The sequence below is a fragment of the Pecten maximus genome, chromosome 16, assembly GCF_902652985.1.
Source record: "Pecten maximus chromosome 16, xPecMax1.1, whole genome shotgun sequence".
In the NCBI taxonomy this organism is placed as follows: Eukaryota; Metazoa; Mollusca; class Bivalvia; order Pectinida; family Pectinidae; genus Pecten; species Pecten maximus.
In genome coordinates, this window is record NC_047030.1 from 9,388,288 (window position 1) to 9,460,376 (window position 72,089).

At 37.1% G+C, this 72,089-nt stretch overlaps 4 protein-coding genes across 4 annotated transcripts; 2 read left to right on the forward strand and 2 right to left on the reverse strand.

Annotated features, from left to right (window-relative positions):
* Positions 1–2,097: 2,097 nt before the first annotated feature.
* Positions 2,098–8,890, forward strand: LOC117314604. Its single transcript, XM_033868671.1, has 13 exons — positions 2,098–2,131; positions 2,363–2,556; positions 3,289–3,446; positions 4,098–4,282; positions 4,591–4,650; positions 4,979–5,169; positions 5,511–5,671; positions 6,016–6,188; positions 6,645–6,680; positions 7,074–7,190; positions 7,584–7,772; positions 8,083–8,344; positions 8,773–8,890. Exons 1-13 carry the CDS (start codon positions 2,098–2,100, stop codon positions 8,888–8,890), a joined length of 1,878 nt encoding a protein of 625 aa, XP_033724562.1.
* On the forward strand, positions 7,080–42,925 carry LOC117314605. The gene is made up of 45 exons (XM_033868672.1): positions 7,080–7,190; positions 7,584–7,772; positions 8,083–8,344; positions 8,546–8,575; positions 8,773–8,968; positions 9,595–9,746; positions 10,241–10,425; positions 10,756–10,797; positions 11,125–11,315; positions 11,579–11,736; positions 12,371–12,558; positions 12,944–13,003; positions 15,768–15,958; positions 16,264–16,424; positions 16,800–16,975; positions 17,141–17,176; positions 17,285–17,401; positions 17,598–17,777; positions 18,125–18,385; positions 18,873–18,902; positions 19,338–19,534; positions 19,749–19,900; positions 20,312–20,502; positions 20,772–20,816; positions 21,397–21,587; positions 21,823–21,980; positions 22,270–22,454; positions 22,618–22,677; positions 22,915–23,099; positions 23,499–23,659; positions 24,442–24,608; positions 25,614–25,649; positions 26,040–26,156; positions 26,873–27,052; positions 27,264–27,539; positions 27,813–27,983; positions 28,552–28,620; positions 28,868–29,035; positions 29,699–29,780; positions 30,621–30,799; positions 37,788–37,964; positions 38,357–38,484; positions 39,152–39,326; positions 39,679–39,840; positions 40,973–42,925. Exons 5-45 carry the CDS (start codon positions 8,930–8,932, stop codon positions 41,092–41,094), a joined length of 5,901 nt encoding a protein of 1,966 aa, XP_033724563.1. The 5' UTR covers positions 7,080–7,190; positions 7,584–7,772; positions 8,083–8,344; positions 8,546–8,575; positions 8,773–8,929; the 3' UTR covers positions 41,095–42,925.
* A 9,860-nt stretch (positions 42,926–52,785) lies between these two features.
* Positions 52,786–54,417, reverse strand: LOC117314606. Its single transcript, XM_033868673.1, has one exon. The coding sequence runs from the start codon at positions 54,415–54,417 to the stop codon at positions 52,786–52,788; it is 1,632 nt and encodes a 543-aa protein (XP_033724564.1).
* Positions 54,418–64,537: 10,120 nt separating this feature from the next.
* LOC117314607 (paraneoplastic antigen Ma6F-like) lies at positions 64,538–72,029 on the reverse strand. Its single transcript, XM_033868674.1, has 3 exons — positions 71,866–72,029; positions 68,659–68,737; positions 64,538–64,693 (listed from the first exon to the last, which is right to left on the reverse strand). The coding sequence occupies exons 1-3, from the start codon at positions 72,027–72,029 to the stop codon at positions 64,538–64,540; spliced, it is 399 nt and encodes a 132-aa protein (XP_033724565.1).
* Between the last annotated feature and the right edge of the window lie 60 nt (positions 72,030–72,089).

Sequence of the window (72,089 nt, forward strand, 5' to 3'; positions counted from 1 at the left end):
GAGGATATATGATGTATACTCTAGAATATATATATGTATGTATATCTTCAAATCATCATTCACATTGTTGTATTTCTGCTATGTTATTCGTGCTTTAAGTAAATGACATCCGCGCGATGTATTTCCTCTCGGTTGTTCTTGATATACGTATATATATATATATATATATATATATACCCCCAAACATCTCAAGACATGAAACTATTTATCGTGATGGAGATTAATAACATTCATAATATATGTTTACATGTTAATGTGATAGCAATAATGTATGATGATGATGACGACGACGACGACGATGATGATGATGATGATGATAGCCTTTTCATTTCAGCATGGCGTCTAGTGTTCAAGGTACCCCGGTACACTGCTCCACCTGCTGGGTATTCCGATATAATGAGTTTATATACAGCCAGTGGGCCCTATAATGAAGGCAGTACAGCAGCCATGACCGACTTTAGCGCATCTGGAAGTATATACAAATCTGCTCTTTTGGACCAATGGGGAGATAACATCACTGTCAATGCCGTATGTTTGTTAGACTAATCACCCAATTATAACAGATACGTCTAATCCTTGTACTGCCTCCACGCAAACCTATATGTTTTCTTGCTCTTATCGATTTTGAGTTAAAATTACATTCTCGTTGCACGAAGTGAATGTTAAGGAAGTCCTTTAATTGATATTTAATCATTACAAATGAAATGCTTGTTTTGGTACCGCCTCCAATATATGTCAGTCCATTCGTTTTTTAATTTGGTTATAATTTGCGTTTTCAGTTTATTTCTAGGTCAATATTTGCGAAAGACATTGATTTGGAATGATGAATAATTTTCTAATCACACATAAATATAATCTATGTGTTTTGAACTCATCCAATATGTACGTTTTTGTCATCGCAGATAAGGGTTTATTATTCGCAAGCATCTGGTTCATATAGATTTTATCAAAATATCACATGTATGTTATGTCTGTAATGTTTTATTTTCCATTCGAGTGCAGTGTTCAACTCACGTTCTCTTTATGATACACAGGTGAAATTATCAGTGTTTGTTAATGGGACAGAGGTTGCATATGTTATATTTGATGCATCGTCATCGACAAAATCCACATGGTTTGATTACAACAACATTATCTCGTCGAGCTGGCATGACATCGTTGATGGCAACACGACGACCACAATGAAGTATGTTACTGTATCTATTTGTTGTTGTTTTTTTTTTTATATATATCTATATTTCTATATTATTGTCTATTTATTATTTAATTATCTATTTTCAAATTTGATTTATTTAAAAGCATTTTAAACTGTCAGAGCTAACTAAGGATATTCAAAGTTTACGAACTAATAGTTTAATATTTGAAACGGCAATGTTGATATTGGAGGTAAGAGGTTTTGACTAGTTAATGAAATATGGTGATCTAAGTGTTTAGAGACTTCCTTGCACTTTAATTCCTCGATTACACTTCGCTAAGTATGTATGGTTAAATTTCTTCTTCTTTTTTGCTATAAATATTGTAATGACCCTGGTGACGAGTGACCACTTATGGTCTCTTGAAGAGCTGCAGTAGCATATATGATTATGTATTTTTACAGTTCTGGAGGTACAGAGAAAAGGAGTTTCTTCATCAGTAGTGACTATGCTGGCTGCTCAAACGAGACAGGTTGGATCATGATGAAGGACTACGGAGCAACGTCCGGGTGTTCCGAGTGGGACACAACCAGTATGACCATGCCCTATATATATTACTCAGGGCTTGGTACACGTGTCCAGTGGTCAACAGGTAAGCACTGGATCAGTGGTATGTTTGCCTTACTGATTATGTGAAAAAAGTTCTATATTTTTGCTTATAAACATTATCAAGCTAATTTTCATAATTTCCTGTAAGTTTGTTTTCATTTACTTTCCGTCAGATCTGCTCAGACCCTGTACGAGGCAAGCTACATTCCCAGATGATAAAAAGAAAAACATAGATTTCGTTAATCAAATTCGTAGAAGTCTCACTGCCTAACAATTATTTCATTAATCAACATTTAACTGTGTTTTTATTGTTCATGTTGTACTATAATAAGCTTATTCTGTTGTAGCTGACAGAATGGAGGCTGATGCATTGGCAATATCAATTGTTGGTAAGCAACTTGTATTTGGAAAACAGTAATAAGTAAACTGATTACTGCCAGTTAATGCTTGTAGTATCAAATCATTTTCATATCAATATTTTTATTATGGCCGATCGATACCCTATCAAGCTGTACGTTGAAATGAAATCCCGATTAGAGGTTCAATTATATAGCAGTTGATATGTATTCACACTTTATCAGATCAAGGGATTGAACAGGTAGCATATTATTTTTTTTCAGATTGGCACATGGTGTTTAAAGCGGTGGAAAGTGTAACTCCAACAGGAGGAGTAAGTCTGGAATCTCTATGGACCGGAAGTGACACAGAAAATGACCTTGTCGAGTCAGCTATATCGGTCACTAACACGCCTGCCAATATATACAAGTCCAGTGCTGTTGAGGCCTGGTCTAATGACTTTACATTTATCGATATGGTAAGTGGGCATATTATATTTATTAAGGATTGTCATTCATTTTGGTTTAGGGTAACAAAGATTACAGATAAGTTTCTGGTAAATTGAAGAACAGTCGGTTATTCTATTTGTCCTTGTACAAGAGTAGTTCCCCAATAAGCGAAACAAAATGGAGATTTAATCATAATATAAAAGCTGCTTTCTTCGTTATTACGACTGAAGTACTCTTCCGTTTCAAACTTTTTAGACAAAACACAACAGAAAACATTTCGTTAGTCGATGTCAAAAACAAACTACAACTCATTGTTTCAACCAAAACCACATTTCATTCTCATTTGCTTAACACATAATCTAGATTTGTTGATGTTTCAAAAATTAATTTTACGAGTCATTTAGACTGAATGTGTGATGGGATTGGCGTTACAAAATTCATAAACAATATCTATACTCGCATGAAAGTTATCATCATCGGCGATTAGCGTTACAATAGTTATGTAGTAGGTGGCGAAATTAGCTGTTCATACTGGCCTTAATTTGAAAATAAAGGCAAAGGTAAGTTGATATTAAGTTAACATATTGGTGGTATTGTCATAGTAAACGTATATGCATTTGTAGCATATACTGCTAATCGTTTTGGGCGGAGGAATTTGCTTTAAACGATATGTAATAGTATATTGAATCGTGTTTGTTTTAATTGCCCATGATATACGTATATTGACAAAACAAATTTTATGTATTGTATGACCTTGACAGGTCAAATATTCCTATTTCACTGGAGGAGTTGAGAAAGCGTGGGTTGTTTTTGATGGAGTCGGCACAACAAAAACAACATGGTTCGCGGACAGTAAAATCCTTTTTTCACGGTACACAGACATCACAACGTCCGGCAAAACTACTGTCAGTATATCAGGGTATGTATATACAATGTACGGTATGATACATTATAATTAAATTGTATGAGATTAAAGGAATATATATATTAACCGTTACAGGTTTGGTTAGTTTAATGAACACTAAGTATATTAAAATGAAGTGTCAATTAGCAATAAATTAAATAACAGTGGTCATATAATTTATATTATCCTGCAACTGCCACCGCATTGTCGGAATACACCCATCGTATATATTTTTGCTGTATACGGCAGTGACGGAAAACAGCTGCATTTTGGAATCTTAGCACGTGCGTCAATTCGACTGACCTACTTCAAAGTGAAACAACGTTTAAAAGGCGAATATATTTCTGTCATTTTGGACACCGTTTCACTTCAAAATGATTATTTTTGATGATTATTTTTTCATTGTTGCAGGATAGATAGAATACATGGTCAGTGTCTTAAAATATAAGCTGTGTTTTTGGCTCGGGACATAAAATAAAAGTGGCTCGCCAAGGCTCGCCACTTTTGTCTTTCTTTACCCTCGCCAACATACAGCTTATATTTTAAGACACTGACAATGTATTCTCTATTAATGTGTAATTTACGAATTATGTGTTAGACTTGAAATTTTAAAATGTCCAACTGAGTGAACTAAAGTCATGCTTCATTTAACATTTATTGTTAAAGGGACTCGACTAGAGCATTTGCTGTCATTTACCAAAGCAGCAGTTGCACGTCGACAACTGCCTGGATGATGATGTTTGATTACGGAAGCTCAAGTACATGTAATTCATTTGAGAGGGAATCCAATGTTGCCACAAAGCCCTACTTTCTCTACAGTAATACAGACGTTTACGGCTATCCTCAGTCGTGTACGTATTGCCCTGCAATAAATCTGCCTCCATAAAAAATAACAATGGTTCCATGATCAGCGATTGATATGATGGTATTTTTTGTTTATTGATGTGGTTTATCAAAATCATCAAACTGATTCTAGTAATCATGGTCAACTGTTGGCAAACTTAATGAAATCATGGTAATACTATAATAATGCTAATATGATCGTAAGATTAAGCTAATGAACGAGTTAACTGAAGGAAGATGGTATATTATTTGTAACAATGTTATATAATTCTTTTCACCACGTATAATCGTTTTATTATAACTTGTTTCCTTTTAGCGTCTTCATGGGACAGCACGAACTTTCCAAAGGCAGATGTCATGGGCGTATTTATAAAAGGTTGGTATCGTATGCATAAAAATGCATTAATGCTTAAAACAAATATGTTACACAACTCAAGATGACATGAAACATCAAACTACAACTACAATGTAATGATTTCATATACCTAACGGTTCCCTTGTCAACAACCAAGAACCCATTTTCAACGTGTAACTTATCCATGATCAGGATGGTGCAGAAGACGCCTACCCTTCAGGAACCACTGACCTTATTCTCCCTATACTTTGTCAGATATGTCCTTGCAAACCAATACATTGTGTTTATTTGTATTTGTCCTCGGTCTTGTATAGTAAATAACGGTTTGCATTATCTGTTAACGTTTTAGGTTGGTTCCCCGTACTGAAGGTTGCTAGAGGCGTGGACATTTCCCCAGCGACGGGTATATACGATCTATGGAGCAACACGTATACGATGAATGAATATAATGATACCGATCAAGCATTCTCATTTGCAAGCAACACTATGCCATTTAAATCAAGCCTGGTTGACACCTGGTCGAGCTACTACATCAGAGCGGTAGAAAGCTTTCCTATCCGTTAAATTTGGCATCACCATATTTCAGAAGTTAACGTAAATTTACAGGCGTGACTCAAATAGTTGTATTTAAGTATGTGTTACTGTATGCTATGTTATGACTATGTGATTTGAGCTTAAAATATTGAATCGAATGCTGTAACCAATTTTTGATTGAAATCGTGAGTTAGATATTATACCAAAATACTTTTTTTAATATTGTGAATTGCTCCTCTGCTATGTATGCTGTCATACTCAAATATTTTCAATCATAATATTTATAAATGCTTCAATATTTAACTTCGAAAGTTTATACTGTAATAAACATTGATCCACGTTGACAGGTACGGGTGTCTTTTATCGTCAGTGGAACAGAGCGGGCGTACGTTGTTTTTGATGCCCATGGTTCGAACAAAACAACATGGTTCTCTTGTGACCGAATTTTGTACACATCCTGGACGGATCTTGGTAGATACGGGAGAAAGGACTATTGTAGTATCGCCGGGTATGTATTACTGATGATTATTGTGTAATGAATATTTAAAATGTTTTTGGCAAAATCCTATTTTATGTCTTCATGTTTTACCCAAATCATTGATACACGAGATGAACACTATTTCAAAATAGTTATACATCATTTGTTGCCATTACTGAATGATTAGGAGAAAATAGATTAATGTTGAATATTTGAAGAAATCGTACATACGTTTTGCTGATAACAAAATAATGACGACGAAACATAACACTAGAAAATAATATATAGCTGCCCCATTGCCATTTGCCATAAAGAATATGAATATAGATACTTATCAAAAACATGTGTTATTTTTCTTTTCTGTCATAAAACAGAGACTCAGCAAATAGTAGATACTTCTTCATGCAGTCCTCATACGGCAGTGCCTGTGCCACACATAGTGGGTGGTTTGCGGTTACAGAGGCTGGTACTGGATGTTCATGGGAGACACAAACATCCGCTCCTTTTGCCCTTTACAGCGACACAACGACACTTGAACTGAATGACGGTACTCATAAACATGTCATGATATATTTTATACTAATGATAAGACATATGTTGATTGATTTTTTCAATAAGTACATAAAAATGTCCAGGGTACAGTACAAACTTTAATGCTGACGTTTTCTCTAGTCTAGTGCAAGAGATAACTAAGCAAGTATAGCATATTGTCTAATATGATAGTGCAATGTTTATGATATGTATATTAGCAGACCATTATCTTTACTTTACTTTTCAACATTTATTTTATTATGGAAACATATCACATCCTAGTCGCCAACATGCAGTGATTAAACATCTGTCCGCATCCCTTCAAACATAAGGGTAAAATGATGTTGTTAGGAGTCACATATAGTGTTTAGTTTCGAAACATTCTCTAATATAACACTAACACGTATAGCAGCGTTAGTAGGCCTGAATATATTACTCAATCGAATATTGTTTTTATTGTCTAATGTTTCAGGAATGGCGATAGCTGATGTGTTTGCTGTTTCTGTTTGTAAGTTGTCAGATTTTGGTTTTCATTTTATACAAAATTTTCCTTGGATCTAAATGCACAGTAAAGTTATATAGTATTGATGGATTATGTGATTAGCATGATAATCATGTTATGTTTTACAATATGACGCATCATGCGAAATACGAATGGTTTCCGGCGAATTCACTGTATAACTGTTAAAATGGTGCTTTTGTGTCGTGGTATTTAATTTAAGAAAACACGCATTGTTAACAAATGAAGTATGTACATATTTGCGTGGTACTTGTTTTCGCTCCGTACTTAATATCTTGATTTGTAGCGAAATTAAATCCTCCGCGAATATTACTCACTATACATTCTATCTTTCTCTTTATTCTTTTCAAATATAAACGCATACATGTCTTATTCATTCAGCCATGGATAATATTTGTGATATTGTCACATGTGAAAATGGCGCCACCTGCCGTGACTGGGGAGTCACATATAGCTGTCTATGTGAGGGCGAACATTACGGTTGGCTGTGTCAGAATAGTAAGTTTGATTGGATACCATCTAATATCATCACTTATCAACGATTAATTGATCAATGTAATAATTTCGTGATGTGATAAAAGTCAAAAAGTATTCAAGGATATCTAGAGAACAGATTACCTCTATTTATGTTCTGTATCAGAATGTATCCATTGATGTGCACACTTTACCAACGTCACGTCAAAGTAAGATTCTTTTACTTAGTCATTAACTTTGATCAATGCAATTTTCTTATTCATCTGTGATCATCAATCAACAGATTTTTGGACAGACATTTGTGAACTATTGTAGATATGTAAACACTTGTAGATATCATCAACATATCAACTAGAGAATAGCATACCTGTATTGACCATGTTGATCTTATTTTACCCTTGATCTATTTCTGTACAGTTGACGGTAATTACACATCATGGACGGACTGGAGTGACTGTTCTACGACATGCTATGCCGAGGGTACTCACTACAGGACAAGGACATGTACTAATCCAACTCCGCTAGGGATTGGACACGACTGTACTACATACGGAGAACCATTACAGACCCTAAGATGTATTCCAACGAACCTCGATATTTGTTCAGGTAAACTGAATAGTGTGTAACGTAAACATGCTTTGAGGTTATGTAATTATATATATATCTGAAATGAGAGATCCAAGGAGATTCTGTTTAGTGAAAGTATGAAAACTGAAAATATCGGTACTGTCTGGACTTCAATGAGCGTTAAACACTTCTATACCGCATTAGGTATATGTCTGTCCTTTCTCAAGCAGGAAAGAATAAGTGAGGATTGTTAAGTAGTAATTAACGTATTGAATATATGTGTTTCGAAAGTTGTTTTTGCTGAACGAGAATGCGAACTAATGTTTCGCAATACATTCTATTTCCTTAGAATACAACACCGGCGAAATAGCAGAAGACACTTCATACTACATGGTTTGTCCCCCTAGTTTTTATATACATGTATACGCGGCAAGCTATGGCAACGACAGCACGTGCTATGATACCAATGCGCTAGAAGACATGAGAGCCGCTTGTCACTATGCTGACAGACACATGCAATGTGACATTCTCCGACACGTTCTTCTCAGGGAATCCATGTACGTCATATCCGGGGGCTGTTGTGACGGGAAGTGCAAAATTTTACTGCGCAAGTAAGTAATAGGCGGATGCAAATATTTACTGACATTAGAGGAAATTGTAATCAATATGTGTTGGTAAAAGAGGTACTAAAGGCACGTGCATAGAGTTATATAATCCGAATAGCATATTATGTAGTGTTGACAGTGATGTCAAATGCAAATATAAATATACTTCTGCTCTGACCTAACGTAACATACATTTCATTTTTCCAGAACGGCGTGAATTGGACAGTTTCCGAGGACGTAAGTTCATTAAGCAATTAAAAATTGCCATTTACTTATGAAAATAAGTAAAAGTGATATAACGTGCAATCGTGTGTGTTGTATATTCAGACGCTTGTTATTTTAATGACATTATGAGACTTTGTTCTATTTATAACTGTAATATCAACTAAAAAAGTTTGTTATTAATATTAATGCCATCATTTTTCCATTTTCAGCCTGGCGACTAGCGTTCAAAGTGCCGAGTGGAACAGCTCCTCCCTGCCGGTTATGCTGATATCATGGCACTGTACGACGCTTCTGGGTCATACAACGAGTTTGACACGGCAGCCATGACCGACTTTAGCGCCGGGGGAACTATTTACAAAGTCAACAATGCTCGATAACTGGGGTGTCAACATATCTTCCAGCGCTGTAAGTTGATACTTTTCAGACATGTTAAGTACTTTTCGTAAAGGTATATAAAGTTAGTATTCTATTTTTTTTCATAATATGTTTCTACATATGTTCTTATGAAAATCGTAATTCCTCGTCGGACCATATAACTAGACATATATTGAATTTAGGGAATATTTTGATAGATCTAGCTAGTTCAAATTGTAAACGTTTATTTCGTCCTGATTGCGTCGTAACAACTTTCTGTTTGTATTAGCCGAACTATACGCATACGTTTCAAAACAATTAAGCCTTACAAAGCAATAAGATGGCGATCCTAGCAGAAATTATAAATGATCAATACTTGCATAAAATCTATCATCCAGTGAGCCTTCAGTTGCTGATTCCCCTATGCACCGTATACAGTCAATCGTATTATACATTGTTCGGCGATATCTACACTAATTTCATGTGTACAAACTGACCACAGGAGAGATATTTGAAGCTGACAATAGTTTTTCAAAAAACATTAGAAAAATGTCTTTAAAAGGTTACTGAACATATCATATTTTTTATCATGGAAATATTGTTACTTGATCTACTTGACGATACATTTCCATTAAGCTGCTAAATTAATATATATCTGTAATTTCCTTAAATTACAGGTGAAATTGTCTGTGTTTAAAGATGGTCGAGAGATGCACTATGCTATATTTGATGCGGTTGGGAAAGGAAAGGCAGATTGGTTTGATTGCGACAATATTGTCGAGTCAAGCTGGCATGACCTACAAGACGGAAATTATACATGTGTGAAGAGGTAAATGTGTTTCAACTCAAACCAGAATAATAAGTATTGTTAGGTTCATAAATGACACCAGAGGTAATATTTTTGAACGTTGATCAGACCTACATATCATTAACGTCCCTTAACTTGATATCTCCATGGATTATTGGATATGAGAAATAAAAAAAAAATCTTTGTTAAGGGTTTTTCCTTTAAATCATTCCCAAGTGACTTCCTTTAGTTAAGGGAGTATCGATTACCATGGGTTCAGTGGGTGCGATTGATATATCCAGGCGACCATAACTGAGTATAAATGGGTACGATATGAGATACCTGAACTCATGACTTTTATCTGTTAATTCCAGGTTCCGTTTGATTGAAACGGCATTATGTTATATTCTACTTAAGAAAGGTGCTAAATATATGTTGGAAAATTTTATTCCACAAGTTCAGTTAATAGTTTTAAGTAACAAGCAGAAAGTATTACCATTAATGTCATGAACACGTATGTGTTTGTTGTTTTCTAGTGATGGTGACACATGGAAGAGAAACTTTTTCATGAAAAGTGATTATACGTCATGCACTAACGAAACAGGCTGGTTTGTACTAAAAGATTACGGGGCAACTGACGGTTGCTCGGAGTGGGACACGACGACTTCATTACCACAGATATGGTATTCACAGACAGGGTTTCGTGTTCAATGGGCATGCGGTAAGTACGATTTGGATCAAGTAGTGTAGCATCCCTTTCATTAGGACGGCAAAGAAGATAATGGGTGGTCGGGTGGCACACTGATATTTTAGTTTTTATCATATTAAAAAAATATGTTTTTAAAGATAATGTTACATCTCCATTGTTGCGTAATTAAGTTATGCTGACACAGTAATTTATAAAGCATAAATTCCGGAGATGTAATGCATAAGATATACATACCAGGAATATATCTAAACATAATAGGACCTTTACTACCTTCATTATACTAATGAGTTTTGTAAGTGATAGTTATAAGCTGGGACTAATATACATTATCTTCCTCAATAGGAAATAAGACAACAGCAGATTCACTGGCACTTTTTCTGATGGGTAAGTTGATAAAGTAATCAAAACAGGAATGTTAATTAGTTAATGATGTTTAGTTTACTTTAGATGTGTCTCGATATACGTCTTGTCAACACCCATAGGACGGTAATGATGACAACATGAATACTGATATAATACTGTAGGTCATCACAGTGCCTATGCCACTGGTTCTTCGTGATATTTATTTTTATGTATTATTTTTCATCTATTATTATTTGCCAATATATATTCACTGATGTGCATGTAAAAAAATCCGAGTTAAGTGTTTTGTTATCTTCAACAATGAAACAAGTTTTTGTCACAGATAAATGATTGTCATTTTGTTTTCAGACTGGCATATGGTGTTTAAGGGAGTAGAAGAAATCACACCAGGAGCTGGAACACTTGCCAACCTGTGGACACTTGAGGATACAGAAAATGACAATGACATAACGGCTACTACCCTTACCAAATCTCCAAACGTAGCTTACAAATCCAGCTTACTGGAAAATTGGTCCGATCCATTCACGTTCTTAGACATGGTACAATATTTCACATACACATTTTTAACTTCAGAAAATTTGAAAACTAAATTTTTACCCTAACTATGAATTTCTGCAATGGGACGATAAAGTGAATCTCGGAAAACGCAAAAAAGATTTTTGGGTGTCTGTAGTCAGTATTGTTGGGTATCAGTTTTGCTAGCAATTATTTTCTGCTTCATAAGTGAAATAAACACACGATTACTGATTTGAAAATAAGCTTGGCAAACGCTGTTATCAATATTTTAAAAATCTATTTTCAGGTAAAATATGCATTTTTCACCAATGGCATCGAAAAAACATACACAATATTCGACGGTAGAAGTACTACAAAAACGTCTTGGTTTGCTTCTAACAAAATACTGTTTTCTCGGTATACGGACATTTTAACAGCATCAATCGGCCATTGCAGTATTTCAAGGTAAGATGTTTCATAAGTTTGCTTTTATTATAAAATACTGTAAACGTACTTATTTTGGTGTACTCAAATCATTTCGTATTACCAAATTTTGATAGATTAGCAGAGATATAATAGCATCAGCATTATCTGTCATATATATAAGGTATATAATGTGTAATGCGTTTAGCACAAAACCTGCTGAAATAAGAATACTTCTAAACCATGCACGTTAACAGTAAAAGAACAAAACATATTTACATACAAAAATAAATATTCAAATTTAAGTTTTATTTAGAGATTTGTGATTATTTAAATTTACCTCACATAATCCATATATTCTAGGAGGAAGATGAAATCAACAAAATGTACAACTGTTATAACTCCTAGTGTATAAAGTCAAGTTAGCTGGCTTTGCTATACCTATAAAAATGGAATACATAACAGTTTTGCCACTGATGCCTTTTAGCTGTTACAGGTGGTTTGTTAAGCCTACCTACCTATATTACACGTCATATTTTTAAATCATAGAACAATGAAAAGGTTGGGTTTTTGTTCATATCAAATTACCAGATATTAAAATCAATGTATTCGTCATAATTTTTAACGTTATGGATACACTTTACGCTACAGTGTTTCCCTGTTTTAATTACTTCAGTGATTCGAGGCGACGGTTCCTAATTGCTCATGACATTTCGACAACATGCACCAGCTACAAAGCATGGATGCTGACTCAGGATGTCGATGGATCGACCTACTGCTCATTCGATAATAGCGTTTATCTTGGGAAAAACCGTCCCAACTTCCTGTACAGCGATGGCACATCTTACGGGATTCCACAGCCATGTAATTGACAATATTTGTATTGCGACTCTTTTTGTAGTCAAATAAACAAATAAATCCACAAGCGTTTATATTATGTAACAAAATGATCAGAATATTGACATATTGTGTTTGAACAAAACCCGGTAATATTCAGATGTAACGTTTAGATGCAATGTACATACCATGGTTACTAAGAACATTAATGATTGTCATAGTATTTAGTATTCCGCGAAACCAACATTTAAGGAAGTACAAAGTTAATCCATATACAAATGATGTTAACCATAACACCCTTTATCATATCCACACTGTATATGGTGAAAGGTGTTTTCCATTATCTCCAACTGATATCACTTGCATTTTTATCATGTATCGTTCACCAAATCATTATATATTTTTTTTGTAGCCTGGAGCTGGGACAGTGTCAATTTCCCATCCGCAGAGGTCATGGGTGTTTTTATTATTGGTTAGTATAGTGTAGCATGGATAAATTGGACGTATTTTGAACATTCTAACCAATAGCACACAAGTAATGAATCATTTTTTGTAGTTTTTACAACAATTACTTGTTCACATTACGGTTTGAAGATATTAAACGAATCAGTGAAGGCCAAAAACTGCTGTGCGACGCAGTTTATTAGGGCTTTTCACCAAAAGTGGTGAAAAGACCTATTGTTTCTGTTCTGTTTATTATTATTATTATTATTATTATTATTCTTCTTCTGCATTTTATTTTGTCACACAAATTGTGGGAAAATGGTAAAAGGTATGCCAAGTCAGTTATGCCTATTGTATATGGCATGAGTTGAAGGGGTGACAGCAACATCTTCAAGTAGGTCAAGAAACCAAGATGGCCGCCATGACGTCATATCTCATTTTGCTTAAGTGGCCATAGCTCCAAAACGGCAACAGTTAAAATAATTTCAAAGATATATTATTGTAGGACTAATCTGGGGCCAACTTTTAATAATGCATTGTTTTGAGGTCAGAGGTCAAATGAAAAAGCTCGCCTGAGGGTCAAGTTAGTCTATTTTTAGAAAATCTTCATTTTTCCTTCTTTTTCAAAAATTCTTTCGAAATATGATGCAGAATGTCATTCTAATGAATTTGACGTTTTCAGTTTTTCTGTGACACATACGGTTTCTGTTGTACGCCATTTTGAATTTCCCCCTATATATTTCAATAGAGAAGTGTGTACATTTCAAACTTCTTCTCAAGTTCCACCTGTGGCATTCAGCTCAATCTTAGCTGAAATAATCCTTGGAATGTCCTGGCCAAGTTATGTTATTTTTTAAGTTGGTTTGAAATTCAAGATGGCCGCCATGACGTCATGTATTGAAAAGTTTAAAATGGCCATAACTCTAAAAGTATTCATTTTACAAAGGTCATGTAATAATGTTATTTGTAGATAATGACTAGTGCTAACTTGTACTTACCAAAAGTTTTAAGGTCAGAGGTCAAATAAAAGAGTTCGCTATGGAGTCAAATTAGTCCATTTTTAGAAAATCTTCATTTTTCAATCTTTTTCCAAAAGAAGTTCTTAGTATGATGCAGAATGTCATTCTAATGAATTTGACGTTTTCAGTTTTTCTGTGACACATACGGTTTCTGTTGTACGCCATTTTGAATTTCCCCCTATATATTTCAATAGAGAAGTGTGTACATTTCAAACTTCTTCTCAAGTTCCACCTGTGGCATTCAGCTCAATCTTAGCTGAAATAATCCTTGGAATGTCCTGGCCAAGTTATGTTATTTTTTAAGTTGGTTTGAAATTCAAGATGGCCGCCATGACGTCATGTATTGAAAAGTTTAAAATGGCCATAACTCTAAAAGTATTCATTTTACAAAGGTCATGTAATAATGTTATTTGTAGATAATGACTAGTGCTAACTTGTACTTACCAAAAGTTTTAAGGTCAGAGGTCAAATAAAAGAGTTCGCTATGGAGTCAAATTAGTCCATTTTTAGAAAATCTTCATTTTTCAATCTTTTTCCAAAAGAAGTTCTTAGTATGATGTAGAATGTCATTCTGATGAATTTGACGTTTTCAGTTTTTCTGTGACACATACGGTTTCCGTTATACGCCATTTTGAATTTCCAGTATATATTCTATATTAAAAATAGTTTTACATTTTAAACTTCTTCTCAAGTTCCACCTGTGGTATTCAGCTCAATCTTAGCTGAAATAATCCTTGGATTGTCCTGGCCAAGTTATGTTATTTTTTAAGTTGATTTGAAATCCAAGATGGCCGCCATGACGTCATGTATTAAAAAGCTTAAGATGCCCATAATTAAAAAAGTATTCATTTTACAGGGGTCAGGTAATTATGTTATTTGTAGTTAAAGGCTGGCTCTAGCTTTTACTCACTAAAAGTTTTAGGATTAGAGGTCAAATAAAAGCGTTTGCTATGGGGTCAAATAAGTCTATTTTTAGAAAATCTTCATTTTTTAATCTTTTTCCAAAAAAAGAAATTTAAGTATGATTCAAAATGTTATTCTGATGATTTTCATGTTTTTTGGTGTTTCGGTAACGTTTACCATTAACGCGGAACGCCATTTTGAATTAATTTGGCATCAGATATATAACGGCATCTGAGATATAACGTTAGTTGGACAAGGGGAGATAACTCGTACAAGGCTGTACGAGTTACCTCCCCTCGTCCAACATTTGTTGAAACGTTTTATTTCAGATGCCAGATTAATTCAAAACTAGAATGCGGATGACCTATCAAGTGTTTTTAAATAGTTTTTTTCTTACCTTTTGAAATACCAAGCCTTTAGGTCATTTATGCTAAGAAGGTGAAAAGCCCGTCAAATTGTTAACCAACAATTTCTAGTTTTACATTGTTATCAGAAACTGCCTATATACCAAAAATATTATTAAAAATATTCACGTTTGGTTCTTCTGGACTACCCTTTACACGTTTGTATCATTATTGCATTTGTAATGTTATGTCACAATATGTGTTTCGTTATTATACATCGATTACGTAACGGTATCTGTTATCTTACTGTACATCAATTATGTCACGACATTTGTTGATTTGCAGTACAGGAATCATGTCACTATATTTGTCGTGTAACTAAACATTAATTCAATATCTGCCGTTATTATCTAAACTCTGTCGTGATGTTAAAACATTCTAATGTATCAATCGTCATCAGCTGGATGGGAGCACGTTTGGTCATTTACAAAAGTTACACATTGTGTTTTTCTGTCCACAATTGCAGGGTGGTATCCTCTGATGAAGGTCGCTAAAGGGGTCGATCTGTCGCCGGCTCTGGGTATTTATGATCTCTGGACAGGAAACTACACACTGAACGAATACAATGACACAGACACAGCATTCTCTTTTGCTTCTGATACCATGCCTTATAAATCCCATGTTGTGGATAATTGGTCAAGCTATTACATCAAGGCGGTAGGATTATTTGTCTTTCCTATTTGTTTCAAATTATTATGTATATAATTGTTAAATCTTCCTTTTTATGCGCTGGTGCCGAATCTAGTATTGTTAACCACAAATTTATCTTCATAAGATGATAAACTGAATGCATGATATGTTTAGTACCATATATAAAATAAATGAGTGTGCTACTATGAAAGTAATTGCGGTTGGGTAAATGCAACAACTCATTTAGCACTCGAGCATACAAAAACACGACAAATGCTAGTCTTTTTTTTATTTTGGAGGACTACCTAACATACATATTCTTTTTGTTTTAGATACGCGTGTCTTTCTTTGTGAATGGAGTTGAAGTGGCATATGTAGTGTTTGATGCCCACGGGACGGACAAAACAAGCTGGTTCAACTGTGAGAAAGTATTATATTCCTCTTGGACGGACGTGAGTCGATATGGTCTGAGAGACTTCTGCAGTGTAATGGGGTATGTTCTTTGCTGATGAGCATATTTGTCTGTATTATTAACGGAGTTATATAGAGAAAGTAGGTAGTTATTACGTATCTTTGGGTGATAGGAATATAACATGTAGGAATATAACATGTGGCCTATAAATTGACTCTTAATCAAGAAAACAGTCAATACATTTCAGTATATATGCCATGAATTGTTCATCTAGCAACATGTCTTGTTTCATGGAGTGCGTATAATTTTCTGTCGGAGATAACGGTTAATCACTCAAATTGATTCCATCACTTTTCATTTTTTTCATGAGAAATATTGAAGAGTATTACGTAGCGCCAGCCATCAGACTTAAATCGTGTCTTAAGATCCCCATTTTCCCGAATTTTGCCTTTGCAGTGACTATAGTTTAAACAGGACGTTTTTCATGTCATCTGCATACGGAGACTCATGCGCAGTCAGCAGTGGTTGGTTCGGAGTAATTGAGCAGGAAACAACCTCATGTTCATGGGAGGCGAAGAACGCAAGACCATTTCCTATATATAGTGACACCACAACAGTTGAAAACTTTGATGGTAAGGATAGCAGTTGTATAAGATAACATGGCATTTACCTATTCGCAGTATGAATGATTTCTAAATGATTGATCTTGAAACGAGGTATTTGTTCTCGAGAAACAATTAACATTACGTTATATACAAGGGCCGTCAATATTCAATATTTGATTTTTTTTTTTTTAGATATGGCCGTAGCGGATGTGTTTGCCGTATCTATGTGTAAGTATTGCGAGACTTTACAGAATTTGTCATAACTTTGGCCTTACGAAATCATTTACTCGATCACACTCAATACATTACTATGTATATCATGTTTTCTTTTCAAAGCTAAAGACTCAATATGTGATATAGTGGAATGTGAGAATGGCGGGAGCTGTTACGACTGGGGAGCTCGATATCGATGTTACTGTGCCGGGAACTTTTATGGCTGGTTATGCCAGAACTGTGAGTGTTCTTGATATTTATCATAAGTCATGTCGATATTCAATCGGCATTAATTTGTATTTTTGATTCATTTATTTTGCGTTTCGATGATTTGTTATCTGATATTTGAGCATACATATTATGAGATTTTAGCATTTTTCAAAATTTATCAATGCAATGAATATTATTATGAAATATTCGGAAATTTAATTCTCAGTGGATGGAAACTGGACAACGTGGGCCGATTGGAGTTCTTGCAGCACATCATGCTACGCAATAGGGACCCAATTTAGATATCGTAATTGCACCGAGCCAGCCCCAGTGGGACACGGTCTACACTGTGGTTCTCCTGACCTCGAGGTTCAGACCTGCGTGCCGGACCATGACGTATGTCCAGGTAAGTTTTAAAATTGCTCTTTGATTTTGCCGTTTCACCACAGATGTAAATAGGTTTATGTAATCATGTTTTTTTGCATGTAAACTTGCAGTCTGTCTTTTTTCACTGTTGATGAATATAGCCTGTTCATGTTATTTGATGCATGGTTGAATATGTATGTGTAATTATACTAAACAAGATTGAAACAAAAATCCAATACAGAGCCATGGACACCCATGAATAAAAACTAATGAATATACCTACGTATTGTTTTATCATTTAAATAGACATGTATATCTACATTTAAATAGACAAATACTGTATATCTGCATATTTTTTAACATTTTAAATTATCAATTAATCCCCAGAATACAACACGGGTAATCTAAACGAGACCCAGAACTACACCATGATCTGTCCGACTGGATATTATATATTCGTCGATGACGCGTACTATGGCGACGGAACTAATTGCTATACAGCGGATGCTATAAATCGTCTAAGAGGATATTGTCATGGGCAGACAGATAGCTGTCAGTTCTTCTTCACAGATTCTTACTTTGGAGGTGATCCATGCACGTCATATCCAAGCGTGCTTAAATATGGATACGCGAAACTCAACTGTATTAGTGAGTAAATTGCATATCTCAATAATTTTCTGTATCTTAACTATTGATAAGGATCGCACAAAATAAAATTTTATAAAAGTTGAAAGTTACATACCTCTCTAAATTTCCGGAAATTCCTTAATTTCTGAAGATATATTCTATTTATAACAATATAAAAACTCTTAACATATCTCTTGCACAGTGTTGATATTTCCATATCCTTGGATGCTACCGATAAGGCGGGTTTTCTTATACGAATCCAATGTAGCACTTTCTATTCAGTAATATGATTGATATATATAATGTAATGTAACTTTTTTTCCTATATAAACATTGGTTATCTCCATGCTATCAATAGTCGATAATGACATCCTTTTCGAATGGTCATAGTTTTGTTCAATTCCATGAAGCCGAACATCATCATGCTCTTTAGGCGTATATTAAAAAGGAAATGTAGTCATTCTATTTAACATTAAATTAATGCTAAATGTATATCTACATGTTTCAGAGAGACAGTTACTGGATACCTATCAAGGAGGTTAGTACATCAACTTATCGTCAGATGTTTATACTCTGCATCATTTGTGTAAAACATAATGTACATGTATAACGTCTTAAGTATGTAAACATGTTTAACAAAACAAAACATAGCATTTTCACTCGAAATGCCCATAGAATGCAATATTTAAAGTATTCTTACCTTTGATTGTCTGCCTGTGTTTTATAGTTTTTGTTCCATAAAACATATCCCATTTTGATTAACATAAGAAAATATTTGTCATTATTTTTATATCACTCAGTTAAGACAGGTTTCATAATAATGCATGTCCTTTTGGTCGTATAAAAACGTATTCTTTCGAAAATATCATGATTAAGTTACTGAATGTAGTTTGAAAATGATTCAAATAAATTTATATTGTAGTATTTTAAATACGAACCAAACTGCCAGTTGATAAAACCGTCTTTGTTGCAGCATGGAGACTTGTATTCAAGGCAGGTCACAACCAGGTAAAGTCTGGGTATTCTGATGTAAAGACGTACTATGATGCGACGGCGAGTGACACGGAAACAGATGCCGTCGTCACAGACAAAACCGATTTCAGTCGGAACGCAGCCATATATAAGTCAAGAATATGGGACGACTGGGGTAGTAGTGTTTCTGCACAGGCGGTAAGTAAAATGTTATTGGAACAATATGGCAATATGAAACTTACAACCGAGGATTATGAGGATATATTATCGATGTCAGTTCATAGCAGAAACGAAAAGTTTAGAGTTATTAAAAACACTTCTTAAACTCAGAATATTAACATTTGTGCATTATATGCTATATTTTGGTGAAGTTGAATATGAATAAATAACGATGTAACTATTTACTACGCAGGTGCGTTTGTCAGTTTGGAAAGACGGCAGAGAAGTACATTATGTTGTATTTGATACCTTCGGGAAGACAAAATCAAATTGGATGGAATGCGATAAAATACTATATTCAAGCTGGCATGATTTGACCACGCAGAATATCTCCTGCCAGATGCGGTTAGTGTGAATTAATTTAATCACAAAGTTTGAGCTGTGAACTGTTTTAGAATGGTGGTTTTACGGATTCACGCCATGTGGCTCAAAATGAATATGTATACATATATGAAAATGTTGAGTAGATTTCCTAACAAAACGGCCTGAATTACATCCCCTGGATCAATATCTTTCAATTTCGTTTAAGATATCTTCTGTTATAGGCTACTATATTTCTTTGACATATCAGTGTATTATAAAACTATCGTAGCATTTCGCTATTCATCACTACGTTACTGTTTTTGACCTTAGAACACATTATCTTTCAATTTCGTCATTGGCAGATATATTTCTCGGGTTGATAAAACCTGGTATAAATGACACAGAAACTATAAAGGCAGGCTGAATGGGTATCTTTTTTTCTGTACATTTTAGAGAAGACAACACAAAGAAGAGGACGTTTTACTTAAGTCGACAGGGTTTTGACAGCTGTACAACTGAGAGTGGATGGCTAATGTACAAAGACTATGGAGCAACCGACGGCTGTTCCGAGTGGGATACTACTTCGAACACTATGCCGTACATCAAATACGCTACTGGCACGGAATTTGTCACGTGGTCATCGGGTAAGATATATAATAAAATGACGAAGGTTGGTTTTGGTATTTTCCTTCCATGTATATTTTAGAAATCTACTAGGCGAATATCAATATGTGCAGTATTCAGAGCGCGTATTAGGTTATGCAACATTCCATTTAACCGATAAGTAAGGTGTTCTCTTACTATTATTATTTAATAAGTGTTATTGAATTGGACTAATATATTTCTTATTGATGATTGTATGCATCATACTCGCCTATATTGATACAAGTCTTTGGAAAATGTACATTTTTAGGATCGCTTGTTGGAGATGCAGACGCCTTGGCAATATTTGTGATGGGTAAGTCATTTCATTTATATTATATCGGTCTATGTCGCAAAATTTGCATTGCTTGAAATTAAATCTATCAAAAACGAATTTGACTATTTTTGCGTGATCCGAGATACTTTGATTTCGTCATAATATAAGCATATTAGCATAATATAGCAGACACTGTTTAAATAAATATGATGATGCTACATCTGTTATCATCCACAGATCCTTCATTCTGATTGGTTAGTGCGTATGTGTTTGTGTATTGCCTTATATTTACTAAATAGTATGTCATTTTTATGATGATTCGTCATTGGTAGTATAACTGCAGGCCACGTTTTTATTAAATTGATTATTGACACGATTCGGGATAAAAAATGTGAGTGACGTTATCTTGAAATCCAATACTGAAGCTTGAAATGTATTGTATATGGGGATATTGCACCTCCGCATATAAATATATGTTTGGCGTGTTTTGAGTTACCTCCATCAAAGTTTTAGCTGCCCTTTTTACTTATTCGTTTTAGTTTTATTATATCGAAGTCTCAATTTGTTTTGCAATATATCTTTTGTACAATCTATTTACGAATATTCTTTTGTCCAATAGATTGGTTCATGGCATTTAAAGGGGTACAAGGTGTGGCTGCTTCTACAGGAAGTCTGGAATCTCTTTGGCTGTCAGAAGAAACTGAAAATTATCTGGATACTTCAGCTCAAACCACTTCAACAGCTCCCGGCCTTACATTCAAATCGTCATTGATTGGGATTTGGTCAGAATCCTTTACATTTACCGAAATGGTACGTGTAAAGCCGTTTATAAGCCTATACGGAACTTACCGTTTCCTGTGGGAAGTGCACATTTCCTAATAGACTGTTGTAAAAACGATTGTTCTAGGTATAACCAGGCTCTCAAAGTCTATCAACAATATACTTCTTAAATAACGCAATCCTTGCAGACACTGAAGTAAATAGTTTAATAAATCTCGATAACATACGACTTGTTTAAATCAATTAATTGTTATCTATGTTCTAGGTGAAGTACGCATTTTACTCAAATGGGGCAGAGGTAGCGTTTGCAATATTTGACGGCCGGAACTCGACAAGCACTGACTGGTTCGCTAACGGTAGAATCCTACTTTCAAGCTATGACGATATGGTCAGCCAGGCGAAGAGTGATTGCAGCATAGCAGGGTAAGCCGATAGTGGGTGTAGCCGTGTAATACATATAAGTATCTAGAGACCAATATATAGCGTAGTCAGTGCACAATGTGTTGGTTGATCTAGTATATGTTTTGAAGGAAATAAGCTATGTGTAATTAATTGATACGGAAGTTGCTGGCCCAGCCGGATTTTCTTAACCCTTGTAATTAATTGGAACATTCTTTTTAGCATATTGGTTATTTATATTTTATTCACGTTTTATTAATCCCATTAAACCATAGGTAGGAATAAAAGACACTTCACGTATATATTTTTGTAGAGACGGATACCAACGTAATTTTGCTATCTTGAAACAAGGCGGTGCCAGCTGTACTAGTGTACAGGGATGGATGATGGTATCTGAAAACTCTTCCCAGACTTGTGTTTTTGACCAAGAGTCTACTGTGGAAACAGCTCCATTCTTCCTCTATAGTAGTAGCAGTATCTACGCTTACCCTCAGAGTGGTACGTCATAGTATTTTGAACATTAATCAGTTTTTGTACGCTGCATTGGTATTTCAGAACCGTTTTAAATTGTGTTTTAGTCTCGCAGTCCATGTGGATGTTTCAGTTATCTTCACCTAGCGATATGAAAATGTTCAAATTTATTTCAATCTATTTGATGCAGTGAGTTCCTGGGATTCGGCAGCAATGCCAGCAGCTGACGTCATGGGTGTTTTTGTAAAAGGTAACTGGTATTATTTCAATATTTTTTAACAAAAATATTACCAAATATAACGTGCTTTTAATATGACATTTTGAATATATCCGTTATGAAACATGATCTATACATTTGTATTTTTATAATACGGTCAGTATATCTTCTGAAAATATAATAAACACTTACACATTTAGTGACATATTACACAGTTAAGATCAGGAATGGGGTCAACAAATAAGGTTGTCTATAATTGTTATGTTTCAGGATGGTTCCCGGCCTTTCACGTAGCTGTTGCCGGCTCCGTGTACTCCGCCAGCAATGTTTATGACTTATTTACTGGGACTTATATAGTCAACGAGTACAACGACACGGCATTCTCATTGGCCAACAATGCTATGACGTTCAAGTCTAACATCATTGACGGTTGGACATCCTACTATATACAAGCGGTAAGTGATATATGGATGCGAAATTAGGTCCTTGATGTAATCACCACACGGGCAAATTTTCATTGAAAAGATATTTTATGTCTTTTATGGCATAGAGATCAGGAATGATGGAAAGCATTGTCTCAGTGCAAAACATTAGTTTTTTCTTTCCTGTATATTGTAAACGTATAATCCCTTTGTAAAATACGCAATACTGACACAAGTCATACAATTACTGTTTATACAGTTGCATTTTGCTTTATAACAGGGCTAGTGTGCACGAGCCAATCAATTTATCAGAGTCATTTCTTATGAAACTAAAAAAGGGCCATATCACATATCAGGATTTTTTGTTATAGAATTTCTTTTATAACCTTTCATAACAGTTATGGATAACAGGATACTTGAATATGTTTACAGGTTCGTGTATCATTTTTCAAAGATGGTGCAGAGGCCGCTTATGTCGTTTTCGATGCTCATGGGTCTAACAAGACTAATTGGTTTGACTGTAACCGTATCCTCTACTCATCGTACGATGATTTGACTCGTGAAACACCCGTAGACTACTGCAGTGTATTCGGGTAGGTAACGAGGATATTTGTGATAATGTATGTAATTGTATAGCAATTCCATGTTTTATAAACCTTGTTTTGGATGAGTGACGAACGTATATGTGCCAGTGTCTGTAATTGCATAGGAATCCCATTCTTTATAGACATTGATTTTTTGAGTAGGTGTTGAAGTTGATTATGGTAATGACTAATAATGGTTAGGTATTCCATGCTGTATAAACTTTTTTTTTGGTAGATGACGACGATATCTTTGGTGATATATGTAATTGTATAAGGATTCCATGTTTTATAAACAGTGTTTGGGGTAGGTGACGAAGATGTATGTGATGATGAATATAATTGTATAGGTATTTCATGCTTTCTACACATTGTTTGTTTTTGAGAAGATTCATTCTCGTTATTTCTCATTCCCCAGGGATCATTCTAAGGCGAGATGTAGGGATTTTTACCAATGTATCATCTAAAATCTTTCAATGAATTATATTACATTACAAAATTCAGTGCAATTATTCTAAACCCAAGAATTGTCTTATGACATCAACGAGACGATTTCTTGTAGCTTTTCTTTACATATTTTTTGTTTTTGTTTTATTCATTTCTATTCATCGAATAACTGATGAAGTAATTATGATTCCAATGACATGTTTGCTCATCAAATTATCCATAACCAGTAACCATTACAGTTATTGCTTATTAATCCGTTGGTAGATTTACAAAAATAAATTTCATTTCAAAATCAACGTAATTTAGCGAAACATTTTAAATCTATCTGTATCGATACAAAATTACAGGGACACCAACAGGCGATTTTTCTTGGAAGCTTCCTATGGGGTAGACTGTAACGCCAACAGTGGATGGTTCGGGGTAGTAGAAGGAGCAGGATCTTGTGGATGGGAGTCACTAGCTACACCACCATATGCTCTTTACAGTGACGCAGGGAGTGTTGAAGAAAACACTGGTATGTTATGTTACAACATACAGGATATTTCGGTATCTCTTTACATTTTTAGACTGTTTCTCATTATTTAGAAATATTTTCTTATTGTTATAGCAACATTATCATCTAGTAGACACTAGTAATTCAATTGATTACAACATTCCGGTCTCACTGAGTGATACGTCTATTCTGATCTGGTAAGGAATCATATGTAACGCGTAGTGCGATAAGGATTTCATTACTGTAATGTTTAAATATCAGAATTGAAGTAAAGTCTGAAAAGGATGACAAGTCTGCTTATAGCCTGTTGTACAAATACAAATTATCAAGATGTATATATATATATACAGACTATTATTAGATTACTTTTACTATCTTCATAGTCATTAATATGGTATTTGCCACCCGAAATTTGCCATTGCTGCCAGATGCCCGCAGTTTGAATCGAGTTTTGTTGGACGAAATGAACCAACTGCGAAGATAAACAAAAACATTTGCTATATAGCACGCGCTGCCATAACATCGATTTAATTTGTGCTGTTATTTTCTTTAACCTCTTATTTTTACTCTTTATATATTTATCTTTTTATTTATTTATTTATTTATTTACTTATTTGTTTACACCAGCTATACTCCATTTAAGATGTTTTCTAATTAATCACAATAGGTCATCGACGAATTCATTTTCGACCGTGGGGATCATTAACACAAACATAACGATATTGTTTGTTATTGTCTACTAAACATGTGTACTTTTCTATGATCTATGTTTATATGTAATCGTTTGTAATTAACTTATGACTTGATAAAGGGGCAGATTGCCACGCCAATTCGACAATTTACTTGTCAGAACTGTCGCTTTTACTACATGACCATTTATATGGATATCATGTATGTATGTACAAAACATGTTCTTAATGAAATGAACTGACAGCGAAAGACTGTCAACTAATAAAGTCAGAATAAAATCTCTGTGTGTTTGTCTATATCCTATACAGCTGCTATGATTTTATTTATCATTTACAGCAATGGCAATTGCAGACAATTTTGTTATTTCCGTCGGTAAGTGAAAATAAACAATGAACTATTAAGCGTTATTTGACTAAACTGATGTTTTAATTAACCTTGTTAGTTTTGAGAGATGTTTTATTACAATGTTAAATGAGTCAGCCTAACATATTATTACCTGGATATCCCAAATAGCATGTTAACTTTCCCCGATAATCTTACCGTGATATTATCTTTGCTTTTATATATTATTTAAATGAATGTCTATGTATACTCTACAATCAGAAATTATTAAACTTTTAAAAGTTTATTCTCAATTAAGCTCATATTTCCTCGTTTGTTAATTGTATTATATAATGATTTTTGAATTCGATGTATTCTTGTGATCGTTTCGCCATTTTAATGTGGTTTTATTCCTCACTAACGTATGTATCTATGTTATAGCTATGGATAACATATGTAGCACAGTGAACTGTTTATACGGCGCCACTTGCGATGATCAGGGTGGAAGATACGACTGTATCTGTGACGGCTACTACTATGGCTGGCTCTGCCAACATTGTAAGTATACGCATGAGATTTCACTGCAAACGTGTGAGCATGTAGATGCATTTGAAGGATACCAAATGTGCAAACGTTATTGGTGTCTTTAGTTACATCTATTGTCTGGTATACAGATATGTCTGATGGATACCGGTATTTATACTGACAACGGGCTTGTCAGTATAATGTGACCGGGTGAGGTGTCCTGCTGGGTGTCTTCGGCAGTATGCTTCAGTGAGGTAGCACTATAAATCGGCAAAAGTTCCGGCCTATCACAAGGAGACTTAACACGAACATACTGCAGCCTCCCAAAACACACATACGCACTCATCACACGCATGCATGTCGCACGCACGGAAGGCCGTCCTTAAATGATCTTAGCTGTTAATAGGACGTTAAACAAAATAAACCAAACCAAACCAAACCAAACCGGTATTTATAATGGTACCGAAAGGCAATCATTTACTTCCTTTGTATAACTTTCTTAAGTTGTACAGGCTAGATGCGTATTTCTGCTTACTGCGAAGTAAATCAAAATCTCCAATTAAGCACATCGTTATATATTATAAGCCCCCAATTTACAATATGCATGTATCTAGTTATCCCCTCTGGTCTGGCGGGATAAGCAAGTGTCCTTGTAATACTTTACTTAATATATATAAAAAAAAAAGTTTTGTTCTCTGAAAGCAAAGACAGATTCACTGTTTACTAGTTATAAAATTATACCTTCTTAGTGGACGGTAACTGGACAGCGTGGACGGACTGGGATACGTGTAGTACAACATGTTATGCCGAAGGAGGACAAAACCGGTACAGGACCTGTACCAACCCCGCACCTGTCGGAGACGGTCTCTACTGTCCAGGAGTCGATATAGAATTCCAGTACTGCATACCTGACTTGCCGATATGTGCATGTAATCATCATTCATTTACTACAAACAGATAATGTTAACACTAATATGAATTTGCAGTTATCGTTATTATATGTTATATGTGCAGGATTAAATCTTTTTTCATTAGTTATTTATTTATCCATTTCTTTTCGATATAAAACATTGTTGAATATAGGAAAATATATTTATTTCAGCAAAACTTCCAGTAAGATATTATATTTATCATTTACAGCATACGACACCGGTAATATACAGGAAAATGGCTGGTACCACATGGTGTGCCCTTCTAGTTACTATATTTATGTATGGGACAATTTCTACGGCTTTGACGAAGGCGGGGCTAATGAGTGTAAGGATACTGATGCCAAAGACATACTTTTTGATCAATGCCACAACGTTACCAATGGGAGTTGTCGATTCTACTATGATGACGTCACCTACAGTGATCCCTGTAACAAAACATACAGCCAGGTTACAAATTATGGACACGGGGCATTGTATTGTGCGCGTAAGCTATATTTTAATTTACATATTTGATTTTGATTCACTGATGACCTACCCCGCCTACTCTTTCGGATCGAATGGTCTTTACTATATCACTTTTTACAATGTTATCCATTCAAATATATACGGTGTATATATGTATCCTTGTATAGCCAATTTTCAGTTAGAAATACGGCTCTTTTAGCATAGCGGTTTGTTCTTCATATAGAACGTTGTATGAATACAAACAACCCTCCAGTCAAATTAATCGCAGAATTTGTTCTTATTCATTTGATAGGAGACGGTGTCTGGAACGCTTGGCAATCCTGGTCGTTCTGTACCGTGACGTGCGGTGGCGGGACCCGGTACAGAGAACGTGTATGCGACAACCCAACACAGGTCTGGCCTGGGAATTACTGTCCGGATGTCTATAACGACAGTAAATCTTGTAAACCGCAAAGTTGTCCGGGTAAGTATTACACAATGGCAATTAATCACGACCTGTATACAGATCGAAAGTTGTTAGAACTCATCAATGAAAGATTATTCATGTATCTATCTCCTCCAAACTACGCCTTGAAAAAGTAAAAAATCGTCCCAATAGTGTTCGTAGTGCCATATTATAGTTGCAGGTTGATTAAGATTGAAATCAAGCGATTGTTACAATTATTAGATTGCGAAAAATAAGATACTTTGTATAAATGGCAAATTTGAATCAGGTGGTAAGACATGCGCTTTTCACGTATACGTATTTATTTATCGATACCCTTTGGAAATGGCGTACACATCAGATAATCAGTTATTCAAACCTGGAATATTCATGTGTTAGAGACAGCTAATCATATGAATGGAGAAATGCATTCCAATAATTCCTCTACGATATCACAACACCCATATTTATATAACACTCTATATCACAAAAATAATGATATATTCCACTTGATAATATCAGTGCCGTTATTCAATATCAATGACGAAAATATTACTTTATAGTAGTTCCCTATTGCAAATTTTTCATGATGCTTTATATTGTTTAGTCTGTGGCGACCATTACGCCGGTTATGATGAACCTACGAACATAACAGTATTCAACGACACTCGTTCTGGTACGTATAATCTCACGTCTATGCTTTATCCCAAATACTGTTTTGAGAGGGATTCTTGGAGATCTAATAATGTACTGATAGGGATGCTTAAATAATGCCCTTGATGAAGTTCAACAGTAAATCCTAGAGAATTGAAGCTCTTAAGATAATTACATTTTACGTTTAAGTATGGTTGATTAAAGCGTTTAATGTAGGTCACCGGGTATGGTCTAAGGTAAGTTTAAGGATGCTAACTTTTCATTTACAGGCGAAGGATACTTGCTACTCGATGTTAACTGGGACATGCCTTGTTGTGAGGTCCTTCACGCATTTGAGTTTGTTCCACGGGTAGCAGGAGAAATATATTTCCATGTCTGGCGTAGATTCAATTCCATGAGATACGAACTTCTTCATTCAACCAACTATACAGTAAATGGTATGTACATTAAAGATAATCTTTTGATCATTATTTGTTTTAAATGGAATTTTTTACAGGCATTCTAGATAATTCAAAATATGAAACGAATAAAGATTTTCCTGTTTAAGTTTGAAAGTTAATACCCACCTGTCCAATTCAAATATGATTTCTGTGGTCGTGGCGGTAGTTAATTCACCAACATCAGGTGGAAAACACATAAAAATTCCCTAACATGAAAGTGATATTGTCCTCTATTCTATCCCTAACATGCAGGCGATTGGTCAGTAGGCACGAATACGAATTGCTATCTTTTGAATTATTAATACCATCGATTTTATGAGCTCATAGAATAACATTGGATACAATGATATGTTGTCGCACCCAATGGTGACGGCTCTATCATTTCATCAGTTAGACACTTCAAGATTTTTATTCAGAATAATTAACATCTTTTGATGTTTTTTTGATGTTTTAAAGGGGTTTACAAAACGTTCACTATGTAGAAGCAAACATGATGACTTTCTCATTATCATTATTTTCTTTTTGTATTTAGTTTGTCTTATTTTATCTTTATCAAATCATCTAAAATAGATTAAGGATAACAAATGTCCTTAGTAGAATATAATTAGTCGTAACTGTTAGACTTTTGAGTATAATATATGTTCATTGACATGCTTTCAGAAACAGAAATTGGCACTTCGATTAATCATTCCCTGATTTTGAAAAAGCGATTGTCTGTTAGACAAGGAGATTACTTTGGCTGGTGAGTGAAACTCCGTCGTATCAGTTATTATGTGACTGACAAGTCCTAGAAGGACAAAGGAGGTGTATGATGCAGTTTAGTTTAATCCTCAGTTTATATTGAAGCTTGTGCTGTATAAAATGTATAAAAGGCAATAGTTACGATTGGGTATCTGTGTTAATACAGTACTCTGGGCTTGTCCAAGCGTAGTCATAAATGTTGGACCTTATGACATAAGAATTTGACATTTGACCTTTACCAGGTCTATCCATACATGATAAGACTTATTCAGACGATTCTGTTTCGGAATAGCGCAGTCACTTCGTGATGCTTGTTTTGGTTAAGATATCGATGTATAATATTTGAGATGAAATGTCTGGTGTTTCGGTATTTAAAACGGGGAAAGGCCCAGTTTTCAATGTTAATAATCCAGAAAAATGTCAGGTTCTCCGATTCTATAACTGAACAAGATGGCAGTTAGAAGTCAGTGTATTTTCTGAAGCTTTCATCAATAAATGTGTCGGTAGCATGGATTCTAATTTTTACATTTTGTCATTTGTTTATGTAATTTTATATTGTTTTCAAAATCATTTACACTAGTTGTTAAAATAAACGATTAATATAAAATCGTTAAGGGATAACTCAACTCCTGGCTCCAAGACATGATACTTTAACGGATTTCCTTCTTTTACGTAGTACTCAAGTATTTCGGAAGGAATCATTCTCTACCAACGGAGACCGTATTTACTACTGTGTGCATGTCACACAAACCCGTTTCTCTTTACATATTATACAACGCAACGTGCCATAGAAGGCGTCATTTTTGAAGAATTTAGAAAGATAATCATTCTTTTATTTAAGGTATACCCCCGGAGAAAACATGATCAAGTACGCTGAGTGTTGCTGCGAAGGTTGTCCCAATCAAACATGGGTAGCCCCTATCCCTGCAAGCATCAACGTAGGTGATACTTACCAGTGGACTACTTACGGTACCAAGCTTTCAGATGTAGCCTACGCCATACGTTTCTTCACAGCGCCAAGTGAGTTCTTTATACTAGTGATGTAAGGCGTTGATGTATTACTACATTAAATTTAAACTCTTTTATATTTATGAATGTCACATTACGATCATTTATTCAGCAAATTATCAGAGAGAGTATCAGCCTAATGACTTTCACACCCCTTTCAATATTAAAGAGTCTTTTTTGTAAAGCATCGTCCTGAAGATGTTAGCCCATCCCTAACCCACCATCTGTATGTAAAACAATGTTATTCATTTGATGTAAAAATCCAATTTTTGCAAGTGGAATCCCTTAAGGACTCACGCAACTAAATAATTTACTATATGTTATTACTAGTGATCCCATCCCTTCATTCGCTCGTTTGAAGTTCAAATGATGTGAAATTTATATCAAAGTAAAGTTTGAAGTTTCTTCTTTCAGATAAATGTTGTTATTGTAGAGGCATAATGGCATATAAGAGCACACGGGTACTCGAGAGACAGTAACCCAGACATTTACAGTCAGTGGGGAACCCCCACCTGGGGAATTTCCGCCTTTTTACACCTCGAATCCTATGTATAATATTTTCAGTAGGAGTGTATATTTTTAGCCCACCATCATCAGATGGTGGGCTATTCAAATCGCCTTGCGTCCGTGGTCTGTCGCCCGTCCGTCCGTCCGTCCGTAAACAATTCTTGTTATCGCTATTTCTGAGAAAGTGCAGAAGGGATCTTTCTCACATTTCATATGTAGGTTCCCCTTGGTACCTAGTTATGCATATTGCATTTTGGGATGGATCGGAAAACAACATGACCGACAGGCAGCCATCTTGGATTTTGACAATTGAAGTTTGTTATCGCTATTTCTGAGAAAGAACTGAAGGGATCTTTCTCAAATTTCATATGTAGGTTCCCCTTGGTCCCTACTTACGCATATTGCATATTGGGATCGATATGAAATCAACATGGCCAACAGGCAGCCATCTTGGATTTTGACAATTGAAGTTTGTTATCGGTATTTCTCAGAAAGTACTGAAGAGATCTTTCTCAAATTTCATATGTAGGTTCCCTTTGGTCCCTAGTTACGCATATTGCATATTGGAACCGATCTGAAAACAACATGGCCGACAGGCAGCCATCTTGGATTTTGACAATTGAAGTTTGTTATCGCTATTTCTGAGAAAGTACTGAAGAGATCTTTCTCAAATTTCATATATAGGTTTCCCTTGGTCTGCAGTTATGCATATTGCATTTTGGGACCGATCGAAAAACAACATGGCCGACAGGCAGCCATCTTGGATTTTGACAATTGAAGTTTCTTATCGCTATTTCTGAGAAAGTACTAAAGGGATCTTTCTCACATTTCATATGTAGGTTCCCCTTGGTCTGTAGTTATGCATATTGCATTTTGGGACCGACCGAAAACAACATGGCCGACAGGCAGCCATCTTGGATTTTGACAATTGAAGTTTGTTATCGCTATTCCTGAGAAAGTACTAAAAGGATCTTTCTCAAATTCCATATATAGGTTTCCCTTGGTCTGTAGTTATGCATATTGCATTTTGGGACCGATCGAAAAACAACATGGCCGACAGGCAGCCATCTTGGATTTTGACAATTGAAGTTTCTTATCGCTATTTCTGAGAAAGTACTAAAGGGATCTTTCTCAAATTTCATATGTAGGTTCCCTTTGGTCCCTAGTTACGCATATTGCATATTGGGACCGATCTGAAAACAACATGGCCAACAGGCAGCCATCTTGGATTTTGACAATTGAAGTTTGTTATCGCTATTTCTCAGAAAGTACTGAAGAGATCTTTCTCACATTTCATATGTAGGTTTCCCTTGGTCTGTAGTTATGCATATTGTATATTGGGACCGATCTGAAAACAACATTGCCGACAGGCAGCCCTCTTGGATTTTGACAAGTGAAGTTTGTTATCGCTATTTCTCAGAAAGTACTGAAGAGATCTTTCTCAAATTTAATATGTAGGTTCCCCTTGGTCAGTAGTTATGCATATTGCATTTTGGGACCGATCGAAAAACAACATGGCCGACAGGCAGCCATCTTGGATTTTGACAATTGAAGTTTGTTATCGCTCTTTCTGAGAAAGTACTAAAGGGATCTTTCTCACATTTCATATGTAGGTTCCCCTTGGTCTGTAGTTATGCATATTGCATTTTGGGACCGACCGAAAACAACATGGCCGACAGGCAGCCATCTTGGATTTTGACAATTGAAGTTTGTTATCGCTATTCCTGAGAAAGTACTAAAAGGATCTTTCTCAAATTCCATATATAGGTTTCCCTTGGTCTGTAGTTATGCATATTGCATTTTGGGACCGATCGAAAAACAACATGGCCGACAGGCAGCCATCTTGGATTTTGACAATTGAAGTTTCTTATCGCTATTTCTGAGAAAGTACTAAAGGGATCTTTCTCAAATTTCATATGTAGGTTCCCTTTGGTCCCTAGTTACGCATATTGCATATTGGGACCGATCTGAAAACAACATGGCCAACAGGCAGCCATCTTGGATTTTGACAATTGAAGTTTGTTATCGCTATTTCTCAGAAAGTACTGAAGAGATCTTTCTCACATTTCATATGTAGGTTTCCCTTGGTCTGTAGTTATGCATATTGTATATTGGGACCGATCTGAAAACAACATTGCCGACAGGCAGCCCTCTTGGATTTTGACAAGTGAAGTTTGTTATCGCTATTTCTCAGAAAGTACTGAAGAGATCTTTCTCAAATTTAATATGTAGGTTCCCCTTGGTCAGTAGTTATGCATATTGCATTTTGGGACCGATCGAAAAACAACATGGCCGACAGGCAGCCATCTTGGATTTTGACAATTGAAGTTTGTTATCGCTCTTTCTGAGAAAGTGCTAAAGGGATCTTTCTCAAATTTCATATGTAGGTTCCCCTTGGTCCCTAGTTACGCATATTGCATATTGGGAGCGATCTGAAAACAACATGACCGACAGGCAGCCATCTTGGATTTTGACAATTGAAGTTTGCTATCGCTATTTCTGAGAAAGTACTGAAGAGATCTTTCTCAAACTTCATATGTAGGTTTCCCTTGGTCTGTAATTATGCATATTGCATTTTGGGACCGATCGAAAAACAACATGGCCGACAGGCAGCCATCTTGGATTTTTACAATTGAAGTTTGTTATCGCTATTTCTGAGAAAGTATTTAAGGGATCTTTCTCAAATTTCATATGCAGGTTCCCTTTGGTCCCTAGTTACGCATATTGTATATTGGGACCGATCTGAAAACAACATTGCCGACAGGCAGCCCTCTTGGATTTTGACAAGTGAAGTTTGTTATCGCTATTTCTGAGAAAGTACTGAAGAGATCTTTCTCAAATTTCATATGTAGGTTCCCCTTGGTCAGTAGTTATGCATATTGCATTTTGGGACCGATCGAAAAACAACATGGCCGACAGGCAGCCATCTTGGATTTTGACAATTGAAGTTTGTTATCGCTATTGCTCAGAAAGTACGAAAGGGATATTTCTCAAATTTCATATGTAGGTTCCCCTTGGTGCCTAGTTATGCATATTGCATTTTGAGACCAATCAGAAAACAACATGACCGACAGGCAGCCATCTTGGATTTTGACAATTGAAGTTTGTTATCGCTATTGTTGAGAAAGTACTAAAGGGATCTTTCTCAAATTTCATATGTATGTTGCTCTTGGTCCTTAGTTATGCATATTGCATTTTGGGAGCGATCTGAAAACAACATGGCCGACAGGCAGCCATCTTGGATTTTGACAATTTAAGTTTGTTATCGCTATTTCTCAGAAAGTACTGAAGAGATCTTTCTCAAAATTTCATATGTAGGTTCCCCTTGGTCTGTAGTTATGCATATTGCATTTTGGGACCGACCGATAAACAACATGGCCGACAGGCAGCCATCTTGGATTTTGTCAATTGAAGTTTGTTATCGCTATTTCTGAGAAAGTACTAAAGGGATCTTTCTCAAATTTCATATGTAGGTTCCCCTTGGTGCCTAGTTATGCATATTGCATTTTGAGACCAATCAGAAAACAACATGGCCGACAGGCAGCCATCTTGGATTTTGACAATTGAAGTTTGTTATCGCTATTTCTGGAAAAGTGTTGAAGGGATCTTTCTCAAATTTCATGTGTAGGTTCCCTTTGGTCCCTAGTTACGCATATTGTATATTGGGACCGATCAGAAAACAACATGACCGACAGGCAGCCATCTTGGATTTTGACAATTGAAGTTTGTTATCGCTATTTCTCAGAAAGTACTGAAGAAATCTTTCTCAAATTTCATATATAGGTTTCCCTTGGTCTGTAGTTATGCATATTGCATTTTGGGACCGATCGAAAAACAACATGGCCGACAGGCAGCCATCTTGGATTTTGACAATTGAAGTTTGTTATCGCTATTTCTGAGAAAGTGCTAAAGGGATCTTTCTCAAATTTCATATGTAGGTTCCCCTTGGTCAGTAGTTATGGATATTGCATTTTGGGACCGATCGAAAAACAACATGGCCGACAGGCAGCCATCTTGGATTTTGACAATTGAAGTTTGTTATCGCTCTTTCTGAGAAAGTACTAAAGGGATCTTTCTCAAATTTCATATGTAGGTTCCCCTTGGTGCCTAGTTATGCATATTGCATTTTGAGACCAATCAGAAAACAACATGGCCGACAGGCAGCCATCTTGGATTTTTACAATTGAAGTTTGTTATCGCTATTTCTGGAAAAGTTTTGAAGGGATCTTTCTCAAATTTCATGTGTAGGTTCCCTTTGGTCCCTAGTTACGCATATTGCATATTGGGACCGATCAGAAAACAACATGGCCGACAGGCAGCCATCTTGCATTTTGACAATTGAAGTTTGTTATCGCTATTTCTGAGAAAGTACTGAAGAGATCTTTCTCAAACTTCATATGTAGGTTTCCCTTGGTCTGTAATTATGCATATTGCATTTTGGGACCGATCGAAAAACAACATGGCCGACAGGCAGCCATCTTGGATTTTGACAATTGAAGTTTGTTATCGCTATTTCTGAGAAAGTATTGAAGGGATCTTTCTCAAATTTCATATGTAGGTTCCATTTGGTCCCTAGTTACGCATATTGTATATTGGGACCGATCTGAAAACAACATTGCCGACAGGCAGCCATCTTGGATTTTGACAAGTGAAGTTTGTTATCGCTATTTCTCAGAAAGTACTGAAGAGATCTTTCTCAAATTTCATATGTAGGTTCCCCTTGGTCAGTAGTTATGCATATTGCATTTTGGGACCGATCGAAAAACAACATGGCCGACAGGCAGCCATCTTGCATTTTGACAATTGAAGTTTGTTATCGCTATTTCTGAGAAAGTACTGAAGAGATCTTACTCAAACTTCATATGTAGGTTTCCCTTGGTCTGTAATTATGCATATTGCATTTTGGGACTGATCGAAAAACAACATGGCCGACAGGCAGCCATCTTGGATTTTGACAATTGAAGTTTGTTATCGCTATTTCTGAGAAAGTATTGAAGGGATCTTTCTCAAATTTCATATGTAGATTCCGTTTGGTCCCTAGTTACGCATATTGTATATTGGGACCGATCTGAAAACAACATTGCCGACAGGCAGCCATCTTGGATTTTGACAAGTGAAGTTTGTTATCGCTATTTCTCAGAAAGTACTGAAGAGATCTTTCTCAAATTTCATATGTAGGTTCCCCTTGGTCAGTAGTTATGCATATTGTATATTGGGACCGATCTGAAAACAACATTGCCGACAGGCAGCCATCTTGGATTTTGACAAGTGAAGTTTGTTATCGCTATTGTTGAGAAAGTATTGAAGGGATCTTTCTCAAATTTCATATGTATGTTGCTCTTGGTCCTTAGTTATGCATATTGCATTTTGGGACGGATCAGAAAACAACATGGCGGACAGGCAGCCATCTTGGATTTTGACAATTGAAGTTTGTTATCACTATTTCTGAAAAAGTACTGAAGGGATCTTTCTCAAATTTCATATGTATGTTACCCTTGGTCAGTAGTTATGCATATTGCACTTTGGGACTGATAGAAAAACAACATGGCCGACAGGCAGCCATCTTGAATTTTGACAATTGAAGTTTGTTATCGCTATTTCTGAGAAAGTACTGAGGAGATCTTTCTCAAATTTCATATGTAGGTTCCCCTGGGTCTGTAGTTATGTTTGTTATCGATATTTCTCAGAAAGAACTGAAGGGATCGTTCTGAAATTTAATATATAGGTTGCTCTTGGTCCTTAGTTGTGCATATCTCATTTTGGGCTCAGTCGGATAACAACATGGGCGACAGGCAGCCATCTTGGATTTTGACAATTGAAGTTTGTTATCGCTATTTTTGAGAAATAACTGAAGTGATCTTTCTCAAATTTGATATATCTGTTGCCCTTGGTCCCTAGTTGTGCATATTTCATTTTGGGACTAGTCGGATAACAACATGGCCAACAGACAGTCATCTTGGATTTTGACAACTGAAGTTTGTTATTGCTATTTTACAGAAGGTACTGAAGGGATCGTTCTCAAATTTCATATGTAGGTTCCCCTTGGTCCGTCGTGATATCATTTTTGGACCAATCTGAAAACATTGTCGACAGACAGCCATTATCGCTAAATCTCAAATTTCATATATAAGTTTCCCTTGTTTAAAAAGCACTTGAGAATGTTTCTCAATTTACACAGATAAGTAACAGGAAGGGTAAAAAAAGAGAAAAGATCTATCTGACATGGAACCTATAAAGATCATTCAATGGTGGGCGCCAAGATCCATCTGGGATCTCTTGTTAATTTTCCAAATCTCAAGACCCTGCTCTATTCTCGTATATAGAATGTACCCATTTCATATGTTATTTACTCAGGAAATCAGCCACAAATCCAAGGAACACATATTCCTCAGGGACATGGTTCAGGTGAAACACCAGCTGATTGGTTGATTTAGTTGAGTGAGTCCTTAACATATAACTTTAAACGTTTTAACGGGAATTTCCTTCTTTTAAGATACCGTGCCGTACGTGAACCAGACAGATTATGATGCTTTAGTGCCAGACAATACACCGCTTGGGGGTAGCTGTATAAACTATCATATCACTGATGACGATATAGGAGATTTCAATCTTCTTCAGCATGAATTCAATGATCTAACCGGGTTATTTGAACTGAATACGACCTTCCCCGGTGAGATTTTATACTTTTTTCCGTAGTATTTGTTTGTGTTTGTGTAAATCCATTGTCCATTTAAACTTCATTAAATACAATGTCCTGTTTTATTTTAATTGGTGATCGTTGTTTATATGTTATATGTCTTGTATTGGTATTTGAAAATATCAGTGATTTATAATGTTGAATACTTGCATTAATTTATAGATATAATTTTATCTATAGAACAATATTTGATAAACTGGTAATTTTACATTTTAAGCATCATGTTTGAGTCTGAGATGTTTCTATTTGTGAACCTCCTACTAGTATTTTAGGCCTAAATGATGCAAGTAGTCGACAACCTATAAAACACTAAATATAAATAAAGTATCCTCTTTGATATTCCTATATCATTACTTTCGTTACAGGTAACATACACGTTATGACAAGGGGCATACTACCCAGTACCTATTCCGTATTTGAACTGATTCTCAAAAGCTGGGATGATTGTGGAAATACAGCTACAACCACTCTCACCATCATGACATACAATGCGGTTGGTATTTATCACCTGCTTATTTAACAATTAGGATAATAACATGTCGGCCTATAATGAAGACAGTCTTGTGTCCCCGTCCGAGCGATTGAATCAGAACTATTTCGTTAGCAAAAGTCCTTGCTGGGTTTGTCATTGTACCGCCAAACCTCGTCGTCTGAGGCATTATTTTCGTGTATTATAAAATATTCAGGTTGTTTGCTTCCATGTTCATTTAGATAACAAATGTCAGTTAGGTGTATAAGTTTCTATATACATGTAGTCTTTCCCTTGACATTTTTAAACAGATGAAATATCTTGATGACACGTGAATGCTCATGTTTCGTCCATTTTTAATGTAAACATTATCTATTTTACAACAATTTCGCAACCCAAGTTACCTTTTTGTATATCAGCTCATGTTGAGCCGGTTGAAAGCACTACCTATTTTTGATATATAATTTTTGTGATGCTCTAAATTTCTGCCTGATCTATATTTACATGGTGGATGCCGTCGAAGAAGCAGACATCACTTCTCATCTGGGACACCTGGTGTTAATTTTCTTGTACTTTTTAGATATGGAACTCGTCGAAATCCAATAAACTTAAACTGTATTTTTCTTCTTTTAATCGATTGTAGAATTGAATTAGTTGTTTTGTTTATATAATACAATCTGTATTTTTTTAGCCTCCAATATTTTTCAACCTGCCAGACAGTGTTGAAATAAGCGAGTCTGTGACGAATGAAATTATGGTCTTCGAAATAGACGTGGTGGACCAATCCGAAAACGATTCTGTTTGCTGCACGCTGACGGAGGTTATCCCAGGAAGTCTTAATTTTCAGCTTAAATTTGAAAGTGAAGGTAAAATCTCAGTACAGCAAATAAAAAAATGAATTCCACTCCAGATAAATGTCAAAACAAAATAACCCTTAAATTTCTTTTAGTTAAAGAAAATTGAGATCTTTGTTCTGTCCGAAATTTTATATATCAAATATTGGTCAGCACATGCAATGTCTGTATATATTTGCTTTAATTTAGATATTATTTTTATATTAGATAATGCCTGAATTTATTTGATTAGTTTAGGGTATAGTTTTACTATTACATAATACATGTACATATTTGTTTTAACTTAGGTTATAAGTTTTTATTATATTAAATAATGTATTATATACTTGTTTAAAATAATGCCTGTATATATTTGTATTTACAGTTTACAAACTGTACACTACAACTAATCCAGTGTTTAACTACAAGGACATCTCCGACTACTACAAGGTCCGATTCTGTTGTTCTGATGACCATGGCCTCTCTACTCAATTCTTGGAGATATTCATCTTAGATGTTACAACTACAGAAACTTATGTTCCGCCTAGTAAGTTATAACTCACGATACACTTAATAGACAATCGGTATTTATTTCAATGCATATGTGATATTTTATGTTCAGATACTACAAACATGTTTTGAGTAGCTATTTGTTATTATTTATAAAATGATAATTTCGCCAACATATGCCAGAGGACCATTCAATATGTTTGATAGTGTCGTTATTATATCGAAATTGGCCGCAAAAAGGTTCCTTGTGGTTGAGACAAAGAAAACAAACTATATATAAAACGTTTAGTCATAGCATTACCAGAAGACACGTTTTGACGACACGGATATACCATAACAATATTGTTTTATGTCGTCTAATTACGTTTAATAATCCTGATACTATATATTGTTAACACATTCCTGGTCATCATTAACATAAGGAACATTACAACGTAGAAATATATAAAATGTTGTATAGAACACTAGACAAATATGTATAATGTTGTATAGAACACCAGACAAATATATAAAATGTTGTATCGAACACTAGACAAATAAATATGTTGTATAGAACACTAGACAAATATATAATATGTTGTATAGAACACTAGACAAATATGTTGTATAGAACATAAGACAAATATATAATATGTTGTATAGAACACTACACAAGTATTTAATATGTTGTATTGAACACTACACAAATAGATAAAATGTTGTATAGAACACTACACAAATATATATGTTGTATAGAACACTACACAAATATATAATATGTTGTATAGAACATTACAACAAATATATAAAATGTTGTATAGAACACTAGACAAATATATAAAATGTTGTATAGAACATAAGACAATTACGTGACAACATCCAATTTTAGTTCCCTACCGTTGTAACCGGGAGGGCGATACGTTCGTGTGTAGACCGTTTGTAACACAGAAGTTTTACAGTGCTCTAGCGGTTTCTTTCTTGCATGAATGCGATCCAACTTCACACAATCACACCAGATCATCATATCATAGATAAGTTTCAGTTTCAGGGTTGTTTGATCAAGGTCACGGTTCTCGTTACTGTTGTTAGAAAATCCTTTTTAGCGCTCTAGAGGGGGCCGGTAGGGGGCATACATTGCATTATTAACAATAGTTATAATAAATCTTTAATGATAATCTCTTGTGTTTCAGCGTGGTTCCTGACAGCCATTATTTGTAGTATGGTTCCTATTTCGGTGACGTTCATATTTGCTTGTATGGTGTTATGCAACACTGTATTCTGTGATACGGAAATTGAATATTATTACGAATGATATGGCACTGACAATACAACTAAATCATTCCAGTGGGAGCTATTGTGTCAAAGTGTGTCGAAAATTCACCTTTTCGGAATTCAAATTATTAACACTTTGGGATCTAACAGTGGATTTAAATTAGTGTGCAAGATGTGTGTTCATCAGTGCATATTAAGTTCTTTGTGCCAAAAGATGTGTAACAAATGTGAAAGAAATCATGACCATTCTCTACTTTGGATTGTTATTGTGACGGATATCGGCTCGCAACAATGAAGCAGTTACCATCAAAGCATACATGTGTATGCCATACCGTGAATATCTGGTAACAATTTATATTAATTCCCGCGTTGAATATTCTTATGTGTCGTCACTGTGTGTGTGGTTTAGCCAACAAAGGATAATCATTTGTTTGTCCTTTTCATTTGTTTGGTGATAGCGTTTGAAGTCTACTATTTCTAGAACATTTGTAACTAGGTAAATCTGAAAGTGTGATATACATATATCTTAATCTCTTCTGAAGCTTACATCATAGTGGTCATAGTGTTAATCACTTTTATTTATATTGCATTGTGATAAGGGATTCTCTGAGAGGTGTCATTTATGAAAGATTATCGCAACTAGCTACAGGAACTCCGAAATCATTGAAAATATTATAGTAACTATGGTAACTCAACCATTGTCTTGATTAATGAATGAATTGTGAATTCAATCCGTTGTTTTGTTTTTAAATGAGAATTACCTTATATGGTATGAGTCATTTATTACTTAAAATATCGAATGTTTTATGATTTAGAAAGCATTCTGACAGGCAAATGATGATTTCATTAAACAAATTAATTGCAAGTTTACCTCGATGAAATTAAACGAAACATCTTCTATGCAAGATAACGCATATAATTAGCGACTAATTCAATGCATAATGCACATCATATCATCAATCTGTAATCCTAATAGCTAAGGTATTAATCATTAAGATTTAACGGTTAGACGATGCTTCTGAAACCAAATCTGTGAAAACAATATCGTGTGAACATATTCCACTTTTTCAATTTATGCTTATAAGATTGTAAACATGATTATTAGATTATTAGATCTGCTGGTCAAAGGTCCAGGTTAACGGGTTTTGATACATCATTTGAACACTTTAAGAAGTTTGAGTACCGTAGTTTATTAAAAGATGGCAGACTTAGGACATGTTCATAATACATTATTGTATTTCTCATATCTACACCAAGTATTCATCGGTCAGGGATAAACTTCATTGTCAAACTTCACCATTTTAAAAGCAAAAACCGTGTAGGTGTCATAAAACCACTTATGTCAACACCAGTGTACTATCACAAAGTGTTTCACCTAAGACAATTTCAGTGTATCAGCTGAATGTTACAGGTCTAATGGTCGAACTTGCCTTGGTAAACCCCCAATCACTTCACTTTCTTTCTTGATGCCTATGTTAATTCTTTCATAGATTTGCTTATTTAGTAGACGTTATTTAGCTTATGATATATTGTATATGATGTTTATATCTTGATTCCATTTTAGACAACACCTTTAAAACTTTGACTGGTCACGGTTTTTGATCAGATGGTCATTATGTACATATTTCGTTTATAACATTCTTTAGAATGTGACAACCATGTGGCAAATATCTTGCAAAATTGATTAATGTTGTTAAATACCTTATCTATATATATAGCAAATATACATCATTTATTAATATTTCAATTAACTGGTGATACATTATTATACACGTTGCAGGTTTTGTCATCGTACTTTTGTTGATAAGTTTCTTGTTTTATTTGTTTGTATTGTTATCATTTTTTATCATTAATGCAATAAATTTTCAAAAAGAAAATATCCGATTTTGATAAAATGTTATGTGTATACTCTTTTGTTATTGTGTAAAAGACGCGTCAAGTACACAAGTTACAATGTTGTATAGTTTTCCTTACCGTATGTACAGAGCACCATCATTTGTCAGGGCTCTAACGGCTTCATTCCTTGATCGATTCTAAATACAAACTTCACACACTGATAAAAGATCATAATATCATGGACAATTTAAATTTAGGGTTTTTGAGGTCAATGCCAAGGTATCTGTTACTTTTAAACGGTGGTCGGTAGGGGTAATGTAATGCTTAAGCAATACTCCGTATACATATTGATGTTGATAACAGAGAAGTACAATATGTAAATGGACGACTAATTTGCAGACGTGCTAATAACAGAGATAATTTAAAGTCACGGTATGAGATAGTTTAACGTCACAGTATGAGATAGTTTAACGTCACAGTATGAGATAGTTTAGCGTCACAGTATGAGATGGATTGACGTCACAGTATGACATAGTTTAACGTCACAGTATGTGATAGTTTAACGTCACAGTATGAGATAGTTTAACGTCACAGTATGAGATAGTTTAGCGTCACAGTATGAGATGGATTGACGTCACAGTATGAGATAGTTTAGCGTCACAGTATGAGATGGATTGACGTCACAGTATGACATAGTTTAACGTCACAGTATGAGATAGTTTAACGTCACAGTATGAGATAGTTTAACGTCACAGCATGAGATAGTTTAACATCACAGTATGAGATAGTTTAACGTCACAGTATGAGATAGTTTAACGTCACAGTATGAGATAGTTTAACATCACAGTATGAGATAGTTTAACGTCACAGTATGAGATAGTTTAACGTCACAGTATGAGATAGTTTAACGTCGCAGTATGAGATAGTTTAACATCACAGTATGAGATAGTTTGACGTCACAGTATGAGATAGTTTGACGTCACAGTATGAGATAGTTTGACGTCACAGTATGAGATAGTTTAACATCACAGTATGAGATAGTGTAACGTCACAGTATGAGATAGTTTAACGTCACAGTATGAGATAGTTTAACGTCGCAGTATGAGATAGTTTAACATCACAGTATGAGATGGATTGACGTCACTGTATGAGATAGTTTAACGTCACAGTATGAGATAATTTAACGTCACAGTATGAGATAGTTTAACATCACAGTATGAGAAAGTTTAACGTCACAGTATGAGATAGTTTAACGTCACAGTATGAGATGGATTGACGTCACAGTATGACATAGTTTAACGTCACAGTATGAGATAGTTTAACGTCACAGCATGAGATAGTTTAACGTCACAGCATGAGATAGTTTAACATCACAGTATGAGATAGTTTAACGTCACAGTATGAGATAGTTTAACGTCACAGTATGAGATAGTTTAACGTCACAGTATGAGATAGTTTAACGTCACAGTATGAGATAGTTTGACGTCGCAGTATGAGATAGTTTGACGTCACAGTATGAGATAGTTTGACGTCACAGTATGAGATAGTTTAACGTCACAGTATGAGATAGTTTAACGTCACAGTATGAGATAGTTTAACGTCACAGTATGAGATAGTTTAACGTCGCAGTATGAGATAGTTTAACATCACAGTATGAGATGGATTGACGTCACAGTATGAGATAATTTAACGTCACAGTATGAGATAGTTTAACATCACAGTATGAGATAGTTTAACGTCACAGTATGAGATAGTTTAACGACACAGTATGATATAGTTTAACGTCACAGTATGAGATAGTTTAACGTCACAGTATGAGATAGTTTAACGTCACAGTATGAGATAGTTTAACGTCACAGTATGAGATAGTTTAACGTCACAGTATGAGATAGTTTGACGTCGCAGTATGAGATAGTTTAACGTCACAGTATGAGATAGTTTAACGTCACAGTATGAGATAGTTTAACGTCACAGTATGAGATAGTTTAACGTTACAGTATGAGATAGTTTGACGTCACAGTTTGAGATAGTTTAACATCCCAGTATGAGATGGATTGACGTCACTGTATGAGATAGTTTAACGTCACAGTATGAGATAGTTTAACGTCACAGTATGAGATAGTTTAACGTCACAGTATGAGATAGTTTAACATCACAGTATGAGATAGTTTAACGTCGCAGTATGAGATAGTTTAACGTCGCAGTATGAGATAGTTTAACGTCGCAGTATGAGATAGTTTAACGTCGCAGTATGAGATAGTTTAACGTCGCAGTATGAGATAGTTTAACGTCGCAGTATGAGATAGATTGACGTTGCAGTATGAGATAGATTGACGTTGCGGTATGAGATAATTCAATGTCCCACAAGAATAATGTAACACCTGACACGTGTTACAGTGTAATAATGTACATTATGATGTAACGAAGTGACATTGGATATGACAATAAAATTACCCATTTGAAGACGTCAGCTATAAGCTATAAATTAAATATCAATCTAGTGACTATTGGATTGTGTAACACGAACTCTAAATTTAACAACTTTTGTTTGTTATCGGTACATGGAATGTTGAAAAAGTATACAATGAAATATAACTACAAAGAGAGGTAGCTGTGTAAGTGTAAAATTATACGGTGTAATATACCTACACCAAGTGATAATTGGGGAATTATACGGTGTAATATAACTACACCAAGTTATACTTGTAAATTTATACAGTGTAATATAACTACACTAAGTCCAAGTTATAATTGTAAATTTATACAGAATAATATAACTACAAGTGATAATTGTAAAATTATACAGAGTAATATAACTACACCAAGGGATAATTGTAAATTTATACAGAATAATAAAACTACAAGGGATAATTGTAAAATTATACAGAGTAATATAACTACACCAAGGGATAATTGTTAAATCATACAGTGTAATATAACTACACCAAGGGATAATTGTAAAATTATACAGAGTAATATAACTACAAGTGATAATTGTAAAATTATACAGAATAATAAAACTACACCAAGGGATAATTGTTAAATCATACAGAATAATATAACTACACCAAGGGATAATTGTAAAATTATACAGAGTAATATAACTACAAGTGATAATTGTAAAATTATACAGTGTAATAACTACACCAGATGATACTAACACTAACAACTGTAAGCCTTTATTGTAAAGTTTTGCTGTGATATTTTTACCCCATAGTTGCACGAAATTTGGCAATATCAGTTCTACCCAACACGTATATGGTATGTCCAAGATCACGATCAAATTACCACAATCACCAGCTCGGTTAGTTTGATATTAGTATTCAAAACATTGGTATTTCTGAAGTTGAGGGTTTTTATCTTCCGATAAAAATACGTGAGATGAGCAAGTTTGATAAAATGTATATGAATTACCTCATAGGACATGTTAAAGTTTGTAAATAACTAAACATAGGGAATGCATCCACGCCGACATATTCAATTTGAGATGTATATATCACATTTATTACGAAATTTAGGGTAAAATATGCAATTATAGGTATATATTCCATGTTTGTATATCAATATGGCTACTAACATTCGTGTTAACATGTCATACAGGGATAAGTACGTTTATAAAATAGAAGAAATGACCATGCTTATCGAAAGGTATTTTTGCTGTAAGACGACAATGCATTAAAACCCGTAATCGTCGCAGTGCTATTCTATAGTAATACCGTCATTGTACGAATTCACAGTGTTGTCAATCAAACAATGCGACTCCAAATGCTTAAATAAACTGATCAGACGATAAACAGTCCATGCTAGTTAGTATGTGCTAATGTGTCTCCTAACTTACTTCTCGGGTTATAAACGGGACTACATACGTCAGACAACCCCAGGTACCTGAGATGAAAATGTAGTTTGTGCATCTCCGGATACCAGGATGGACATCAGAGTAGCACTAGTTTTGCTCTGTACCGGGCTGGCTTTCTTTCCAACCAGTGTGAACGGTAAGACTTGAATTTAAGTTTAATAACTTAATAACTTTTAATATATTTTCCTGTTGAAGAAGGATATGACCATTCGTTACAAAAATCCGCCATTTTGAATTCCGGTGAAACATTTTTGCGTTGTGAAATTATGCAAAAAATATCTTAATAACTGATTCAGATATTTGGTTACAAAAAGTAGTTAACAGATACATGTATTAACATTTAATAATCGTTACAGAAATATGAACATTGCTGAGTGATACGCTTTTATTACAGTTATAATGTATCTGTGTTTTAATTACGTGCATACCAGTATATATATATCTACGTAATAGGAAAAACTTTATAAAGCATGTTGTCTAATCCTTTTGTGTTATTTGTACATTAAAATGTGCTAATATGAAACGAAATATATATATTAACATTTCTTAATAACAGCAGATATCATATATAAAGTACACGATGAATTATAACTGTTCCAGTTCACAAATTTCATTTATCTTTAAAATGAAATAAAAGTGAAGCCATCAATTAATATTGACCGTTTGAGAAGAATATTTAAGATATCTTTAATGTGCAAGATCACGTTCCTTTATTCTAATCTATGTACGTGATGGTACATGTTTTCGTGTAAATATGAATCTATTGGCTTGACAAAAGCCAGGTTATTAACGAGATATTCAAACTTAACAGGACAAACTAAATAGTCAATAACCGAACTGCTGGCGTGAGAATTGACTAGAAACTCGGGCGGAAATGACGATAAAGATTTACATATTCATATAATAGCTTCTAGATAATGTTATTCTTAACGTAAAAAAGGGTAGTTAGACAGACTGAATTAAACACGACTAAACCTTAATGCATGGAAATAGCCATCATGATACAAAGATTGTTTATACCATTAGAAAAATAAATAAATAGATGAATGAATTAATAAACAAAAAAGAAATTACGTCGTTGAAATCAAAGTGCTTCTTATAGAACTCCTATCAGACACCAATACATAGATATCCATCGAAAAGACGTTAACGTTATATATATATAAAAAAAAAATGATTGCATTTAAAGAAAAAACATGCATCAACTTTATCCGTAATGCGCCTGTTTGTCGTTCATTGTGATCAAATTCAGGTCAAACTGTTATTGTAATAATTACAACTGCTAAAGCGATAGCATAAAACCACATGATACTTACATTGTATGTATGTAGCTAATTGTTGATATATTACTGAAAAAAAACAATGTACCATTGTCATTGGTAGTTATTACTGTTTACATTATAATTTTGCTGATTGTAGTACAAAGGAAAAGTTTCCAGGATGCATTTATAAATAAATCAGCATAATATGATAATCAGACTTCTTGGGAAGTGTCTATCCCCCAAGTTCCATATTATATAGTTTGTCAAACTGAAAACAAATCCATTACCATATCATACTAATCATTGGATATAAAACAAACTCCTCGGGAGAGTAAGTGCTCTCCAGAAAAAGTTTGATATGCCGGTATTTTCACAGCTACATAGCCGTCTCAAAGCTAGCGGTTCACAAGTTACTATCCGTGGTTATTTGGCCGACAGCAGCCAGCCTTTCCAAACTCCCCGTGGAGCGTACTGCCGGAACTGCCATTCCGCGCAACATTTATTGCAGTGTCCTGTATCGTACTCATGTACAGCTGAGTCGACTGGAACACGTCACAGTAAAGGATAACGAGATACAACAAAGCGCCCGTGCCGGGACTCCAACTATCGACTCGTTGTTCAGGTAGCCCCACGTCCTACCACCAAACCAACATGCATCGAATTTCACAAACGTAACGTGGTCAGTAGTTAGTATCTATCATGAGCACAATGATTCTTACGGTTGACAAGTAATTTGTGAAGTTGTTTGTTCATTTTGATAAAACATGGGAAATAATGCATGTTTAGAGAGAACATAATTAACTCATGTGGATCGAATAACCATATCGTTATGTTTAAAGTGTCTACAACACGCAAGATGGACATTGTACTTCAAAAGATAATAATGGTTCAATGTCAAATCCTGTCAATCAACTTCCACACGACATGCTATAGACAGTTGTGAGAATAACGTCATGTTTAATTTGTGCAATAATGCGGTCCACGTGGGATGAAGGTGTTATCCTGACACATGTAATTTTCGCTCGTTTTGACAAAACTGACAGCTTAACGTCAACAGCAGGGCCTATATTCAGTCATGATACATTGTACATACTAACAACTGATCAAACTACTTCTGTTCATTTACACTAGATCAATGATTGGTAGGGATGTAAAATACCACGGATTTGCTATTTAGACGACACTCTCATGTAGCAATAATTGAGATTATGTCATTCATGTCTAGGAAAAACAATATCTTCAGATTTTAACATGCAAGTTGTCCAAGCTATTCTCTATTCCTCGATGTAGGAATTGCACCAGTTAGAAACATTATTTTTTGCAGAAATAACAAGAACATTCATATTTCAAAAAAATCCTGCTCTTTCTTTTTTTAGCAAACATTGTCAGCTAATCTTTTCCGGTAATCTACCATCATTACAACGTAAACACATTAGTTTAAACTGCACAAATCACAAAAAGACAGATATAAACATATATACATTTATTGTATGCATAAAACATGACTGAACTTGACAATTTCCATTTAACAAACAGAACATATTACTATTAAACTTATTACATATATATTGTTTGGCAAAAAGGGCAACTCAGTTACTATATATATATTATAACAACTAAATATCTTTCTCCTGGATTGAACGATAAATACATGTATAAAAAATGGTAACTGACACCCAGGAGAAAGATAGTTTAGAGTCCAGTATGAGTCCTCATCTAAGAGTCTAGCGGACCGTCAACAATATGAGAGGATGAACAGTACTTGGCTAGATTATACTGATGAGTATATGAATGCAGAAGAGGACCACATCTGAACTTAACTAGGATTGAGCCGAATTCCCCATCACAGGGTAGCTTGCTGAGCTACCAGGTCTGGATGCGGAATCAGTCATACAGCAGTACTAGTAAGATAATATAATTCATCCCGTTAATACTATTCCTCATCTCGGTGAAGCTTGCTGAGCTACAGGTCCGAATAAGGAATGGTGAGTTCCGAAAAAACTGACTTTGAGCAGGTTGAAAACAATATACCTAAATCTCATTCGTTGTAGCTTGCTGAGCTACACGCATGTACATACTTCCGAATAAGATTTAAGTAATAATTAATATGTAACTTAATTTGTAAATGAATTCCTAATTCTCCACCTATGTACCTCGGATGATACATCAGCAAAAAGCAGTAGGAATAGTATGATAACAATATAATACTTGCAATATAATGTAAAGATTTCTCAAGTATAATTTTTTTTTTTGGGGATGAAAAGAAAAATTGAATCTATTAAAATTTTGAAAGAGAGTCCTCTGAGTCAATAATTGAATGAGCATAAAAGTCCCTATGTATATTAACATCGTAACTGAGCTACCAAGAAACAAAACAAAACAAAACACCATAGTTAAGAGTGTCATATATCTAGATAGAAAACATCATCATGTAACATGTATAAAGCTTTAACTATCTCTCGCTTCCAATGCCCATGCCACTGAAAAGGTTAATTAAAACCGGTAGTTAAAAATCTGGTTGGTGGCAGGGGATGGTGGTGGTTGCTGATTAAAACGCTGTGTTAGCCATTCCCCACTAAAACAAAAGATGCTTGCCAAATTCTGTTGACCAATCAAATCACTTATTGACCTAGGCCTGCCCGGCCCCGATACTGTATATCATAACCGTAAACAAACTGGCCCTACTTGGGCCTATCTATATTATATCACTCTGAATAAGTCAATATGCCTCACAAGTACTTCTTGATAATTATAAAGATCAAGGTTTATTAATATATGAATAAATAAACATAGACTTATGATTTGTCAGTTTAAACTTAGCTTATATACATAAGCTTCATTTTAAACTGCACAAATCACAAAAAGACAGATATAAACATATATACATTTATTGTATGCATAAAACATGACTGAACTTGACAATTTCCATTTAACAAACAGAACATATTACTATTAAACTTATTACATATATATTGTTTGGCAAAAAGGGCAACTCAGTTACTATATATATATTATAACAACTAAATATCTTTCTCCTGGATTGAACGATAAATACATGTATAAAAAATGGTAACTGACACCCAGGAGAAAGATAGTTTAGAGTCCAGTATGAGTCCTCATCTAAGAGTCTAGCGGACCGTCAACAATATGAGAGGATGAACAGTACTTGGCTAGATTATACTGATGAGTATATGAATGCAGAAGAGGACCACATCTGAACTTAACTAGGATTGAGCCGAATTCCCCATCACAGGGTAGCTTGCTGAGCTACCAGGTCTGGATGCGGAATCAGTCATACAGCAGTACTAGTAAGATAATATAATTCATCCCGTTAATACTATTCCTCATCTCGGTGAAGCTTGCTGAGCTACAGGTCCGAATAAGGAATGGTGAGTTCCGAAAAAACTGACTTTGAGCAGGTTGAAAACAATATACCTAAATCTCATTCGTTGTAGCTTGCTGAGCTACACGCATGTACATACTTCCGAATAAGATTTAAGTAATAATTAATATGTAACTTAATTGTAAATGAATTCCTAATTCTCCACCTATGTACCTCGGATGATACATCAGCAAAAAGCAGTAGGAATAGTATGATAACAATATAATACTTGCAATATAATGTAAAGATTTCTCAAGTATAATTTTTTGGGGATGAAAAGAAAAATTGAATCTATTAAAATTTTGAATGAGAGTCCAAGACTCAGTTAAATGATACTGAATTGAACTGAGTGCCCCAAAAATATTAGTAAATGTTATAGGTAAATTAGGGGTATAAGCTATATATGTTAAGCTATACCCTAATTAACATTACCTTTAGCCAATACCATAGATTTCTGAGCTTGCCTAATGGCATCCTGTGGCGTTCTGATGTATCTGCAGTAGGCATCAGATGACCATCTTCCTAAAACTTTGATCATATGATCTTCTATGTTGACAGCAGCCGCAGAAGTAGCTGCGCCAATCCTGAATGAATGCCCATTATAATTGGTTGGGTCAATACCTACACATTTTAGAGTGTGCTTAAACATATTAATAAAGGTATAACGTGATAAAGCATTGCCATCTCGAGTCACAAACAAAGGATCTGCTGGAGACGGACCATGACAAATGATGAGTCTTGCTGCGACATACTTGCTACACACCTTATGTGGGCAAATATCATGATCAATTTTGAACAATTTAATGGCTATACCTTTCCTGAAGGGGTCAGTTTTTGACGACTTCAGTGTCAACACCACACAATCTTGTAAAATGGTTAAGTCTTTCATGCACAAATGAATAGTAGAGTCAAAATTGTTATTTACAGTGAACTCCCCACATCTAAGGAAACCAAAAAATGCAACTGTACACACCGTTTCCAATAACAAATCGTTGAAATTCCCATTGTTCTTCTTCAAGAAGTCACAAACTTGTTTCAAAATCGTAAATGTAACAGGGTAACGTGGTTTGACAGGCTTAGCTTGTGATCTTTTGATACCATTCATGATGGAAAAAAGACGAGGCAAGTCTGTTCCGACTGGATAACTAATGTTCTGTTGAAGACACATGAAACGAATGCCACAAATATATAGTTTAACTGTACTGTAAGATAAGTTATTAGTGAAGCAATTCGCGGCAAAATAAATCAACAAGTCTTCTGTCACACGAATGTCTTTAACTGCACTTGCACACACTATAACACCTGTCATTAGAAGGAATCTAATAAACAAGTTGAAACCTGTCTGATACGTCGATCTGGTGCTGGGAGCTATCGCGGAATCCCACAACTCCTTAATTACAGGCTGGAGCTCCACAAGATGTGTGCTGGAGCTGGAACTGTGCGTGGGTACTTGCAGGCTGTTGGAACCAGGTGTCGAAATTTCTGCAACTGTAATCGAGACAGAGAATCAGCAATCACATTGTGTCTACCTGGGACATGTTTAGATAATATGCAGAAATTATGAGTGGCAGCACACAAAGTTAGTCTTCTCATAAGTGGCATAATGTGAGCTGATTTGGAGCGGCCTTTCTGAAGAATAGCCACTGTAGCAGAGTTATCACACATAAATACGATACGCTGGCCAACCCATTTGTGACCCCACAATAATGCTGCTACCACAATCGGATAAAGTTCCTTAAACGCGATAGATAATTCATCTACTTGCGACACCGATTCACGTAGACTTGTAGGCCACGGTTCAGCGAACCACTCTTGTTGAAATATACCGCCAAATCCACGAGTACCTGATGCATCTGTGAACAGACGCAAGTCATCAGAAGTTATAACTCGCGTATTATAGAACATAGACACACCATTCCAATGTAGTAAGAATTGCCTCCACATTCTAATATCCTCTCTACAATCATTGTTTATCCTGATATAATGATGAAGGTGTTTAACTGTAGTAGAACATCGAATCAGGTGGGAAACGAATGCTCTACTGGGTATCACGACTCTACTTGCAAAGTTGAGGTGACCAAGCAATTGTAGCATCTCCCTCTTGGTACACGATGACTTACTTAAGAAGTCAGTCAAGAATTCTGTAATTCTTACCAATTTGTCCACTGGTAACCGTGCCTCCATATTGATAGAATCCAAAATAATACCCAAATACTCTATGACAGTTTCTGGTCCACAAGTTTTGTGTTTGGCCATGGGAATATTTAATCTGTTGAAAATCAGGTAAAGTAGAGCCATGTTGCGTTCCCCACATACGCCTGGGCCATCGAAAGTGATGAAATCGTCTAACAAATGCATGATGTGGGAAATTCCGTAATTGTGCTGTGCTATCCAACACACGGCTTCTGATAGGGTGTCAAAAATCTTAGGGCTTGATCTGCACCCGAATGCTAGCTTGTTATAAAAATAATAGCTTCCCTTCCACTGAACACAAAATAAATGCCACTGACTAGGATGAATAGGTATCAGTTTGAACGCGTCTGATATATCAGTTTTACACATTGTAGTATTTCTTCCTAATGATTGAATTATATTAACCGCATCGTCTATCTTAACATAGCTTAATGAACATTGTTCTTTGTCGATAAGTTCATTGATGGATGGATGATCAGTATCTTCATGAGGGGAAGATAGATCCACGATCAATCGAGGTTTCTTTGAGTATTTCCCAATAGCAACTCCAATGGGGCTGACTCTGTAATGCTCGAATGGAAGTCGTTGGAATGGTCCACATAAAAACCCTTTCTCTAACTCGGAGGAAATAAGAGTATCTACTATGGTAGCATTATTGTTGGCAGATTGTAAGTTCTTACATTCCTTAGTGGGAAGAGAGGTAGTTGACACCTTTGTATCAAAACCTTGCTTAAGTCCTTCTATTAAATAGTCCACGAAATGCCTGTCGGGATGGTTCTGTAATTCTTCGGCTAACCTCTCAATGTTTAAAGGTGTAGAGGGCCTGTCAGGCATAACCGTTTGTCATTGTTGTTTGTTTTTCTTACACGCATTAGCTCCATGGTTGTTGGCTTGACAATTGGAACACACGTGTGCAAAGAAACAATTGTCTCCCCGTGTGCATTTACCGTTGTTGAAATTGTTACAAACTTCTTGGCCATTGACTTTGATTTTAGGACGGCCATGCTTATCCACATCCTTTCGCCCTTGTTGCTGTTTGTTGTTATTCCACGATTTGTTACGCTGTTGTGGACAGAAGGGTGTTGAATGAGTAGTCAACCCACACAAATTGCAAGTATTGGCTTTGGTATTACCAATAACCATATTCAGTAGGCCATTGTCTTTCACTGCCCAATCTACTTTAATGTTGTTATCCCTCAATGCTGCTGCTGCCCTTGCAGAAAATTGGCAATGGTAATCGTAGAAACGAGGGCCATAAATATTCGAAATTTCTATAATGTTAGCCTCGTATGTGTCTAATTCTGGTCTGCGGTCCGGGAATTTTGTACACAGTACTCTTTTGTATTTTCCAAACGCAGTAATGAACTCTGCTATGCTCAAAGCTTTATTCAGGCGTGGATCCCGATCTTCATTCTGATTTATGTTTATACTAATACCATGTAACCCCCCGAAATCGTCACCGGCATTCCGACACGTCTCAAAACGGGGAATTAACAGGCTAGCTAGATTGATATCTCTACCTTCCCATATCTTCCTTTGTGTGTTCTCCGATACGACATCGACATGTGGAATACATTCGGCGGGTACGCCATATTTTGAACGAGGTAGACTGTACCCACCTGGATTCATTGACGTGGCAGAGATCCTGTTGCTATCGCATTCATTGTTCCTCATCGCCGCCATAGCTGTAGATAATGTAAATCCTGAGGAAGCATGTCCACTGGTGATTTCACGGTTTGTATTCCTGCCATTCATCATCGAAATCACAGTTTGTTGCAGCTCGATGACCGTTTTTTGTAAATTTTGCACATCTGTCATGGGCGCCGCCATATTGGAAATATCCCTACGCGTTGTGCTGCTGCTATCGCCACCAGGCGGGGATGTTGCGCGGGCCGACTGATCACTACCTGACTGGGATGACTGTGCGATTTGGTCCGCTTCTGCACGTAGTTCCTCGGTCACATTAGAATTATGTTGTGAAGCACTACTTGACGGTAAATCGTCAGTCTGATTATTACCAAAATCTTCCTCGGAAGCATTATTCACAAGAGGTAATATTTCATAGTTCGTTGATTGGGTTCCTCTATTCACATTGTCCAAGTAGAGATTGCGTAATGCCGTTTTGGTCATACCCATGAATGAGCCGTGAATTCCTAAATTTTCCAATTCACTTTTTAGTCTTTGGATAGTCCAATTTTTTGGGTTGTTAGAGTCCCAAGGCGTATTATTAGATCGGTTCCTGCGTTTGCTGGATGAAGTATTGTCCTGCCTTGTCGATGCCATCGTCTCGGGTCTCGGGGGGAAAGGGTCCGAACAAAAGTGGTTTCAGCAACTGCTATTAAAACAATCCACAGTCGGCAAACTTCTCAAATAGAGAGAATCTCAAATGCTGAAGTCTTGTACCGTCAGAAATATCCATGATTTAAATTCGTAGATGTTGTAGATGAGTGGTTATAAATTGCTGATTAAAACGCTGTGTTAGCCATTCCCCACTAAAACAAAAGATGCTTGCCAAATTCTGTTGACCAATCAAATCACTTATTGACCTAGGCCTGCCCGGCCCCGATACTGTATATCATAACCGTAAACAAACTGGCCCTACTTGGGCCTATCTATATTGTATCACTCTGAATAAGTCAATATGCCTCACAAGTACTTCTTGATAATTATAAAGATCAAGGTTTATTAATATATGAATAAATAAACATAGACTTATGATTTGTCAGTTTAAACTTAGCTTATATACATAAGCTTCATATAAACGCGAATCAGAAATGTGTACATAACATACTCACATTATAGACGGATGTGTACAATGACAGGACGGACAAGATGTCTGTGTAATACTCACATTATAGACGGATGTGTACAATGACAGGACGGACAAGATGTCTGTGTAATACTCACATTATAGACGGATGTGTACAATGACAGGACGGACAAGATGTCTGTGTAATACTCACATTATAGACGGATGTGTACAATGACAGGACGGACAAGATGTCTGTGTAATACTCACATTATAGACGGATGTGTACAATGACAGGACGGACAAGATGTCTGTGTAATACTCACATTATAGACGGATGTGTACAATGACAGGACGGACAAGATGTCTGTGTAATACTCACATTATAGACGGATGTGTACAATGACAGGACGGACAAGATGTCTGTGTAATACTCACATTATAGACGGATGTGTACAATGACTGGACGGACAAGATGTCTGTGTAATACCCACATTATAGACGGATGTGTACAATGACAGGACGGACAAGATGTCTGTGTAATACTCACATTATAGACGGATGTGTACAATGACATGGACGGACAAGATGTCTGTGTAATACCCACATTATAGACGGATGTGTACAATGACTGGACGGACAAGATGTCTGTGTAATACTCACATTATAGACGGATGTGTACAATGACAGGACGGACAAGATGTCTGTGTAATACTCACATTATAGACGGATGTGTACAATGACAGGACGGACAAGATGTCTGTGTAATACTCACATTATAGACGGACGTGTACAATGACAGGACGGACAAGATGTCTATGTAATACTCACATTATAGACGGACGTGTACAATGACAGGACGGACAAGATGTCTGTGTAATACTCACATTATAGACGGACGTGTACAATGACAGGACGGACAAGATGTCTGTGTAATACTCACATTATAGACGGATGTGTACAATGACTGGACGGACAAGATGTCTGTGTAATACTCACATTATAGACGGATGTGTACAATGACTGGACGGACAAGATGTATGTGTAATACTCACATTATAGACCGACGTGTACAATGACAGGACGGACGACAAGATATCTGTGTAATACTCACATTATAGACGGATGTGTACAATGACAGGACGGACAAGATGTCTGTGTAATACTCACATTATAGACGGGTGTGTACAATGACAGGACGGACAAGATGTCTGTGTAATACTCACATTATAGACGGATGTGTACAATGACAGGACAGGACAAGATGTCTGTGTAATACTCACATTATAGACGGATGTGTACAATGACAGGACGGACAAGATGTCTGTGTAATACTCACATTATAGACGGATGTGTACAATGACAGGACGGACAAGATGTCTGTGTAATACTCACATTATAGACGGATGTGTACAATGACAGGACGGACAAGATGTCTGTGTAATACTCACATTATAGACGGATGTGTACAATGACAGGACGGACAAGATGTCTGTGTAATACTCACATTATAGACGGATGTGTACAATGACAGGACGGACAAGATGTCTGTGTAATACTCACATTATAGACGGATGTGTACAATGACAGGACGGACAAGATGTCTGTGTAATACTCACATTATAGACGGATGTGTACAATGACAGGACGGACAAGATGTCTGTGTAATACTCACATTATAGACGGATGTGTACAATGACAGGACGGACAAGATGTCTGTGTAATACTCACATTATAGACGGATGTGTACAATGACAGGACGGACAAGATGTCTGTGTAATACTCACATTATAGACGGATGTGTACAATGACAGGACGGACAAGATGTCTGTGTAATACTCACATTATAGACGGATGTGTACAATGACAGGACGGACAAGATGTCTGTGTAATACTCACATTATAGACGGATGTGTACAATGACAGGACGGACAAGATGTCTGTGTAATACTCACATTATAGACGGATGTGTACAATGACAGGACGGACAAGATGTCTGTGTAATACTCACATTATAGACGGATGTGTACAATGACAGGACGGACAAGATGTCTGTGTAATACTCACATTATAGACGGATGTGTACAATGACAGGACGGACAAGATGTCTGTGTAATACTCACATTATAGACGGATGTGTACAATGACATGGACGGACAAGATGTCTGTGTAATACTCACATTATAGACGGATGTGTACAATGACAGGACGGACAAGATGTCTGTGTAATACTCACATTATAGACGGATGTGTACAATGACAGGACGGACAAGATGTCTGTGTAATACTCACATTATAGACGGATGTGTACAATGACAGGACGGACAAGATGTCTGTGTAATACTCACATTATAGACGGATGTGTACAATGACAGGACGGACAAGATGTCTGTGTAATACTCACATTATAGACGGATGTGTACAATGACAGGACGGACAAGATGTCTGTGTAATACTCACATTATAGACGGATGTGTACAATGACAGGACGGACAAGATGTCTGTGTAATACTCACATTATAGACGGATGTGTACAATGACAGGACGGACAAGATGTCTGTGTAATACCCACATTATAGACGGATGTGTACAATGACAGGACGGACAAGATGTCTGTGTAATACTCACATTATAGACGGATGTGTACAATGACAGGACGGACAAGATGTCTGTGTAATACTCACATTATAGACGGATGTGTACAATGACTGGACGGACAAGATGTCTGTGTAATACTCACATTATAGACGGATGTGTACAATGACAGGACGGACAAGATGTCTGTGTAATACTCACATTATAGACGGATGTGTACAATGACAGGACGGACAAGATGTCTGTGTAATACTCACATTATAGACGGATGTGTACAATGACAGGACGGACAAGATGTCTGTGTAATACTCACATTATAGACGGATGTGTACAATGACAGGACGGACAAGATGTCTGTGTAATACTCACATTATAGACGGATGTGTACAATGACAGGACGGACAAGATGTCTGTGTAATACTCACATTATAGACGGATGTGTACAATGACAGGACGGACAAGATGTCTGTGTAATACTCACATTATAGACGGATGTGTACAATGACAGGACGGACAAGATGTCTGTGTAATACTCACATTATAGACGGATGTGTACAATGACAGGACGGACAAGATGTCTGTGTAATACTCACATTATAGACGGATGTGTACAATGACAGGACGGACAAGATGTCTGTGTAATACTCACATTATAGACGGATGTGTACAATGACAGGACGGACAAGATGTCTGTGTAATACTCACATTATAGACGGATGTGTACAATGACAGGACGGACAAGATGTCTGTGTAATACTCACATTATAGACGGATGTGTACAATGACAGGACGGACAAGATGTCTGTGTAATACTCACATTATAGACGGATGTGTACAATGACAGGACGGACAAGATGTCTGTGTAATACTCACATTATAGACGGATGTGTACAATGACAGGACGGACAAGATGTCTGTGTAATACTCACATTATAGACGGATGTGTACAATGACAGGACGGACAAGATGTCTGTGTAATACTCACATTATAGACGGATGTGTACAATGACAGGACGGACAAGATGTCTGTGTAATACTCACATTATAGACGGATGTGTACAATGACAGGACGGACAAGATGTCTGTGTAATACTCACATTATAGACGGATGTGTACAATGACAGGACGGACAAGATGTCTGTGTAATACTCACATTATAGACGGATGTGTACAATGACAGGACGGACAAGATGTATGTGTAATACTCACATTATAGACGGATGTGTACAATGACAGGACGGACAAGATGTCTGTGTAATACTCACATTATAGACGGATGTGTACAATGACAGGACGGACAAGATGTCTGTGTAATACTCACATTATAGACGGATGTGTACAATGACAGGACGGACAAGATGTCTGTGTAATACTCACATTATAGACGGATGTGTACAATGACAGGACGGACAAGATGTCTGTGTAATACTCACATTATAGACGGATGTGTACAATGACAGGACGGACAAGATGTCTGTGTAATACTCACATTATAGACGGATGTGTACAATGACAGGACGGACAAGATGTCTGTGTAATACTCACATTATAGACGGATGTGTACAATGACAGGACGGACAAGATGTCTGTGTAATACTCACATTATAGACGGATGTGTACAATGACAGGACGGACAAGATGTCTGTGTAATACTCACATTATAGACGGATGTGTACAATGACAGGACGGACAAGATGTCTGTGTAATACTCACATTATAGACGGATGTGTACAATGACAGGACGGACAAGATGTCTGTGTAATACTCACATTATAGACGGATGTGTACAATGACAGGACGGACAAGATGTCTGTGTAATACTCACATTATAGACGGATGTGTACAATGACAGGACGGACAAGATGTCTGTGTAATACTCACATTATAGACGGATGTGTACAATGACAGGACGGACAAGATGTCTGTGTAATACTCACATTATAGACGGATGTGTACAATGACAGGACGGACAAGATGTCTGTGTAATACTCACATTATAGACGGATGTGTACAATGACAGGACGGACAAGATGTCTGTGTAATACTCACATTATAGACGGATGTGTACAATGACAGGACGGACAAGATGTCTGTGTAATACTCACATTATAGACGGATGTGTACAATGACAGGACGGACAAGATGTCTGTGTAATACTCACATTATAGACGGATGTGTACAATGACAGGACGGACAAGATGTCTGTGTAATACTCACATTATAGACGGATGTGTACAATGACAGGACGGACAAGATGTCTGTGTAATACTCACATTATAGACGGATGTGTACAATGACAGGACGGACAAGATGTCTGTGTAATACTCACATTATAGACGGATGTGTACAATGACAGGACGGACAAGATGTCTGTGTAATACTCACATTATAGACGGATGTGTACAATGACAGGACGGACAAGATGTCTGTGTAATACTCACATTATAGACGGATGTGTACAATGACAGGACGGACAAGATGTCTGTGTAATACTCACATTATAGACGGACGTGTACAATGACAGGACGGACAAGATGTCTGTGTAATACTCACATTATAGACGGATGTGTACAATGACAGGACGGACAAGATGTCTGTGTAATACTCACATTATAGACGGATGTGTACAATGACAGGACGGACAAGATGTCTGTGTAATACTCACATTATAGACGGATGTGTACAATGACAGGACGGACAAGATGTCTGTGTAATACTCACATTATAGACGGATGTGTACAATGACAGGACGGACAAGATGTCTGTGTAATACTCACATTATAGACGGATGTGTACAATGACAGGACGGACAAGATGTCTGTGTAATACTCACATTATAGACGGATGTGTACAATGACAGGACGGACAAGATGTCTGTGTAATACTCACATTATAGACGGATGTGTACAATGACAGGACGGACAAGATGTCTGTGTAATACTCACATTATAGACGGATGTGTACAATGACAGGACGGACAAAATGTCTGTGTAATACTCACATTATAGACGGACGTGTACAATGACAGGACGGACAAGATGTCTGTGTAATACTCACATTATAGACGGATGTGTACAATGACAGGACGGACAAGATGTCTGTGTAATACTCACATTATAGACGGATGTGTACAATGACAGGACGGACAAGATGTCTGTGTAATACTCACATTATAGACGGATGTGTACAATGACAGGACGGACAAGATGTCTGTGTAATACTCACATTATAGACGGATGTGTACAATGACAGGACGGACAAGATGTCTGTGTAATACTCACATTATAGACGGATGTGTACAATGACAGGACGGACAAGATGTCTGTGTAATACTCACATTATAGACGGATGTGTACAATGACAGGACGGACAAGATGTCTGTGTAATACTCACATTATAGACGGATGTGTACAATGACAGGACGGAAAGGATGACATTATACTAATCTTATTGACAGATATCTATATTAACCGGACCAAATGTAGTAGGAGTGGGAAAATGCACGGCCACACCGGGGTTCGAACCCGGGACCTCTGAACACTAACCGGATGCTCTACCGATTGAGCTACTTGGTCGCCGATGATCGACCTGGTCCAGTTCCGCTACATATATACATGTATCTCAGAAATGAATTCACAGCAATCTTCAGCATACCAATCTATCTCAATCTTTACTATAACTACGTACTGGTAAATAATGCTGTTGATAGCCATCCTAGCGAATACTTGTACCGCTTACTCTATTACAGGTGAGTCATCCGGAAATCAGTACGAGTTCAACCATTACACGTTTTCCTGTGGTTCCGGTTATTTCATTAAAGTGACTTCTGCTACCTGGTACGATTGTTCGACTTATAATGTACTGTCTTCGTTATCTGGCTACCTTGACAACTACAACTCCCGACAACTATACCTACAAGACTCTCTCTTCGGTATTAGTAACACTGGGTGTACTGGGTACCTTAATGCGAATTGGAATTGTGGACGTAAGTACATGTTATTTCAAACACAATCAATCTTTAGGTGTTACTTGTGTAAAATTTACATTTTAAGTCTGCGGACTGTACATCAAAGTGAACATCATTTGAATCCACGTTTTTCACCTAAAAGCAGTGAATACCTGTTTTATTTTATGACTTTTTTTCTATAAATTTAACGCTTGAAGGGGTTTTGTTTTAGACTATTATTTAACGCCTCCTTTATTTTTTACAATGTATATTCAGACGTATGAGAGGTGTTTTTACCCATCAGTGTACATGAATATGATTAATGCTAAATAATGGATGTTTAACCATTGTCTCACAAAATCGGCTTGACTTTCACAAAATTAAAAATGCTATGTACAGTATATGTCGAAATATAAACTATATTATACAGGTGCTTCGTCATTACAGGACGATAAAAACAAACAATTTGGGAATTTAGACGGGACTTATGTTATGTTCATTTTAAGTTAGGGAAAACAACATTCCCCGTATTGATAAGTTGATTCCACAGATGGGTCCTGGTGGTAAAATGTTGAAAAATAGCACTTCAATTGTGTTGGAGCATGGCTCGTGCGATTTAGAGTGGTAAGCCACACATTTAAAATGTATTAGGAAATACGTTCCATCTTATTCGCCTTGTACAACAGGTTAGATACTGGTTTTGAACTTTGATTAATCTGAATGAAAAAATCGTCAAAAATGGGGGGGGGGGGGGGGGGGGGGGGGCAGATGGATCATCCGGAGAGTACTCGTTCTGTTTTTTCTGCTAACCAGGTAACGGTGGATGGGGTACCTGGACAAGCTGGAGCGACTGCCCAGTGATATGTGGAGGTGGCATATCAGTATCCAGATCACGGCTATGTGACAACCCATCGATGGTGGTCCCAGGAGTCTATTGTTCCGGGGATGCCTCCGAGACTCAGTATTGTAATACGGCCGATTGTGACGGTAAGAGTACTCCCTCGATCTCACTCAATAGTGAAGACGCTTTCGTTACTAATTCAAGTACGAGGTAGAAACGAAAGAGGCAGTCCGATGTCTTCTCGTTAGGAGATTCGCATGACTGTTTAATACAAATCTGATATTGCTAAAATTGTTCGTCCTTTTGGGAGTGAGACAGTCGGATCACAACCTGAGAGGTATGATTCCTAAGTTGTCAAAAGTGAGGCCTGTCTCACTCCCAAAGGGAGTAAACCTGTTTACTATCGTACATTTATATTCTGGGATTCTACATTAGTACTTCTCTTATGTGTCGTAAGTAAACCGAAGTGCCGTAAAGCAGACTGTAGACTATAATTTACAGTGATTTGGTCATGATTGTATTCTAGGTTAAACAAATTAAACATGGTTAACAATTTTATAACAAAGGGCCTAAAGGGCTTTCCAAATTTGTTAGCATTTAGTCACATAAGCCATCTTGTAAAAAATAAAACAACTACGCTATAGAATCTAGTAAAAAAAAAAGTAGTTGGTCACAAATCATAATCGCCCTATAGGAATTTACCAAATTTCTCAACTTCGTCACATCAGCTCGGTTCCTAATTACGAGAAATACAAGATACGACATCAATAAAAGTCCAGCATTTATCAAAACGTTGTAAAACATACCAGAGTTTTAGTTAGGGCTATTTACTGATGTCGAAGACCACCACTCCTTCAAACCCGTACACCCGTGAACGTTGTCTGCTGGATACAATCGGACCATCAAACATGGAATCTGTTTCAAGATTATGTTTGGAATCGTTGTCACCTTCTGCCAGGACGACTTTATTATTGTTGTTCTTTTGAAAATAACATAAATCCAGTTTACAAAAGCATAAGCGTTTCTGATGAAACAAAGGACTCTATCCGGTGCAATACCCCTTAAACGCCGCATCAATTTTACGTTTATAGTTACAGTACAGTAGACCCGCGATAATCCGGACACAGATAGTCCGGAAAACTCACAATCCGTATGGAAATTTCCGGGAACGAATTTCCGTAACGTTACTTACCAGTAATCACCAGTCCGAAAAATTCGGATAACGAATCTGGAACTCCATTTCGGGAACGAAATGTAATTTCATAAAATTCCCGCAGTAATCCGGACGATTTTCTTACGACGTGGAGAAGTAATTGTAAGTCATGGTCAGTCACCCGTGTCGACAGGTGAACAGCTTAGCGACAAAATGAGTAGTCATAGCAACCGCTGCGAGGTCTTAGCCCCAGGCATTATAATTTTCTTTTCTCTACAGCGAATTAATTAAAAGATAATAAACCTGTCTTGTTTTGTTTCAAATGTTAGGCAGATGATAACTAGTATATCAATAAATGTTGTTACGTACAACTTCTTAAACTAACCAAGATATGATTAAAAGTAATATATGGAAAGAATATCCGTAATATAATTCACACCAAACGTAAATTAGATATTGTTTAAATAGGTGTTTCACAAAGACTTCGGTATTGAACGATTTTTATTATACAACACAGTTATTTCAAGTTTTCTTTAAACACCCGTAAAAATCACAAAACATAAACTGTTGGTAAGTCGTTTATTTTATATTTTCAACCTACGTACAAATCCCAAAACATAGACTGTTGGTAAGTCGTTTATTTTATATTTTCAACCTACGTACAAATCCCAAAACATAGACTGTTGGTAAGTCGTTTATTTTATATTTTCAACCTACGTACAAATCCCAAAACATAGACTGTTGGTAAGTCGTTTATTTTATATTTTCAACCTACGTACAAATCCCAAAACATAGACTGTTGGTAAGTCGTTTATTTTATATTTTCAACCTACGTACAAATCCCAAAACATAGACTGTTGGTAAGTCGTTTATTTTATATTTTCAACCTTCAAGTGAACAGTAGCGGTACGTAGCACATGTGTGTCACATGTGTGTCTTGCACGCACATGTGCGTTTTTCGTAGGTCACCATGACTGACTAACTAATCCAAAAAATAAAACTGTTCAATGTGAAAATGTCTTTTTGTCCTGCTAAAGTTAAAGATTATAAAACAATATCAACCTATTACATCTGCAGCTACACAATCTGGTCCATACCTCGAGCTCTGTTTGCCCCAAAATTGTAAAATATAAAATACCAAACAACATCAATGACTGTAAAATCTTGGCATACCACATGATGAAAGGGGAAGCCGTTTATTATTAACAATAATATTTCATATATTTTAGAATTAAAACATAGGTTTTAGCAAAGGTGAGCGAGAACTACGCTACGCCTTTAAAACTACGATAGTGAAAACTAACCCCTCTATTTATCCTCTATTTATGGATCATCAAGCACTTCAGGAAAAAACATTTAAAAGGAATGCGCCCGGCAGGTTGGCAAAATGACCAGAAGGGGAGCACCGGAACTCCGCTTACAAGTGTTATACAAATGAATCAAACTTATATCAGACAACAAAATATAAAAAAAACTAAGTCAGAATTAATAAAATTATCAATACTAATACATTGTATACCAAAGAAGACCACAAAAGAATAGTTTGAAAGTTAAGATCCACACATAAATGGGGGTATGCAGGGGTGGTTGGAGGGATGTCCTTTTAAAAATAATTGTAAAACTGAATTCTTCTAAATCAAAACAAAATTGATTTCACCTATTTAGAAACTTTCCAAGATGACGTCATAAACTTACAGGGATTAATTCTAACAAGTCTCTGCCTTGATATTGCAGGGGCTGGGCTGAGCCCTTGACCAATCAAAAGCTATGGATTTAGCATGGGGGTCACTTAGGCCCCACAGTGGCCATAATGACCCTTGACCAATGGCATGAATGGGGAGACACTAATTAGCATATTATACTAACCAATTTATGTGTGAAGCTTTATTGTACAAAAATATGTCTATAAATAGACATTTGTTTTATACTGGTTACACTATACAATACACAACACAATTCTACATAGTGTTATTCAGTAACGTCTGTTTAAACATATGAAGTATATCTTTATCGTCGTGGGTTTCCGGAAGCTATATATCAATACGAAAACAATCTTTAATTTGAAACAATCAGAGATTATGCTTCTTTAACGATGTTGCGATATATCCACACGTGATGAAGCTGAATTTGTATTAAAACCATTATATGAGCATGTCGTTTACGATGACACAATTTAAGGTACTATAATATTTTTCTGGGAAAACTCGGATATATTGAAGATCTTCGATTTGATTCATATATTCATATATGTTGGTGAATCCGTTGTCACCAGGTTCAGAGTTCGCCTCATTACCTAAATTGGACTTCGTTGTTCGTGGGTAATTTCTTTTCCGATGATTCAGACCGCACTTTCTTGAATGTCTGCTATGTATTTAGGTATTTCGTTGCAGTTAATTTGTTCGAGAGTCTACATACAGATCTTCATTTTGTTCAGCTATATTCGTGATTTACTTTGTCTGGTAAATATATTTGTACGGAATTTTTAAATCTTTATTAATTTTACTTTCAGTTGCCTCATTTATATCGATTACGAGTTACGAGTACGAATCAATTACAATTACCGGCTATTATTGTAGTTCAGCAATATTTGGCACAGTGTAATGCAGAAAATGTATATTGGGCGCTCAATGCTATGTATGTACAATATGTATATTTTTTAAATCTAATTATTTCACACAGATATAAACTGTACATGTAACTTATCTTCTCTTTCCCATTGAACTGCCGAAATTGTTTAAGAACATACTTCTAATAACGGGATGCAATTTATAAATGAAATGATTAACAATGTATCATGAACGGTTTGGAACTTTAATTCGCACCCTCACTCTCACCTACACCCTCAGTCTCACCTACATCCCCACTCTCACCTACACACTCACTCTCACCTACACCCCCACTCTCACCTACAGCCGCACGCGCACCTACACCCGCACTCTCACCTACACCCCCACTCTCACCTACACCCCCACTCTCACCTACACCCTCACTCTCACCTACACCCTCACTCTCACCTACATCCTCACTCTCACCTACATCCTCACTCTCACCTACACCCTCACTCTCACCTACACCCTCACTCTCACCTACACCCTCACTCTCACCTACATCCCCACTCTCACCCTAACCCTCGCTCTCACCTACACCCTCACTCTCACCTACACCCTCACTCTCACCTACACCCTCACTCTCACCTACATCCCCACTCTCACCCTAACCCTCGCTCTCACCTACACCCTCACTCTCACCTACACCCCCACTCTCACCTACATCCTCACTCTCACCTACATCCTCACTCTCACCTACACCCTCACTCTCACCTACACCCTCACTCTCACCTACACCCCCACTCTCACCTACATCCTCACTCTCATCTACACCCTCACTCTCACCTACACCCCACTCTCACCTACATCCTCACTCTCACATACACCTCAACTCTCACCTACACCCTCACTCTCACCTACACCCTCACTCTCACCTACACCCCCACTCTCACCTACACCCCCACTCTCATCTACACCCTCACTCTCACCTACACCCTCACTCTCACCTACACCCCCACTCTCACCTACACCCTCACTCTCACCTACACCCTCACTCTCACCTACACCCCCACTCTCACCTACATACCCACTCTCACCTACACCCTCACTCTCACCTACACCCTCACTCTCACCTACACACCCCACTCTCACCTACACCCCACTCTCATCTACACCCTCACTCTCACCTACACCCCCACTCTCACCTACACCCCCACTCTCACCTACACCCTCACTCTCACCTACACCCTCACTCTCACCTACACCCTCACTCTCATCTACACCCCCACTCTCATCTACACCCTCACTCTCATCTACAACCTCACTCTCACATACACCTCAACTCTCACCTACACCTTCACTCTCACCTACACCCCCACTCTCACCTACACCCTCACTCTCACCTACATCCTCACTCTCACCTACACCCCCACTCTCATCTACACCCCCACTCTCATCTACACCCCCACTCTCACCTACACCCTCACTCTCATCTACATCCCCACTCTCACCCTAACCCTCGCTCTCACCTACACACCCAATCTCACCTACATCCACATTCTCACATACACCCTCACTCTCACCCACACCCTCACTCTCACCTACACCCTCACTCTCACCTACACCCTCACTCTCATCTACACCCTCACTCTCACCTACACCCTCACTCTCACCTACACCCCCACTCTCACCTACACCCTCACTCTCACATACACCCCAACTCTCACCTACATACCCACTCTCACCTACACCCCCACTCTCACCTACACCCCCACTCTCATCTACACCCTCACTCTCATCTACATCCTCACTCTAACCTACACCCCCACTCTCACCTACACCCTCACTCTCACCTACACCCTCACTCTCACCTACATCCCCACTCTCACCTACACCCTCACTCTCACCTACATACCCTCACTCTCACCTACACCCTCACTCTCACCTACACCCTCACTCACCTACATCCCCACTCTCACCCTAACCCTCGCTCTCACCTACATACCCACTCTCACCTACACCCTCACTCTCACCAACACCCTCACTCTCACCTACACCCCCACTCTCACCTACATCCCCACTCTCACCCTAACCCTCGCTCTCACCTACACCCTCACTCTCACCTACACCCTCACTCTCACCAACACCCTCACTCTCACCTACACCCTCACTCTCACCTACATCCCCACTCTCACCCTAACCCTCGCTCTCACCTACATACCCACTCTCACCTACATCCTCACTCTCACCAACACCCTCATTCTCACCTACACCCCCACTCTCACCTACATCCCCACTCTCACCCTAACCCTCGCTCTCACCTACACACCCACTCTCACCTACATCCTCACTCTCACGAACACCTCACTCTCACAACTACACACCCACTCTCACCTACATCCCCACTCTCACCTACACCCTCACTCTCACCTACACCCCCACTCTCACCTACACCCTCACTCTCACCTACACCCTCACTCTCATCTACACCCTCACTCTCATCTACACCCTCACTCTCATCTACACCCCTCACTCTCATCTACACCCCACTCTCATCTACACCCCCACTCTCATCTACACCCTCACTCTCATCTACACCCCCACTCTCACCTACACCCTCACTCTCACCTACACCCCACTCTCACCTACACCCCTCACTCTCACCTACACCCCACTCTCATCTACACCCTCACTCTCACCTACACCCTCACTCTCACCTACAACACCTCACTCTCACCTACACACCACTCTCCACCTACAAACCTCCACTCTCACCTACACCCTCACTCTCACCTACACCCTCACTCTCACCTACAGACCCTCTCACCTACACCCTCATCTCACCTACACCCTCACTCTCACCTACATACCCCACTCTCACCTACACCCTCACTCTCACCTACACCCCCACTCTCACCTACACCCTCACTCTCACCTACACCCTCACTCTCACCTACACCCTCACTCTCACCTACACCCCCACCTCTCACCCTACCCCCTCCCTCCCCACCTACATCCTCACTCTCACCTACCCCTCACTCTCACCTCCCACCCTCACTCTCATCAAAACCCTCCTCTCTCTACCCCCATCTCACTCATAAACCCCCCACTCTCATCTACACCCCCACTCTCATCTACACCCTCACTCTCACCTACACCCTCACTCCCTCACTAACCCCTCACTCCTCATCTACCCCCCTCCCTCTCTACACCCTCCCTCTCTCTCACCTACCCCCCCTCTCACCTACACCCACTCTCATACACCCACTCTCACCTACCTCCCCACTCTCACTACACCCCACTCTCCACACCTCACCTCACTCCCCTCTCCCACCTCACCCTCCTCACTAACCCTCACTCTCACCACACCTCACTCTCACCTACACCCCCTCCACCTACATCCTCTCCCCTCACCCCCTCTACCTAAAACCCCCCACTCTCACCAAACCCCCCTCACTCTCACCTACACCCTCACTCTCACCTACACCCTCACTCTCACCTACACCCCCACTCTCACCTACACCCTCACTCTCACCTACACCCCTCACTCTCACCTACAACCTCACTCTCACCTACACCCTCACTCTCACCTACACCCCTCACTCTCACCTACACCCTCACTCTCACCCTACACCCCCACTCTCACCTACACCCACACTCTCACCTACACCCGCACTCTCACCTACACCCTCACTCTCACCTACACTCCTCACTCTCACCTACAACCCCTCTACTCTCACCTACACCCTCACTCTCACTACAACCCTCACTCTCACCTACACCCTCACCTACATACCCACCCTCACCTACACCCCACTCTCATCTACACCCTCACTCTCACCTACACCCTCACTCTCACCATACACCCTCACTCTCACCTACACCCTCACTCTCACCTACACCCTCACTCTCACCTACACCCTCCCTCTCACCTACACCCTCACCTACATACCCACTCTCACCTACCACCTCACTCTCACCTACACCCTCACTCTCATCTACACCCTCACTCTCACCTACATACCCACTCTCACCTACACCCTCACTCTCACATACACCCCAACTCCCACCTACACCCTCACTCTCACCTACACCCCCACTCTCACCTACACCCTCACTCTCACCTACACCCCCACTCTCATCTACACCCTCACTCTCACCTACATCCTCACTCTCACCTACACCCTCACTCTCACCTACACCCTCACTCTCACCTACACCCTCACTCTCACCTACATACCCACTCTCACCTACACCCTCACTCTCACCTACACCCTCACTCTCACCTACACCCTCACTCTCACCTACACCCCCACTCTCACCTACACCCTCACTCTCACCTACACCCTCACTCTCACCTACACCCTCACTCTCACCTACACCCCCACTCTCACCTACATCCTCACTCTCACCTACACCCTCACTCTCACCTACATCCTCACTCTCACCTACATCCCACTCTCATCTACACCCTCACTCTCATCTACACCCCCACTCTCACTCTCATCTACACCCCCACTCTCATCTACACCCCCACTCTCATCTACACCCTCACTCTCATCTACACCCTCACTCTCATCTACACCCTCACTCTCATCTACACCCCTCACTCTCATCTACACCCTCACTCTCATCTACACCCCACTCTCACCTACACCCCACTCTCACCTACACCC

Coding starts and splice junctions, on each gene's coding strand:
- LOC117314604 (XM_033868671.1), top strand. CDS start 2,098: ATGGAGGCTGATGCATTGGCAATATCAATTGTTG. Junction 2,132..2,362: donor ATTGGCAATATCAATTGTTG/GTAAGCAACTTG, acceptor ATTTTTTTTCAG/ATTGGCACATGGTGTTTAAA. Junction 2,557..3,288: donor ACTTTACATTTATCGATATG/GTAAGTGGGCAT, acceptor TGACCTTGACAG/GTCAAATATTCCTATTTCAC.
- LOC117314606 (XM_033868673.1), bottom strand. CDS start 54,417: ATGCCTGACAGGCCCTCTACACCTTTAAACATTGAGAGGTTAGCCGAA.
- LOC117314605 (XM_033868672.1), top strand. CDS start 8,930: ATGCTCGATAACTGGGGTGTCAACATATCTTCCAGCGCT. Junction 16,425..16,799: donor GACTTCTGCAGTGTAATGGG/GTATGTTCTTTG, acceptor TTGCCTTTGCAG/TGACTATAGTTTAAACAGGA. Junction 37,965..38,356: donor ACTGAATACGACCTTCCCCG/GTGAGATTTTAT, acceptor CTTTCGTTACAG/GTAACATACACGTTATGACA.
- LOC117314607 (XM_033868674.1), bottom strand. CDS start 72,029: ATGAGAGTGAGGGGTGTAGATGAGAGTGAGGGTGTAGATGAGAGTGAG. Junction 68,738..71,865: donor GGTGTAGATGAGAGTGGGAT/GTAGGTGAGAGT, acceptor TGTATGTGAGAG/TGAGGTTGTAGATGAGAGTG. Junction 64,694..68,658: donor GTGTAGGTGAGAGTGAGGGT/GTAGGTGAGAGT, acceptor TATTTTCAAAAG/AACAACAATAATAAAGTCGT.